This window comes from Polypterus senegalus, chromosome 10, assembly GCF_016835505.1.
Source record: "Polypterus senegalus isolate Bchr_013 chromosome 10, ASM1683550v1, whole genome shotgun sequence".
NCBI classification, from domain to species: Eukaryota; Metazoa; Chordata; class Cladistia; order Polypteriformes; family Polypteridae; genus Polypterus; species Polypterus senegalus.
This window is the reverse complement of record NC_053163.1, coordinates 118,420,524-118,492,612: the sequence shown is the minus strand read 5'-3', so window position 1 is coordinate 118,492,612 and position 72,089 is coordinate 118,420,524. Positions and strand designations below refer to the sequence as shown.

Sequence of the window (72,089 nt, the reverse complement as noted above, 5' to 3'; positions counted from 1 at the left end):
GTTATCCAAAGTAGAAATCCAAATACAACATGCACTGGGAAAACACAAAATAAAGTTCAATATCAAATTTCACAAGGAAGATGTTTAGAGTTTGTGGGGAGTACCAACTTTTAAATTTTGTTTTAAATTTAACTATAAAAAAACAGTATTTACAGAACACAGCGATAACTAGCCGTTAAAACAATTTGCATTGAAAGAATGTGCAACATTTGATCAAATGTGTTTGTCACTTGCTGGCACATTGTTATGCTTATCCTTTCTTAGAGGGATTACCAATTAAAATTTAAATTTGCAAGATTTGTATAACAATTCTATTCAAACTTCAATTCGATTTTTCTTCAGCTCATATCTTAAAAGGTTAAAAAAAATAGAATAAAAAAAGATCAAGCAAACACCATTAACATCAACCTTAATGTTAATGGTTCTAACAATTCACTACATAACATTTGTAAACTGTAGATAAGGAGTTTCTTGAAATAAAACAACAAGTAGCACTTGTACTTGTGTGAAAAAAATGATCACCAAGTGAAAGCTTTAGACTGTTAATCAGAAATATGCTTTAAAATTTTTAAATAAATGATTACCCGTTTTCTATGAAGCAAAACTATTGCATATGACTTTTTGTTTCATAATTTACTTTGAAACCATCGGAATGATCAGCAAAGCTGCCTCAAAGCTGCAAAGAGCATGCATTTGAGGCTCCCAACCCACATATGCTCACCCAGGAAAATCTCAAGAGGACCTATAACCATTGCAAGTAACAAATTACTTCCAAACAAAAATATACGTAATTTAAAATGGCACACACTTCTTTCCAGCCTGTACTGATGAACATCCTCCTTCAAAACAACTTACAAAATAAATAGATAAATAAATAAAATCAGGACTATAAATGAGTGCAAAGTTTATAGCCAAATCATAACAATATATGATAGAACAGAGGATGTCACGTACCAATGTGGGCATTAAGAGCTTGACAATAAATGAACACCCTACAAACACAGACAGAGTAACTGAAATACAAATTGGATTCCTGTATTGCCTTCCGGCCTGCCATCCTCCCACCTCAACCCTAACAGCCAAACAGTTAAAAGCTTCAGCAGCTTCCAAAAATACTCTGTTAAATTGATGGTTTTAAATTCAATTCAAAAAACTGCCATTAGAATCCCAACCACGTATTCACTGTATGACCACAAGCGAGTCACTTAACCTTGCAAGTCTTGATGTGGAAATATGGAAACAATTAGACTCTGCACTCGTGATCATAAGTCACTGTGAAAAAAGTGTCAAAAAAATAATGCAAGTGCTGAAAAAACTACTACCAGCTGAAAAGAGAATCAGAAGGTTGGAAAGAAGAGATGTAATTTACCAATATCATACAACACAAGGATATAAAAAAGAAGGTTTTTCTCTTTGCATTAAAAATAAATATTAATTACGAGAACATTATGGTTTCTCCAGCTAACTACAAAATCTTAACAATTCCATTAATTCAAAGCTATGTAGGTTTCAGAAACTATACAGGGAGCTACAGAACTTAACTAAATAAGATGGGTGAAGACCAAATGCCAAGTCTACAAGGTTGCACTCTGAGTTTTTAAAAAAATACGGCAATAGAACTAGAGAGCACATTTACAGTATGTGAGCTTGAGTTAATCATCTAGCTACAAGAACCAGAGTAAGAAAAGACGACCGATCTGCTCAGAATACAATTCATAATAAAGTGTGGACCACTCTGCTCACTTCTCCCCTGGCTGGGCAACTTGAGGAAAATATAGTTGTGTCGAATGCACAAGTGAAAAGACTGACAAATTTAGACAATGATCAGATCTGGATGCCATGAGGACTCTTGGTTCCTTATGTAATACAGTGGGCCCTAAAAAACTGCAGGGAAAATGTTTGTGTGGAACCAGAAAAAAAAAAACCCTACATACTTCTTAAAGGCTCAATTCAGTACATTCAGCAAATGTCATACAGCTATTCAGACAGCCAACTTGTTACATTATTTCAAAAAAGGCCCATCTGAGGAGCAAGCACAGGACACCACTACAAACAGTGCAGTCCAAGTAGGCTAGGAGAACACGGCTGGCCACACTGTTTACAGGGCAGCCTTGTTAGTGTATGTTGTTTTTCTAATCTAATCCCTCTGATGTGATTTTTCCGATCCTCTCTTGCAAAGAGGCTTTGGCCAGCAGTAACAAGATCAGCAGAGCTAAACCAGGAAATATCCGTTATGATCTGAGCTGAGCTTATGGAGGAGATTTGGTAGGGGTGGAAGCAGTAGTTAACTGCTGTTATGGGAAGTTCCAAAAAAAAAAAAGTTATAAAGGCAAGCATCTATAGACTCTCTTTTTTTGGTGCCACGTCACTTTCTGAGCAAAATCTTAAAACCAGCTGGCCTGCCATAACCATCACCGCAGCTTGAATGCACTGCGGATCATTTAGCTTTGCTGCTTTACTCCACCCAACAGTTCATGCCAAAGTTGGCTTTGGTTCTTTATTTATTTCCAGCTTCCCAATATGGAAAGCTGGCAAGCAGATGCAAACAAACAAACCGAATGAAAGAACTGTAGCGTTGGTGGACTTTCTAAAGATGAAATCATAGCACATCAGAAATATGCTTTACAAAAGCATAAGTATACGTTTTACTGTTATTTTAGATTTTTGTACTACAATCTACATAAAATTAATCTTGACTAGTTGTAGCTAGCATATAATGCTGCTTTTTTAACATGCGCTCTTATTTGCAATATTTTTGGCAGCTTTACTGTCCCATCCATCCCTTTACTGCATCAATGTCAATCCACTACACCTGCATTTACTGAAGTGGTTCTATCAGGGCATTTAAAATATGCTTTTCTAGCAAAATAACACAAAGCCTAAAAGTAGGTGTAGACATAACTGGAAATATTATATCTTTTGTAAAGTCTGTATTTGAGGCTCACATAAGCATAACTGCAGCCATACTATTCCAGTGATGTATATACTATCACATTCCATCCCATTTCACAGCTGCAAACTGCCCTGCCAATCGCATCATTTTTACCAAAAGCACTGACTTGCAACAAGGGGGCAGCTGTTATGTGTAGGAGGGTTTTGGCCCCACAGGCAAATCACATTCCTTAACTACCCAAAGTCTCAATTCTCAGCCATATAGTCATGGTTATTAGCAGACAGATTGAATACATATGGAAAATTCAACCATGAAACGGCCTTTGATCAAACCAAAATTAGATTTTTCACCGTTTGCCGTTTTTTTAAGTGTAGAGCCGAAAGCCACTAGGCTCACAATTACAAACTGATGATATACAATATGGTCCATCCTAACAAATGTGAATGCTCATATGAGGATTTGCCTAGGCTAATGCTGAAAACACTAACTTTTCAAAAAATCTTACTACATGCGGGCTATCTTACAGTCTTATATCACTAGTACGTCTTTTTCACTGATAAGTCAGGAAAATCAGCTAACCACGGCTTTAGTTGCCCTGGCTGCAACTGCATACAGCCTGTCAGCGTGAAGTTCAAGGTAAGCTTCATCTTAAAATAATGAACAATGGAATCCTTATCAGTATTATAAATCAATCCAGTGAACAAGGTGTCTGGTTTAAATTAAAAATACATCCGTTTCTCCTTTATATCCTTAAAAATAGGCCACCTCATAGTAAAATATGGAATATCAAACAACATGAGAAGCACAAAAGTGAAACACTAAAGCAGTAGCCATTTTATACATCACATGCTTCATATATTGAATGTCACAGGAGAGTCTATATATATATATATATATATATAAAAAAAAAGGGACACAAATAGCCCCTTATGTCTAGACATTCACTGACTGAACTCGCTTATTCCATCTGAGAGGAATAACGAGCTTGACTTTCTTTATCACTGCAGCATGTGATTAAAGACTAGAGCCAGTCTTCAGCTAGGTGGCAATCATTCACAGGCCTCGCTTATCCTCACATCCAAACTCACTGATGAAGGACAGCATACATTCAATAGCCACTTTAAAGGCTGTATCTGATCACTAACACAAATAACTGGGCTAGCCAAAAAGCCAATAGTGTGGGAGTAACTCAGAATATACATTATTTAGTATTTATATGATCAAATTTAAGAAAGGGCAACATGTATGATCTAGAAGACTATAACTGTAGTAAGACTGCTGGTGCCAGACACACTTGTTACAAAATTTCAGAAAAGCTGCCTTCTGGGAATTTCACACCACAGAGTCTCTGTAGTTTACTGAGGATGGTGCAATAAACAAATAAACAAAAAAAAGCTACCGAGCAGCAGTTCTGTGGGAAAAAACACCTTGTTAATGAGAAAGAGTTGGAACAGACAAATCAAACTGGATTAAGCCAACAAAAAGACCACAAATAGTCAAATAATAGCACTTTTCTTTACCAGTGTGCAGAACCAACTTAAAGTGAATGGACTACAGCAACAGAAGACTTTACCACGTTCCACTCGTGTCAGCTAAAAATAGGGGAAGATGAGGCTATATTTAGCATGTGATTACTAAAACTGGACAAGTGAAGAGTGGAAAAAACGATTCTTAATCGCTGCTGTGACATAATGATGGTAGAGTGAGAAGTTGGTGTAAACAGAGTGAACTTATGATGCATCTTGCCATGTGTAAAGTTTATAGGTGGGTAGTGGGATTGTAAAAGTGTTAGGGATGTTCTCTTAGCACACAGACTCTTTAATATCAAATGAAATCACCTTAAGACCACAGCACACCGAACCATTCCTGCCAACAATGTGTATCACTTTATAGCCAGTGTCTTTTTTTTTTTCTTCAAATTGGTACTACCAGCAGGATAAGGCACCATGTTACAGAGCATCTATGATCTCCACTAATTCCACAAAATGTGACAGTGACCGGTTTATCCCAAATGTCAACCCTATTCCCACATCTCAATTCAATACAGCAGCTTTGAGACCAATTGGAATGTAAGGCTTGCAACATGAATGCCTGGCCAAAAAAGCCAAAGACAACCATGTGGCAATATCAGGTCAACAAAAGACCACAAATCTATAAGTAATGTATTGTAGCACCTTTTTTGAACTTGAAAACGTTCAAATAAATACACACAAAACTAGAGATAATTACAACTACATTTCCCGTCATTACTTGCACATTAAAAAGAGTACACCATGAAAAGCATTTTCGTGCCTCAAAAAAAGATGCAGATGAAAGGGCAGAACTTGAATGTCTGTAGTCACACATACCCTGAAAATAATACATTTAAGGTGGTAGTCTCCAAAGAACTGAGCATATAGCCTTTCAACTTCTATTTTACTTACAGTAATACAACGCATAAAACATTTTTTGGGAAATTTAGAAGGCATAGTAAATCATTTTAAGAAGTCTGAGATCATCTCACAAACAGCTTGGGAAAATGTGCAAAAATGTTGCAACCATTCTTTCTTGGTTTACATAACCAGTTAAAAATTCAAGATGAACTACAGCATGTCCAAGCTGAAATAATCACAAAAAAATAACCACAACTCCAAAGAAATGCATGTTCTTTATAGAACGCACAACTAAAAAGCAGACTTATTTGCACTACAAAAATGGGAACAAAATAGTAACAGTGTTATGAGAGTTCAGAGTGCAGCAATCAGCAAACATGTGCAGCACATAATCTCTTGGCAATTGTACAATAAGGCCAGGTGACCACTGTCACAAATTCACTATAGTGCTCTTGATTAAAACAGCGAGAGCAAGAGTAATACTGCCAGCTTATCCAACCTCCTATCCTATCCTCCGAGACCAGAGACTAACACATGATTAAGAAATGTAAACAGCAAAGCCAGGTTTCTACATCATTGGACTGTAAATAACAAAAACGTTGGTTCATGCCACACCATCACGTTCATACCAAGCATGTCACCTCAGGCGACTTTGCTCAAACGTAGCAAATGTTGAAAAGTGAGCATTGCTTTAAAGAACCTTAACTAAACACTTAAATAATACAAACCTCCACAATACAAAATCAAAATGAAAGAAATCTGAGTGGGGCAATGAAGTGTGAATGAGGAGAAACAATGGACTTCATAAACACAGTGAGGCAAAAAACAACAAGATGGATATGTTCATCCCAATAATAAAATACAAGCAAGGCAAACATTTTGCTCACTAGACTAGAGGTGGAATTTCAACCCACTATCTAGCTCAAGGTGTCAAGTCTCACGTATTGGTGATTTTGGAAAATGCAAATTATGAAATAATTAAGCCAACACCAGGAATACTTAGGAAATGTGCCAGCACAACCTCCACCCCCCAATCATTTGGGATACCCTTAGGTGTAAATGGAATTTCACAATGTATAAAATGGCAGAACAGGGGGCTAGTTTATAAATACTAACATAAAAAAAAAAGATGTGATTTACTCATCTTACCACCCCAAGGCCCTGCACCAGATGCTGATCGAGAATGTATAATCTGCACCCCATACTCAAGGGCACAATATTATACACTCCAGTTCATATATACTGTATTTCTACTAAATAGAGTTATACATTCTGCAAGCACCACTTAAAATGTTATATACTGGTTTCAGAGACAGAGACCTAACACAAAGTGTGTACAGTACTCTTAAAACACTCCACTACCCCTTATCAATACAAGGGGCTACAGTATTCACCATCTCATATATTAGCAATCCATGGATGCATAAACCCCTTACCCCATCTCCAACACAAAGAAACTTAAATCCGCAAAGTGCAGTAAAGAAGTTAATATTCTGAACTCAGTTGTCACAGGTTCCCAGGAGGCTACGTAACCCAAATGCAAAGGCGCTCTAATGCCTGAAATACGACTGGGGGGTATCATTCCATACCCAGACCCCCGCAGGACGTGGACAGGGTATAATGTTAGACCCTCGGGCCAAATGGGCTTCGTACATCAACCTTGACCTACCGAAGATGGGCACGAGTCCATCTAAAACGTAACAGCAACGCGGAGGGCACGACGAGGTGGGCACCTACAGTCCTAGAGGGTTGTGTGCTACGGAGCGGACGTCCACGAGATCATTAAGGGATGGCCGGCCGGCCCGTCCGTCTCAGTCTCAAGTGTCCTATTGTCCCTTTCTTTGTTTCGTCCGTCGCCACCCCCTCCCCCACGACACGCCAGCGCGGCCCTCTCGGGTGCAACGCTTACATGACAGTCAGTAGATCAGATTTATGTTCCGCACAATACTGTCATCTATGGGTTTGCTGTACTGGTGTGGTTTTTGTTGTTTTTTTTTTTTGCAGGAGGTGGAGGGTCCAGCCGTTTTATTGTCTCTTTCAAGCACGTGTTCTGCGTACCTTTCGACACGTGCAGTCACCCATCTCTTGTTGCCTCGCCGGGTCACGCCAGGTGTGTGGACTGGCAAATGGAAACATTGTCGCCCAGCTGCCCTCTTCCCCCCGCCATACCCATGCGGTTACCCCACATACGCTCTCTTACCTGCGGCACCATCTCCGCGGGCCCTGGTCCTCCCTCCATGCGAGCTCGTTTGCAGTCCGCACCCACACCCGCTGCTGCACTGGCCACCAACGTAGCTTCAGGCTCAGGGTCCCCTCGCTTGATTCCCCGGCTGGTACTGGCACCGCCACCGGCAGTCGACAAGGCTTGGGCCGGGTTTTCCATTTCACGATCCCGGTCCAAAATACCCCGGGATCCGGGCATCATAATGGGGGCGACTTCGGCCGACATCAAATAAAAAAAAATACTAAGTTACAATATTAAAAATATGTAATAAAAAGCACACAAGAAGTGCCAATGACGATGAAGATGATGGCAGAAGGAGGAAGGGAGAGACGTAAAGGTGTGCGAGCAGTACAGGACGTGCTTGCCAAACAGCAGCGGCCCTTCGCTACAAAACGGAGCGCACAAACAACCTCTGGAAAAAAATCAATTGCAAACAGTTGGTAAAAATACGCACCCCGCAAGCCTAATCAGCTGCAGTGGGAGTGAAAAACACCAGGAGCAAGGTTACTGACTGCGAGCAGATACGCGGCCGTCTCTCACTCTCCTTTTAGCTTTTTCAGCCCCTTCCTTCCTTCCTTTTGCTCACGCCGGATTGTCTATCGGTTGCGCATTTAACGTAATATAAGCGGTTCGACTGACTTCGTGATCGCTCCCCACTCTTCGTCTGGAACGAATTCTTCCGTCTTATAGCTTATCTTCGTCCTACAAAAATCTCCTTTCCCCTTGATTGCGTTTTAGTCCTTTTGAACCCCGACTTCCTCGACGAAGCCGGGCTTTTGTTGTTGTTGTGTGCTTTTCAACAGACTTGGGTTAGAAAAAGAAAAAAAAATTCAGAGCCGACTGCTGTTTTAATCGCACCTATCCCCCTCCGACAATCCTGAGGTTTTAGGGGGAAATGGCTATTAGGCGATTGCTGTCGATCTTCTAGGATTAAAAGGAGAAAAGTGTGGCCAAAATCCCAACAAAGGCGATTATTTCCGTCCCTCTGTTGTAAATAATGCTCGCTAATTAAAGAGCATAGAAGACCAGCAGTGGCGGCGGCAGCGAGCTTAAGTAGACGGGAAAATACACTCCTCTCCCGAAGATCAGCTCGGCTACACTTCGGGAATCTCCGGGCCGAAGAATTGCCCGGATCTGACGGGTTTCCCGAGGGGCGGGGGGAAGACTGGCGGCTGAAGGAGTGCAGTCAAGGGCTGGACTGGAGTGTCGAGACTGTGCTCCCAGAGCCAGAGAGTGACGTCAAAAGTGAAACGATTAATGCTTTTCTCTATTTAAATGACTATATTGTGATATTAAGTTTTTGAGCAATTATTCCTTTGATTGTAAAGTTTAAATAAGCTACTTTATTGTACACGCACTCAAGTTCAATGTAATAAGCTGTCTCCTCTTAACACAATATGTTCCCTGTATTTGTCTACTTACGTTTAGTTTTTTTCCTTTTAGGTTTAGTTCCTTTCTTTCGCTTTAAGTTTTTTTTTAATCCTATGCCTCCCTGGTTAAATTTAGTTCTTTACTTAGCCATTGGCTATTCATTTCCAGAAGAAACCATAGATAACGGAGGCTATCAGAGAAGGACTTGAATGGCAAATATGAAGACAATATGGTGCTTTATATGGCACAGCCAAAATTATCTTTATCATTAGTCTTAAACATGTTAGAACAATTTGATAAGATCTCTAAATTCAAGATGAATGTGAAAATAAAGTGTGCTTTTCTCAGTAAAATTCTCTAGCACATTATACCACATTGGATATCCATTCATATATGGGAATAACACTACAAGGAAATTTACATTTACACTTTGAAGACACATTTGTCCAAAGGAACTTAAAAAAGAGGTCAACATAACTGAGTAAACATCAGTCTGGGAGACTGTTTGGGAACAAGTGTTACAAGACAATTTAACAAAATTGAGCATTACAAGTGAAGAGCTCAGAAGAAAACGTAAGTGAGATACAATTTGTGTGTTACAAAACCTAACTGCAGAAATTTACCATACAAGAGAGTCTTCAAATGCTTCTTAACCCCTTTGTGGGAATCAGAATTTTGAATGGTGGTCTACCACCAGGTAGAAACTACACATGAAAAGAGTCTGGACTGAGGTTTGATATCATGCAGAGGTAGGATCACCTGAACGGGCGAGAAAAAGAACAGAACCTCACAAATGTCCCCATATATATAGGTGTTAACCCACTGACTATTCTGTATGTAAGTATCAAGGATCTAAACTGAATATGTGCCGCTACAAGGAGCCAGTGTAGTGATCAAAAAAGAGGAATATATGCCTAACTGCATTGTCGACTTGGCGGACATTAGTGATAATGAGCCAGGTTCAACAGATAGTGGGGACTGAATTGACAGACGAGCTGGGATAACAAGATGGTAACTCTTTGCCAGGATGAGCTGGAAATGGTTTTCCTTTTCCTTGGTTGTATTATCAGTCAGACATGCAGAGATGTTACCCAATACCATGTGGTTCTCTGGTGGGAACAAAAGGTAACACTTCATATTATCAACATAGCACTGACAGGAAAAATCATGTGAGTGGATGTGAGAGCCTAATGAGGAGGTGTAAAGAGAGAAGAGGAGAGGGTCCAGCACCAATCCTTGGGGCACCCCCATGCTTGCCCAATGTACCCATTACATCCCGACAAGTATAAAAATATCTTTTCCAATACAGTTTTGGAAGAACTATGGATAAAATTAAACAAGATGTTAACAGGTGGTACACCCTCCATCTCACCTTAGCCGAGAGAATTGATATTATCAAAATGAACACTCTCCCTTTTTCACAGTTTGCTGCTTCAGTGTTTTTAGATCTTTTTGTTTCTATGGTATATAGAAGTATTATTACAAGCATTTCATAAATTTCAAAGTCTTTAATTGAGAATTACATTAAGTTTATGTAAAGAGTCAATATTTGCAGTGTTGTCCCTTCTTTTTCAAGACCTCTGTAATTCGCCCTGGCATGCTGTCACTCAACTTCTGGGCCAAATCCTGACTGATGGCAGCCTATTCTTGCATAATTAATGCTTGGAGTTTGTCAGAATTTATGGGTTTTTGTTTGTTCACTTCCCTCTTAAGGATTGACCACAAGTTCTCAATGGGATTAAGGTCTGGGGAGTTTCCTGGCCATGGACAGAGAATTTCAATATTTTGTTCCCCAAGCAACTTAGTTATCACCTTTGCCTTATGGCACAGTGCTCCGTCATGCTGGAAAAGGCATTGTTTGTCACCAAACTGTTCTTGGATGGTTGTGAGAAGTTGGTTTTGGAGGATGTCCTATTGTCTATCACATCGAAATTTTTGCTGCCCTTCTTCAGGAACCTGAGTTGCCTCGAAAGCTGGCATATTGCAATCTTTTTTAGATAGCCAATAAAAGGTGTCATTTTGCTTGACTTCTCACTACATTCATGATGACTAACACGATACATTACCCTATTACTACTCTCTCTATATAAAATCCAACGTCTGTCTGTCTGTATTTCAGCTTTTCATGAAAGAACTACTTAAAGGATTTAGATCGTTTATTTCTCTATAATGTGCTTGAACATTCCAGTTGATTTTATGATTTTATCATAGTTCACTTGCGGTACCGATTTATATCCACTAATCTGAGAGACATGCAGCAGGGTGAGGTTACCTCCTCACTCATGCGCCAGCTTTGGGGCATGTACCTTACCTTCGCTTAGCTAGCGTATGAGAGAATTACATAACGGATTTAGATCAGGGTTTTTTTTCTATAATTTGCTTGAACATTCTAGTTAATTTTGTGACCTCTCATCACACTAAGAATCATAGTTCGCTTGCAGTAGCGATATATTTACACTAATCCGACATACTGGTTGTGGGACAAAGGGAGGAGGAAGCGTGACGTCAGGAGTAGGGAGCTGTCCCCCGCGGCTCTGCCCACATAGTAGTGAAACATGACATACTTTATAAATCAATTAAAAAAGGTAATTCTGGCCAAGTGGAGGGTAGGTACGCTGCAACACCAAACTTTGGCACTGTATCTGATCATGTTTAGCCCTAATGGGAGAGCGTTCCCCGCATGGAAAGAAAAGCATGTGGCAGTGATATCTCCCATCTACCATCTAAAACACATGGAGCTCTGATCTTTCTCTCAAAATGTCAAACGTTACTCCTTAACAATCTGTACATGATTACGTCTGTTGAGCAAACAGGTATCGCTAGCTAAGCAGAGGCCTGCTGCGTGTCTCTCAGATTCGCACAAATAAATCGTTACTCAAATAAACTATGATACATAGCACAATGAGAGAAGTCACAAAATCAACCGAAATGATCAAGTAAATTACAGAAAAAAACCTGATCTAAATCCGTTAAGTGATTCTCTTGTGAAAAGCGAACAGAAAGATGTTTATATATATACATATACAATCTTAGCCGAAATTATCGGCACCCCTAGAATCTTCCCAGAAAATGCACCATTTCTCTCAGAAAATTGTTGCAATTACACATTTTTTGGTATACGCATGTCTATTTCATTTATGTGCATTTGAAGAACACAAAAAACCAGAGAAAAAAGCCAAATCTGACATCATGTCACACAGAACTCAAAAACTGGGCTGGACATAATTATTGGCACCCACAACTTAATATTTGGTTGCATGCCCTTTGGAAAAAATAACTGAAATCAAGCGCTTCCTATAACCATCAACAAGCTTGTTACCCCTCTCAACTGGAATTTCCGACCACTCTTCTTTTGCAAACTGCTCAAGGTCTCTCAGATTTGAAGGGCGCCTTCTCCCAACAGCAATTTTGAGATCTCTCCATAAGTGTTCAATCGGATTTAGATCCGGACTCATTGCTGGCCACTTCAGAACTCTCCAGCGCTTTGTCTTCAACCATTTCTGGGTGCTTTTAGAGGCATGTTTGAGGTCATTGTTCTGCTGGAACACCCATGACCTCTGATGCAGACCCAGCTTTCTGACACTGGGTCCTACATTGCACTCCAATATCTTTTGGTAGTCTTCAGATTTCATGATGCCTTGCACACAGTCAAGGCATCCTGTGCCAGGGGCAGCAAAACATCCCCAAAAAATCTTAGAATCTCCACCATGTTTGACTGTAGGTACTGTGTTCTTTTCTTAGGCCTCATTCAGTTTTCTGTAAACAGTAGAATGATGAGCTTTACCAAAAAGCTCTACCTTGGTCTCATCTGTCCACAAGACGTTGTACATTCAAGTACATTTTGGCAAATTCCAGTCTGGCTTTTTTATGTTTCTGTGTCAGCAGTGGGGTCCTCCTGGCTCTCCTGCCATAGCGTTTCATTTCGTTCAGATGATGACGGATAGTTCAAGTTGACACTGTTGCACCCTGAGTCTGCAGAACAGTTTGAATATGTTTTGAAGTTGATTGGGACTGTTTATCCACCATTCGGACTATCCTTCGTTGCAGTCTTTTATCAATTTTTCTCTTCCGTCCACTTCCAGGGAGATTAGTTACAGTGCCATGTGTTGTGAACTTCTTGATTATGTTGCGCACAGCGGACAAAGGAACATGAAGATCTCTGGAGATGGACTTGTAGCCTTGAGATTGTTGATATTTTTCCACACTTTTTGTTCTCAAGTCCTCATACAATTCTCTGCTCTTCTTTCTGTTCTCCATGCTTAGTGTGGCACACTCAGACACACAACAGAAAGGTCGAGTCAACTTTTCTCCATTTTAAGTGGCTTCAGATGTGATTGCTATATTGCCAGCACCTGTTTCTTGCCACAGGTGATTTCAAACGAGCATCATATGCTTGTAATAAAATGATTTACCCACAATTTTGAAAAGGTGCCAATAATTTTGTACGACCCATTTTTGGAGTTCTGTGTGACATGATGTATATACATACATACAGTATAGTAACAAGATGCTATATAAACGCCTGACTCAACACAGATGGAGACGGGAGGCACGTATAAAATAAATAGACTTTTATTGTTCTTCACCTGTGGGGTACGTCTTCCCAGTAGTCCCCAAAGGCACAACACAGTCCCAAGTGTACAAGAACATTAATAAGCACACCACACTCCCCTCTTTCGGCACCACCACTCCTCCTCTAAGCTTTGTCCTCCTCCTCCCGACTCTGGCCAATGAGTGGTGGTTGCTGGCTCCTTTTATCAGGCACCCAGAAGTGCTTCAGGTGCTTGATTGCCAACATCCGGCTGCACTACCTGCTGCAGCACCCCCTGGCGGCACCTACGAAACCCAAAAGGGCTGCACCAAACTCCAACCCCCATGAAGCCCTGCGGGAGTCCGAGACACCACTGCAACCCAGGGAGGCTCCCATCTAGTGTCCAGGGGGAGATATTGGTTTTCCCATGCTTGCTCCCCTGGAACATATGCTGCAACCATATTGACTAACAATTGTAAACTGACCCAAAGTGTGACAACAGCAGGGTGCCTGAAAATTTGGTTTCAATTCCCACACCAGTCAATTTGGAGACTGTGTGTTATGTTTGTTCCCGTGTAGACTTTCACCCACATTTTCCAGTTTCACCTTAAATAGGTGAATTTTAATTGACAATTCTAAATACGAGTAGCACCATTAGACATGAATGTGCTATGTGAGTGGCTCGGCTTCTATCTAGGGTTGTTTCTTACATTGATTGCACCCACTGCTACCAAGATATTCTTCAGTCCCTTTAAACCTGGCAGTGGAAAAGTGGGTTTAGAAAAAACTGGATGTCTGGATGTGGGTGTTTTACTAAATGAGCCTGCAGTGTAACAGTGTAGGGTATTTCCTAAAGGCACACTATGTCCTGGACATAGTATATAGTACTTTTGAATGTAGCATCGGCTGAAAATGAGGCCCCATTTACAGTTTAATCTTGTTTTTCAGCCTTCTCCTACATTACAGAACTGTCCATCTGTTTCTTATAGTAAACACACCAAAAGCTCAGTCTCTAATAAAATGACCTCCATGGCATTAGAGTACCTGCAATGATATTAAGACATTGGATGGCTACTTGGAATTTCTTTAATTCAGTTTATTGTTTTTCATCCAGGTTGAGAGAATAAAAAGTAAGATTTGTGTGTTGTACTATCACTTGTATTCTTAGTGAAACTAAATGTTGACAGCAATTTAGAATTCAGATTTTTGGCTGCTAGTTTGATTTCCTGGTTACAATCCTTTGCCTGTTTTCTTGTCCACATCTTATCTTCTGAGCCCATTCTAAATTAGTTTCTGCCTTGCTCTTTCTGGCAGAACAGATACAAATATAAGTACTTGACTAAAACATAACATGCCTCTTAGCATCCTGCAGTGTTGTAAGAGGTCTAACTTTTGCAATGTTCCTTAAATGGAAAAATGCTGTCCTAGTTATCTGGGTGAAATGTGATGTAAAGTTTAGGTCCATGATTACACCTTAATTCATTACTTACGTCTTGACTTTAAATGCTAAGGGGTCAAGTTTCTTTATGATACCCTTATTATTATTTGTACTAATGACTAAGATTTCACTTTCTTCCTTATTTAGCTTGAGATAATTGCTACTCATCCATTCAGAAGTACAAGACAGACATTGGGCCAGAGAGCCCAGAGCATTAGACAGTAAAGCTTCATGTCATCTGCATAGCTGTGGTAGTTCACCTTGTGAACCACCTTGTGTTTAATTTATTTTGAGTTATGTCACCATTGTTTCTGATCGATCTTTGGAGTAATTTATACAGTGAATCTATTGTTTTTAATGTGCATTTTTCTATGTGCAGTAGTTTTATTTCTGAAATTGTTTCACACACATCGCAGGGGATGCCATATTCTTTTTATTATGGTTGTCGCCATTTTCTGACCATTGTTACAATGTGGCTAGGCTCAAGTACTGGTGCACTCACACAACAGTATAAAAGTCAGTGTCACTCACTTCTTGGTGTCCAAGGTTAAGGATAATTGAAACAAAAAAACTGCTTGGAAGTATTTGCAACTTTAACTGTGTGGTTAGTGTTTCATATTTCATCAAAAGTCAGACTGTTTATTTGCAACAACCCTTAGCTTTGTTTAACGTCTATCCCCTGGTTGCTATTATCACACCTCCCTCTTGGTCGCATATAAAATTTTTTTTGACAATTGATGTTGAAACTAATGTTTAAAATTGATATTGCAACATGAATGAAGGAACACCTTCTCCAGCTCAGCCTGGCAAAAACAGACCTCCTTGTTATCCCAGCTTGTCCGTCTATTCTGCACTCCATCTCTGTTTAGCTTGGCTCAAAACTCTTGCTAAGTCTATCAGCAACCTTCTCCTTCAAGACTGTGCTTCGCTGACTATGTTGTAGCTATCTTTTTGTCTTGCAGATTTACTCTGTACAAAATCTGCAAGATCAGAAAGTATGTGGTTGTGTAAGTCACTTTGGATAAAAGCAACCGGCTAAGCAAATTGGTGTAAATGTAAACGAAAAAAGAGCTTGTGACTTTAATTTGACTAGTCTTTTGCCTGCTCCTTGGATAGCCCACCAACCCTTGTTTTAATTCCTGAATCCAAACAAAACATTAGACCTGTGGGTTAGCCATTTATATAAATATATAAGTACTACTGCCTCACAGCTCAAGACTTCATTCAATCCTGCCATGTCTGCATGGATCTCCTCCAGGTACCTCAGTGTGCTCCCACATCCCACTGAGATGCAGGTTAGATTGACTTCTGCTCCTGAATTGGCCCAAATGGAGTAGGTGAGTGTGCCCTACAATAACCTGGCACTCCATCCAGGGTTTGACCCTGTTTTGTCCTCAATGCAGCTGGTACGTGATGTGACTCCCTGCAGCTCTGAATTCAAATAAGCAGTTCAGACAAAGAAAATGTTTATGAATGTTTAATGTAAAATGAATGCCATGGCAATACATTCTCATTTTCATGCCAATAAAGCTGTTTTTGAATTTAAATTTGAGTTTGAATTGTAGGAGCAAGAACAGGAGGTGAGTGGGAGTGTTTTGATGGTGTTTTGCTGTGGGCAAGACACTTTAACTGAAAAAGACACAATCTGTGTTGCATTGCCTATAAAAAATAACTCCCCTTGGACTTTTGTACATTTTATTGTGTTACCACCTCAAAGTAACATTTGTATCAATCATTAACATAAAATCTCTGCAGTATTAAAATGAAAACAAAATTTCTTCTCAATCATTCAAATAAAAGAAAAATGAATCATCAGATGATGATTCAGCCCCTTGGCTATGATCCATCTTATAGGCTCTGGTGTAACCAGTTTAGAGGTCACTTCATTAATTTGACTACCACCGATTGATCTCACATCCAAGGCTGCTTACTGCCTTACACCAAATGTTGATGGGACTGGCCCACCTGATTAACCAGAGTTGACAATATATTGTTCAACTGAGTCCACCATTATGTAAAATAAGAATTTCACATGCATTTGGAGTAAATGCACCCCACTCTTGTGCATGACACAGTTGGCTCGTACATCTGATTATGAAGTAGGCATCATAAAGACAAAGAAATATTCAAAAGAAATCCATGGTGAGTCTACCGAGCCGCATCAGCCAGCAGAAGGGTAGAAGAAAATATTAAGGTATAGAGCATCTTCCTAAGTAAAGAAAGAGGGAACTTAAGGAACAACTACAATCCTGTTGTGAAACAGGCAGCCTCCAATATGGAGCATCTTGGGGGAGTTAGCAAAAAAATTAAAAGGCATTTTGGAGAAAAACTCAAGTAAATGTACAAATTTAAATTTGGCATTTTAATCCCCTCTGGACAGGTGATACCAAAGAATTCACAATCCATCCACTTATCCATTTATCCATCCATCCATTCATCCACCCTGAGCCTAGAAGAAATCTCCAAAAACATGAAAAATAGATTGATTACAGTATTAAACAAACTAATAACGGAAGAAAAGGAAAATATTGACAGAAATAAAATGATAAAATGATAGATGAAAGAAAAGAACTGTCAGTCCCTTTTCCCTAACTAATAAAACAAATTGCCTGTCCAGCAGTGTACCTGTTTCACTTATTCCATCCAACATACTTAAAGAAACATCGTTCCTGTGGCCTCATCTCCCCCCACCAGCCAAACTGGTGACCATTTCCCACTTAATTCCAAATTCATTATGACTACGGCCTCAGACCACTTCTGGGGTCTTTTGTACTGTGCCGTAGTTTTGGGGCCATAGGGATGGGTCACCCACTGTTAGTTCCAAGTGTACCAACATCTGTGTCTTCCATCTAATACTGAAAGAGCTAAAAAAGCCCCTGATCACCTGCCCAAGACAATGTTTAGCAGGGGGGGCATGTTTAGGATCTGAGGGCTTCCAGTGGCTGCTTATTTTACTAGAACTTTCCTTAGCCTGCCTCCTTTCCTGAATCACATGACAACGCCTACAATTTGTCATGTTTCAGCCACAGTGCAGTCCTTGGCTTGTCTTTATTTTCTTTTTTCTGTGTTGCTTTGTTTATTTTAAGGTATTATTTTTCATGCATGTATTATATTTATGCATTTTTGTAAAGGGGTGGCACGGTGGTGCAGTGGTAGTGCTGCTGCCTCTCAGTATGGAGACCTGGGTTCGCTTCCCCAGTTCTCCCTGCATGGAGTTTGCATGTTCTCCCCGTGTCTGCATGGGTTTCCTCCAAAGACGTGCAGGTTAGGTGCATTGGTAGTCCTAAATTGTCCCTAGTGTGTACTTGGTGTGTGTATGTGGGTGTGTGCCCTGTGGTGAGCTGGTGCCCTGCCTGGGGTTTGTTCCTGCCTTGCGTCCTGTGCTAGCTGGGATTGGTTTCAGCAGCCCCCCGTGACCCTGTGTTAGCTTATAGCGGGTTGGATAATGACTTCTGTCTGACTGCATTTTTGTAAGTATTATTCTATTTCATTATAATTTACTATGTATTTACTGTATTACTTGTTCACGAATGTGCTTTGTGTTTTATTTCAGCAAGGGTTCCTCTCCTGGGAGAGTTTCAAATGTCATATTTTTGTCTAGTCTGTTCATTTTTTAATGTTAATTAAATAGTTGATTATTTACTTTCTGTATTTCCAACTATCTTCTGCTATGTTCTGTGTGTGTTGTTGGTGGTTCAACAAAGAGGTGGGGTCAACTGTCCATCATTGCAAGGGACTGCCATCAGTCCTATAAACGCAGAGGAAAACACACAGTCCTCTGCAGTTCATTGTGAATGCACTCACGGTGTGCTGTGTTTCTCTTGTGTTCTTTTAGTGTTTTGGAGATTTTCTGGATTTTTCAAACCATTGCTCTGTTTTCCAACTATTCTTTGGGTTTGTGTTTGGGACTTGATTGCCTTGGATTGCCCATGCCTTTTCAACTATCTTCTGCTGTGCATTTTGTGCTCTTTGCAGCTTTACTAGTTTACAGCACATTTTATGAAAGTAAATCTTATTATTTTCTAAATATTCTTCATTTATGCTTGTTTGACTAGATGGGCTTTGATGGTATTACCCCCTGTAGTAGATATTTTGAGCACTTTCAAGACTCTATGTACTTGAGAACTCTTTAGCTCATAACACTTTGTGGGTGGAACCCCGAGAGGCAGGCCAGCCTGACATCACAGATGAAGCACCACCCTCACTCTATATATGGTATTGTGAGTCTGGCAGTTGAGCCTTCAGTAGTGGCTAACTGTGGTTGCTTTTTGAGATGTCCATTATTTTGTGACTATTATCTTTTTCTGGATTTTTAATTTTTGCTTCCGTTTTAGGATTTCAGATACGGATTTGTTTGTTGTCATTTATGTTTTCTAGCTTTTTACATTTTTTGGTATTTTTTGATTGATTTCAAATAAATCCTTATTTTTATAAAAATTATTTGTGGACTGGTTCTCTCGAGCCAACAGGTTTCCTTTCTCTTTAGAGGAATTTTGATATATTTTAGGACATGTGAATTACCTTGAAATTTAAAAGGCTGTTTTGCATTTTTTTGGCCTGAATAGGCCAAAGCCTGCCAGCAAAGTTTAGGGTTAGGTTGCCTGGCGTGAGGCCTATTTTAAGAAGGCTGGTGAAAACTCTGGGCTGGTTCTGTGGATCTTTTGACAACCTCAAATCTTTTCACTGTTTTATGTTCTGTTTATCATAATACAGTTATGGTCCAAACTATGCCTTGTTTCACTGAGCTTAATTTAATTTAGTGTTAGGATCCTAGCAACACTACTGCTGAAATCTTTATTGCTGCTGCATTTATAACCAACTACAAGGAAAATAAGTAGCAATAAACTTTCTGCACCACGTACTAAATGTACCCGCGTCATCTTGTCAGAAGAATAATTAATTGGATTTCGAAGGCTCCTCAGTGTTAATCAGAGACAGACAGAGTGTAGCTTTTGGGGTTTTTGACTTTCTTTGTCAATTTTGGACCAACCTGTGCTTAGCTGTTAATGTTTACAGAAAGTCAGCTGTGGAGTGGAGCCCTATTTTGTTGGGCTTCTGACTTACCCAGAGATAACAACAACAACAACAACATTTATTTATATAGCACATTTTCATACAAACAGTAGCTCAAAGTGTTTTACATAATAAAGATTAGAAAAATAAAAGACACAATAAGAAAACAAAATAAGTCAACATTAATTAACATAGAATAAGAGTAAGGTCCAATGGCCAGGGGGGAGAGAAACAAAAAAAACTCCAGACGGCTGGAGAAAAAAATAAAATCTGTAGGGATTCCAGACCATGAGACCGCCCAGTGCTTCTGAACTATGATAACAGGCCACTGGAAGTACTTCTGGGTGTAGATAAAAGGAGTCAACTGCCACTACTCAAGTTGCCGGAGTTGGGAGGACGAGGATGACACTTGCCAGGAGGAGTGGAGTAACTGTGTTGTATTGGTGGGAAATGATTTGGTAGGCATTTCCCAAAGAAAAATAAAAAATATGTGTTGCTGAACTTGTGTCCTGTATCTGTCTATGTTGGGTTTGGAGAGCTCAGTGCCCCCTGCAGGGGTTTTCCGGCCCGTATATTGTAGACGATCCACAATAATTAATAAAGAAAACTGGTCAAAATATAAACTAAACAGTTCATAAGCGCGACGCCGAAACATGGCGTCGGCGGCCATTTTATGAGGGAGGAGCCGGAAGTGGAGGAATGCTGGGAAGGAACTGTGAGGGAGGATGGGATCAGTGACGTCAGGAAAAGATGGAGGAGGAAGGGCAGAAGTAACGTACTGCGGGCAATCCCGGCTTATGGTGGCGGAGCGTCTTTTTTCCTAAAAGAGAGCAGAGGGAGAAAGTTAGTCCCCCGCCATTCCCAGGTGTGTTAAAATCCGTCAGCGGTCTCCTACTTGCGCTGCATGACTATATATATATATATATATATATATATATATATATATATAGTGACAAAGGCTCTATATCGGCACCAGACCCGACACAGACTGACACCAGAGGCACACTTATAAAAATAAATACATTTTTATTTTCTTTGCCTGGGGGTCACATCTTCCCCATGTCCCGCAGGCACAACACAGTCACACAAGCTCAAACGGCACAACACAACAGCTTTGTCTCCCTCCTCCCAACTCTGGCTCTCGGAGTAACGAATGCTGGCTCCTTTTATGACCTACTTCCGGCAGCACTTCTGGGTGTGGTACAAAACCAGACCAAGAGGGCTCAGCAGTTGTTGCAGCACTCCCTGGCAGCACACTCGGATCCCAACAGGGCTGAAACCAACTCCAACTCCGATGAAGCCCTGCGGGATTCCGAGGCACCGCTGCAACCCAGGTGGTTGCCATCCTGCAACTCGGTGGAGGTCTTTTCCCCCGGACCATATACAGATGGGGAGTCTCGGCCATCTGCCACAATATATATATATATATATATATATATATATATATATATATATATATATATATAGTATATTATATATATAGTGACAGATAGGAGGCGTTGTCGTCTCCTTGAATCCTCGCACCAGACATCAGATAAAAGTCCAGATTTTAACTTTTTTATAATAATAAAGTGCACAAAGCACCCTCCACTCCACTATACTCATAAACAATAATCAAAAAATACAATAATCAATAATCCAATACAATCCTCCACTCCCAGACGCGTTGTCACCCTTCCTCCCAACTCAGCCCAACACTCTGGGATTTCCCACAGTCCTTTATAATCCTTGATCCGGAAGTGCTTCTGATCCCTCAGTCTATGTGATTACCCAGCACTTCTGGATCAGGTGAAAACTCCTCTTTTTCTTCAGCCCTATACACTATACGGAAAATACGAATCCTTGAGCCTCCCTGCAGTGTCCTCTGGTGGCCCCCATGATATCCAGCAAGGCTGTGAAGGAAAACTCCTGCTGGAATTCGGGGCATCTCCACATTGCAGGCGACTTGGGGGTATTGACTGGGATAAGCCGGCCAAAGTCCACAATGCATATATATATATATATATATATATATATATATATATATATATATATATATATATATATATATATATATATATATATATATATATATATATATATATATATATATATATATATATATATACTAGCAAAATACTAGCAAAGTACTTCCTTAAAAGTTTTATTAAGAAGAAAATTAAACCTTTTTAAACTGAGGGAAAATATACCAATAATTATTTGTTAAGTATCTCTTTGTGTACATTGTGAGTTCGGCCCTCCGGTTGTAATATGACCAAGCTGTGCGCTGAGCTTACTCTTGAGCATGCAACATACAGTTGGCCATGTGAACAGTAATCTTATTTCAAATCTCACAGCTTGGATTTCTGCTGTCATAATCGGTTTGAGTTTCATGGTTTGTTTCAATTACGACAGTATTTGTAGGACTTGTGTTGAAGAGATATTCGGCATCTGTCAAGCGTTGTAAGTATACAACCAGTTTCATCGATAACTTCACATCCAGCTTTTGAGAGTTTAAACATTCATAAACATCAAAGTGTCCACTACTGAAATCGTCACCTGTGAATCTAAGATGTTTAAGAGGCATTGGAGGTTGTCCAAAGGTATAAAATATTTGGCCATTTTGGTACACTTGAAAGCGACAACCGAACAATTCAGCGGCAACCATCAACTCATATGCAGAACCATAGGTGAAGGGCTTAAGCATTTTACTCTTATAGTGCTCCTGTGTAGTATAATTATCTCCTGTACCGTCATCAGTCCACACCTTGAACCTGTCCCAGTCATTCAATACATAAGACACAATGTTCCTCTGGATATCAAGAGTGAGCCTGATATGGCCGTGCAATATGTAACAAAGAGAATGGAAAAGGCAGGTGCCATCTCCGGGCATGGAAACCACTCGATAAAGTGAAAGTTCTTTGATCGATGGTGATCACCTCGATAGACACGGTTGGAATGATAAAGGAAATGGGTGCAGGGAGACGTGAATCCCATGGCGAAGCAAGGAAGGGAATGTGGAGACTGGAAGAAAAGACGGCCTTATATAGGCAGGCAGCCAACAACGTGGGAGGCGTTGGGATGGGGTACCCAACCCCGCCTCACACGATGACTGAGCTGCAGGCTATGGACGTATATATTTACGTAAGTAGGATTCAGTTAGCGTTGGGAACCTGCGTACCAAATTTCTTGAAGATGGGCCCATAAGTAACAAAGACCGTTAAAAAGTTCAATATGGCGGCCGACAGTGGCATCATACCACCGAAATAAGTACCATATTTCAGCCTTCTACCTACACGGGAAGTTGCAGAATTAGTGATGTTGGAAAGTTCAATATGGCGGCTGACAGTGGCGTCACACCACCGAAATAAGTACATCCATTGGTTTCGGTTAGCGCAGGGAAGCCGCCTACCAAATTTCGTGAAGATGGGGCCATGAATAAGAAAGTTCAACATAGCGGACATTGTTGACCATTATGACCGTTATGCGTAGAATTTCGAAGTGAAACCTGCTTAACTTTTGTAAGTAAGCTGTAAGGAATAACCCTGCCAAATTTCAGCCTTCTACCTACACGGGAAGTTGGAGAATTAGTGACATTGGAAACTTCAATATGGCGGCCGACAGTGGCATCATACCACTGAAATAAGTACATACATCGGTTTTGGTTAGCGCAGGGAAGCGACCTACCAAATTTCATGAAGATGGGGCCATGAATAAGAAAGTTCAACATGGCAAACGTTGTCAACCGTTATGACCGTTACGCGTAGAATTTCGAAATGAAACCTGCTTAACTTTTGTAAGTAAGCTGTAAGGAATGAGCCTGCCAAATTTCAGCCTTCGACCTAAACGGGAATTTGGAAAATTAGTGACGTTGGAAAGTTCAATATGGCGGCTGACAGTGGCATCATACCATTGAAATAAGTACGTACATCGGTTTCGGTTAGCGCAGGGAAGCCGCCTACCAAATTTCGTGACGATGGGGCCATAAATAAGAAAGTTCAACATGGCGGACGTTGTCGACCGTTATCGACCGTTATGACCGTTATGACGTGTAGAATTTCGAAATGAAACCTGCTTAACTTTTGTAAGTAAGCTGTAAGGAATGAGACTGTCAAATTTCAGCCTTCTACCTACACGGGAAGTTAGAGAATTAGTGATGAGTGAGTCAGTGAGTGAGTGAGTGAGTCAGTGAGGGCCTTGCCTTTTATTAGTATAGACTAGCAACTTGGTGCGAGCAACGCTGCGCGTTGGATGACCACAGTTGAAGGACTCAATCGTAAGGACCTCTCGTCGGGAGTCTCATTGACACGCTTTTGCCTCTTTCTTTCGCGATCACGGCGTAATCTGTCTTGTCTCTCTGTAGGGGTTTCAGTTGCCTTTCGCAGCGGCAGAGACGCGCTTGTTGAGCTAATCTGTGTTTATGCTGAGTGTCCGTTTCTTGCGAGCGACTGTCACGCCTTTGCCACTTTGCTTCATGATCACGCTGTAATGTGTCCTCTCTCGCAGCAGCAGGTTTAGTTGCGTTTCGTTTGGCATTGTTCCGTAAGGTCTCCCCCATACAAGTGCACATGGGTAGCTGAAGACGGAAAAGTATAGTGGGCATAGTGAAACACACGAATTGGTGACCAGGGGAACCATCCGACTCAGACGCAGGGCTCAAAATACTCAAGTGCACATGTTGTTTATAGTTTAATTTTTTTTTTGTTATGAACTTCCCCAAAAGAGTTGATCCCTGTAAATAGTTAATAGTATATGAACAATATAATATGATGTAGTACGGGCACATCTCATAACCTGCATACACCACGTGTTTGGCTATAACGCCAGAAGCGCGGTGGACGCTGTAAGGGTAGGTTGTGGTTTCTGTTTCTTTCGTGATTTTTTTATTTCATTTTATTGATTATTTATTAGGCAGAGGGGAGAAGACGTTAATGTGACGCTCTGTCTATTTCTTTACTTTTGTTTTGAAAAGATTTTCGGGAACAGGAAAAATAAAGTAAAATACCCAAAGGTATCACGTCCTAGTGAGCTGAATGACTTCCGGCCTGTTGCTCTGACGTCACATCTGATGAAGACCATGGAGCGGCTTCTGCTTCACCACCTGAGACCACAGGTCCGCCACGCCCTTGACCCTCTGCAGTTCGCATACCAGGAGAAGGTGGGAGCGGAGGATGCCATCATCTATATGCTTCATCGATCCCTCTCCCACCTGGACAGAGGCAGTGGTGCTGTAAGAATTATGTTTTTGGACTTCTCTAGCGCCTTCAACACCATCCAACCTCTGCTCCTTAGGGATAAGCTGACTGAGATGGGAGTAGATTCACACCTTGTGGCATGAATTGTGGACTATCTTACAGACAGACCTCAATATGTGCGTCTTGGGAACTGCAGGTCTGACATTGTGTGCAGCAATACAGGGGCGCCGCAGGGGACTGTACTTCCTCCGGTCCTGTTCAGCCTATATACTGTACATCAGACTTCCAATATGACTCGGAGTCCTGCCACGTGCAAAAGTTCGCTGATGACACTGCTATTGTGGGCTGCATCAGGTGTGGGCAGGAGGAGGAGTACAGAAAGTTAATCAAAGACTTTGTTAAATGGTGCGACTCAAACCACTTACACCTTAACACCAGCAAGACCAAGGAGCTGGTGGTGGATTTTAGGAGGCCTAGGCCCCTTATGGACCCTGTGATCATCAGAGGTAACTGTGTGCAGAGGGTACAGACCTTTAAATATCTGGGAGTGCAGCTGGATGACAAATTGGATTGGACTGCCAATACTGATGCTCTATGTAAGAAAGGTCAGAGCAGACTATACTTTCTGAGAAGGTTGGCATCCTTCAACATCTGCAGTAAGATGCTGCAGATGTTCAACCAGACGGTTGTGGCGAGTGCCCTCTTCTACGCGGTGGTGGCTGGGGTGGCAGCATAAAGATGAAAGACGCCTCACGCCTGGACAAACTTGTTAAGAAGGCAGGCTCCATTGTAGGATTAAAGTTGGACAGTTTAACATCTGTGGCAGAGCGACGGGCACTAAGCAAACTCCTGTCAATCATGAAGAATCCACTGCATCCACTTAACAGTGTCATCTCCAGACAGAGGAGTAGCTTCAGTGACAGACTTTTGTCACTGTCCTGCTCCACTGACAGACTGAGGAGATCGTTCCTCCCCCACACTATGCGACTCTTCAATTCCACCTGGGGGAGTAAATGCGAACATTAATTTTATTTTAATTTATTTTTCATTTTTATTACTATTTAATTTAATATTGTTTCTTTGTATCAGTATACTGGTGCTGGATTATGTGAATTTCCCCTTGGGATTAATAAAGTATCTATCTATCTATCTATCTATCTATCTATCTATCTATCTATCTATCTATCTATCTATCTATCTATCTAAAAGGAAAGGGGAAAGACCTGAGGGGAGTAAGCAGGAATTCTGAGAGGGGACGGACTGGGGCTTTTCTACGGGGCGGCTATACAGACAAAATGAACGCGGTCCTGGACACGGACACAGCGCTGGGCTTTTATTATATAGATATATACAGTATACACACACATATATATATATATATATATATATATATATAGTGGCCACAAGGTGGCACACCAGGAGTCCAACTCCAACACAGACAGACTCTAGGCACAAGTCTTTGCAATACACACATTTTATTTTTTAGGGGAAAAGCTTGTCTTTCATTCCCCCTACAGGACAATACCACACAGTACCAGAACAGAAGTCCAATCAATAAATGTTGGGTTGCCAATCTGGCCATCCCTGTTTCCTGGAACAAAAGAATAAACAAAAGTAGAAGCTATCTAGGGTGCAGGAGGTCATGAAAACAAACAAAAAAGATAGGCAGATATGGGCATCAACAAAGGAAGAATTCTTTTCCAGAACATTAGATATGGAGGAGCTTGGTCCTGTGTTCTGCTTACAGAGTAATGCCTCCTTCTGTCGACCCAATGATTTATATGCAGGAATCAGATGCCGTCACTGAGCATCTACTCAGCACAGTGTAGGGAATAAGAGAGTACATGATTTGCACCAGCACCCCCTCTCTTGTCCTAGGATGGTTCCAATATTAGGTGAGCCCAGAGGGTGATCCACTGACGCTTGACATTAAGAACTCCTTAGTGTCTAAATTATATGATACACTTTATATCTGTACATTGCAATTTCATGACTCAGGTCTAATTCAAATTTCAGTGATAAGTAAAACTACAGTAGTATGGAGAGAAGAGCTTTTACCCATAGGGCACCGCAACTCTAAATGATCTACATACCAATATTAGAGAAGTCCCACTGGGCTTAGCATTTGAATCGAGGCTGAAGGCTCATTATTCTAGTATAGTGCGTACGAGTCAGAGCAGCTGCAGAGGCTGTTCATATTGATTTTTAATACTTGTAGCAGTTGTTTTGTTTGGCATCAATAAAGTCTCAAGACATTTTCTTACTCTTTTTAGTGTCCTGAGATGGCACTTCGTTTACCATGGAGAAAATGCATCGATGACATGCCCAGTGTCAGACATTTATGGTGCTCTGTGGTAATTGTTGCTGCTGTAGTTGCCATGATTCATAGCAGAGTGCAGCTGGAGAAAGTCAGTGCAACTAATAAAAGATAAGACATTTATATGTAGAAAACAAACTGTACATGTACAGTGGATTCAGAAAGTACTCAGAAAATACTTCACATTCTGCACACTTTATGGTGTTGTAGAAATTAATTTAATTTTAAAGTGATACAGTTGACATTTTTACCCATCAGTCTATACTCAATAACCCATGATGACAAAGTGAAAATATGCTTTCAGAAAGATTTACAAATTTAATAAAAAAGAAAAACTGAAATCTTTCACTTGTGTGAGTATTTAGGACCCTTTGCTGTGGCACTTCAGATTAAGGTCAGGTACGTCCTGTTTGCTTTAATGATTTTTGATTGGACAGCACATAGAGAGGTACACACAGCTGTGTATATCAGGTCCTCAATTCAAACACCAAGCCATGAGGTCCAAGGGACTCTCTGTAGACCTCCGCATTTAAATTATAGTGAGCTACTGATAAGGCCAGGGGTGTCACATTTGTAAAGCTTTGAGTGTCCCCAGGAGTACAGTGAGGTGAATAATTGTGACATGGAGGGAGCTTGGAACCACCCAGACTCTCCCCGGTATTGGCCAACCAGTCAGAATTAGTATTTTGGTAAGAAGGGCCTTGGACAGGGAAGTGACCAAGAATTTCAGAAGTCGTCTAATAAGATGGGAGAAGCTGTCAGAAGCACGACCACTTCAGCAGCAGTCCATCAATGAGGTGTTTGTGGTAGAGTGGCTAGACTGAAGCCAATCTTGAGTAAAAGGCATATGGCAGTTTAAAGGACTCTAAGAACATAAGGGAAAAGATTATCTGGTCAGATGAGAAAAAGTTAAATTCTTTGGGCAGAACTCCAAGCACTCTGTCCAGTAAAAACCAGGCTCTGCTCATTGCTTGCCTAACACCCTCCTTATGTTGAAGCCTAGTGGTGGTGGTGGCATCTTGCCATAGGGGTGCTTCTTAGAGGCAGGAAGACTGGTCAGAATTGAGGGAAGCATTAAAGCAGCCAAATACAGAGAGGTCCTTGAAGAACACCTGCTCCAAAATGCATGCAACCTCAGACTTCGGGTTCATCTTTCAGCATGACAATGAACTGAAGCATATAGCCAAGACAATGCTGGAATGGCTTCAGGACAATTCTCTTTTTTCATGGGAGTGCACTGTAGCTCACTGAGATTATGTGAATAAAGGCTACAACTGAAAAATATCATCATCATCATTTCCGACCCAACTATATCCTAACACAGGGTCACGGGGGTCCGCTGGAGCCAATCCCAGCCAACACAGGGCTCAAGGCAGGAACAAATCCCGGGCAGGGCACCAGCCCACCACAGGGCACACAGACACACACACACTAGGGTCCTGCATGTCTTTGGACTGCGGGAAGAAACCGGAGCACCCGGAGGAAACCCACGCAGACACAGGGAGAACATGCAAACTCCATGCAGGGAGGACCCGGGGAGCTAACCTGGGTCTCCTAACTGTGAGGCATCAGCGCTACCACTGCGCCACTGCGCCGTCCACTGAAAAAGTCATCTAATGTGACATGGACTTAAAGAAACTGACTGGTCTCTAAACTGCCCTGGTCTCTGGATGGATGGAATGATAGAGATTGAGACTGCAAGTTTCTGTACTAGTCTGAATTTATGCCAGTGTTTTGCTCCCTTTGTGTTGGCCAAAGGGATGTCATAGTGTAAGAGTGGCTCCCCTCTCATGTGTAGGCATCTCTTTAACTAGTCCTGTTTAAGCACTGCTTATGTCCTTGAAACTTCTGCCAGCTAAACGTTTCACTGTAGCCCTTGGGCAAATCACACTTGTTTTTTTTTGTCCTTCCAGGTTTATAACTTGCTAACTTAGAAGTCCCTAGGTCATACTTTACTGTATATTGGTTCTGAGAAGGTATTCTCTGAGTAGAGCACACATATCTGAGTATAACAGTTTTTTCTTAAAATCTATTAATGGCTAACAAGATCTTTATCTATCTGAAATGGTGGCCTGAATGTATGTGTATTTTGTTTTATTGTCATTTTCTAATTATTATTTGTCATATATAAATGCTAGGGCATCACGGTGGCGCAGTGGTAGCACTGCTGCCTTGCAGTTAGGAGACCCGGGTTCGCTTCCTGGGTCCACTCTGCATGGAGTTTGCATGTTCTCCCCACAGTCCAAAGACATGCAGGTTAGGTGCATTGGGTATCCTGAATTGTCCCTAGTGTGTGTGTGTGTATGTGTGCGTGCCCTGAGGTGGGCTGGCGTGCCATGCCCAGGGTTTGTTTTCTGCCTTGCACCCTGTGTTGGCTGGGATTGGCTCCACCAGACCCTCATGACCCTGTAGTTAGGATATAGCAGGATGGATATAAATGATAGTTTTGTTATTATGTATTGTAACTTTAAGTGTGCCTCTATTCTATGTACCTCATTGGAGGAGCCCACAGGAGGCGGGGTCACTGTGACATTGAAGGGCCAAAGAAGAGGAAGCTCAGGCAGTGGATTGTTTCTTTGTGTTTGTGGAGGAGGTCTTATGTGAGACTTACTATTTTTTAGATTTTTCTGGTTCTGTTGAGATTCTTGGTTCTGTTCTGCAGATTCTGACTACTAGGTTGCGTTTTTGCACATTTTCCCTTGGATTACCATTTTAAGCAAATCCTTTAATAAATCCTTATTCATCAAGTTCCTTTGTTTTGCCCTTCTCTTTAAAAGTTTACAGTTATCCATTCTCGTGAGTTTTGTTTAGTATATTTTGTGACTTTGTTTTCTATTTTGCCAGGTTATTTTGGCATGGTTGGGTCCTGCTAGACTGAAGCCTCAGGTAGTAGTTAGGGAGTGGCTGTATCCGGGGTTAGTCCTTTGGTCAAGCTGGTGAAGCTCCTGGCCTGTCTTTATGGCTGTTTTTTTTTTTTTGATGTGTTCCAGATTCCTACTCACAACAGCTTGAACAGGCTACACGTTTTTTTTGTAAGCACCTACTTTATCTTCTTATTCAGCTTTTTCCACTCTCATTTGGGGTCACTGTATTGTAGCAGCCTCCTTCACTGTTGTCCGTTGTATACTTCCTCGCTCATTGCCCTTAACTCCTTCTGTCCCCTTCACACAGTCTCTCTGGTTGTCCTCTTCTCCTCTGTCCCCACATAATCCTATAAATAAGAAGCTAAATCACATCCAACAATTGTTTAAAAGTCCAACTTCATGTGAAAGTGTTAATGCGGGTGTAGGTGAGTATGCCGTGCAATAGGCTGGCACCCAGCCCACAGCTGCTTACTGCCATGTGCCTGCCTAATGCTGCCAAGATGGGCTCCGGCCCCATCAAATCCCGAATTGGATCAGGTTATGTTGACAATGCATGTATGTTTTCTCATATGAGCTGTTACAGAGTTACTTCATCAGTGCTTTGTCACCAGATTTCCCAGAGGGTGGGAAAATCTTCCCACAAATCAGGAGTAAGGTGTTTAGACAGAGAGAGAGATATAATCCAGGGAGTGCCACCCGAAAGCACCCTCCAGTATAAAATATACAGTTCATTCAACTAAATCCCACAAAGGCAGAACTGTTTCTTATGTGCTCTCCAGTGTTAGTCAAGAAGGTCAGTTCTTTCTCTTGGGCAATCTGATTCTGTTAAAAAGTTTATCAGTCCAGACTTGAGGGTGGTCTTAACGTCTCCTAAATTGCTTAACAACCCCAGAGTCTGGTCTTTGATCTTCATGTCGGACATTAAAGTTCTTTTGTTGTGCTTTTCTCACCTCTCCCTTGAACTGCTGAAATTTTTTCTTCAGTAAATTGCTACCATAAAGAATCAACAAACTGATATCCATTCATTTATCCACTCATTTTCTTCATCGAGTTACACAGTTCAAGGTCACAGGGATCATAGCTTCGGAAGCAAGAAACAAAGACTGTATGAGATGGCAGTCTATCATCAGACAATCTCTTATTCACTGGGCCAGTTTAACGTCACCAATCAACCAAACACAAACGTGGAAGGAAAATTAGTGAAGAGGCCGTGGTGGCACAGAGAGAATGTGCACATCCCGCACTGGCAGTACCAAAGCTGGGTTTCACCACCATGTCAAAACATTACAATAAATTCAAAATGCAGCCCTTAGAGTTCAGACTCAGACAAAACAAAGCAGACACACTCCTCGTTAAAGCATTTCATGGCCCTGACATCCGTTATAGAACTCTGCCCACTAAAAGACAAAGGTGTCATTGCAAACAACTCAGTATACACACATACACCGCTTTCTCCAAATAAACCCAAGAGGCAGTTCAGGTAATCTAATGTCAGTCGTCTCATTGTCCCAAAATTTGAATGTCACTTCAATTTTGTTTCATTTTGGTGGCTCTTACTTTGTAGAACTTTCCCACTTGGTCAACCTGTGATGCTCTCATACAAAACAATAAAATCAAGTATAATGAGTGCATTGCAAGGACAAGACAAAACCTTTCATTTTGCTGGAATCCAGGCACTTCCAGGCAGATGGCACAAGTGCATTGAGAAGGGTGGAGACTACATTGAGAAATGAGATTATCAGTTTTGTTAAGGTTCATTCCATTTTGTAATAAATCTCATTTTCTAACTTTAGCTTGACTCCCCCCTCGTACAAAGGGAATGCACACTGATCCACACGTCCAAATTCAACACACAACACAGATGTGGACAACTTTATCGGTACCCTTCCAGCTCATTGAAAACGTGCTGTATGCCTCCTTAAAAGTAAAAATCAATCGTCCCATGTATACTTGCATGGCTTTGACATGGCATTGAGTAAAGGAGAGCAAGCATGAAAAGAGATCAAGTATTGCTTATTCTATAAGGATATTCTAAAACGGCCTGGACACATTTGCTGATATCCCTAGAGAAGATCATAAATAATGGATTTGAGTCATTTTTGCATACTAGCTCTTTTCATTGATTAGTATCACACATGTCTCCAATCATGCAATCAGTTATTCAGCTTTTTTAAATGGAGAAAAGCAATCAGTCTGCTGTTTGGTGTCATTGTGTGCCCCACGCTGAATATGGACCTGAGAAAGCAAAGGAGAGAGTTGTCTGTGGAGATCACAAAGAAAATTCTAGACACACATGTTAAAGGCAAAGGCTGTAAGAACATCTCCAAGCAGCTTGATGTTCCTGTTACAGCTGCCGCAAATATTATTAAGAAGTCTGGAACTGTAGCCAGTCTCCCTGGACGCTGCCACAAGAGGTAAGTTGGCCCCAGAATAGGCAGAAGGATAGTGAGAATGGTAAACTAAAAGTCGAGGACAACTTGAGATACATGCTGAACTCCAAGGTGAAGGTCCATCAGTGTTTGATCACACCATCTTTCACGTTTTGAGTGACTGTGGAGTCAATGCAAGACAACCCAGGAGGACTCCACTGTTGAATAGAGAAACATAAAAAAGCCAGACTGCACATTGACAGGTCACAATGCTTCTGGGAGAATGTGCTTTGGACAGATGAGACAAAACTGGAGCTTTGTTGCATGTCACATCAGTTCTATGTCCACAAATGACAAAATTAAGCTTTCAAACACATGAACACCATACATATTGTGAAAAATGGAGGAGACTCAGTTATGTTTGGGGCTGCTTTGCTGCGTCTGGCATGGGGTACCTTGAGTATGTGCAGCGAACAATGAAATCTCAAAACTTGGAAAGAACCTAAAAGATTTTCCCACTAAAGCTCTGAGCTTCTACTTCTAATTTAGGTTTATTTATTTAACATTCTAAGACACTGACTTTCTTTTTAGGATAAATATTTTATTGGATTAATTTATTGAATTATTCAGTGATTTTGGAAATGCAAGTTTGCACACTTTTGTACTTTATTTTTCATTGTTTTTATAAACTTCCATCCTTTAGAACGTAAAGTCTCACTTGTCTGCTCACTGGTCCTTCCTCGATTCATGATTATCAATGTCCTGGAAAATGAAATGTGCCTAATGCTGTAGGTATGGGACATCACATCGTCATGTGTTTGCTTCTCCAAACTTTCTGTCCCAAGAGGCACTTGCCTGTTAAACTCCTATTTAAATACCCACATTCAAGATAACACTACCTTTCCCTCATGAGCTTTACAATATGGTCTTCTTTACAAAGATGTATTCACTTCAAATACAATCCTATTATAATCATAATATTCACACAAATTAAATAAAATGAGTCTTATTTAACAAACTGTTATACATGCAATTCTTTCATCCCAATACACCATGTGATAAGTAAAGGGCATCACTGCCCAAAAAAAAAAAACAAACACATAAAATTGTATCAACTTTGGGGAAAAATTATACAAAAACACAAATTCCACAAAATGATGCCACAATCATTGGAAGAATGAAGTAGAAAAGTAACATGCCTCACAGACAGGAATTTAATAGTTATAAACCATAAAATAAGGAACTTTAGAAAATAATGAACTGTAATGATACTGGCCAAATAATTTCAAAAAGACCTCTAAATGTCAAAAAGTTTTAAATCTGCAAAGGCCATAGCCTACAATTAAGGCAGAGGGAACCATTAAAATCCCTGGCCTAAACAAATAGTAACCAGCCTTGCATATATTTTGTAAGTTAAAGATTGCAAAAAGACATTCAAAATGATTTCAAAAATAAAGAAACCATTAATTAAAACCTTGCACACCTTAAGGTGTCGTCCCTGATTCATTTGTTTTTTCATATATTCTTTACGCTTATCTTTTAAATATTACTTTGTAAATTCTGCTAATGTTTTCCTTACATTTATAAATTAGTATAATTTGTGTATTGTTTTGTTTATGTATTTATTAATTCTGTGTTTTGTATAAGATTGTTATGATTGTGAGCATTTATTTCATTTTTGAATGCCTTACTCGTTTTTCACGATCTTCCACTGAGTTTGTGGATTTCCTGTGCTGCAGAATTCGATTCTAACATTTGTTTTTTCAGTTAGTGCTTATTTTCATTTTTGTAAGATACTACACTGCCATTTTGTTTATTCACAATCGCCACTATTTTGTCTTCTTATTGTTAGGGGTTGCTCCCTTGTTGTTAGGGGCTCTTTTGCTTACAATGCTATCCAAGTTTGTAGATTCAAAATCCTTTTTGATGTTTATTATATTCTAAAAAATGTTCTCTCTTTAAAGTCCATTTTGATCTTTTGATGCATTATTTAACTTTGATGTTTGATTCTAATTTTGGGGAAAATACAACTCACCTCTTAGTTTTGACTTTTTGTTGTTTTGTTTTTGAATATGCCTTTCCTCCCAGTTACTCCAAAAAATGTTTTCTTGCTAGTTTGCTGGCGTAACATCCTTGTCCCTTTATGCTGAGGCTAAGAGGTGAAAGACCCCACTGATATTACAGCTGTAGTAGGACCACCATAACAGCTATATAGGTCTGAGCAAACCCTAAAACCTATTCTGTAGCATTAGTTAACACTCTTGTTCATTGGCTCTCATTTTGGGGTTTTAATTTTTCAATTCTTTTGTATATAATTGGAATATTTTACTTAATTGTTCTGGGATATTCTGTAGATGATAAAAATAATATATTTGTCTTTTCTGTTGTTTTTGTTCCCCAAGGAATTAAATTTTGACATTTGTTCTTTGTAGATGGCTTCCTTTAGAAGTATCTAATTTTTTTAACATTACTTTCAATGACATTTTGTTTTGTTATGGGTGCTGCCATTTTCTTGTCTTTTTGCACCTTCTTTTACTATTGCAATGTATCCCATGATTCACAGGGAATACATGAAGGGTGATATCATTAGTGAGCCATATAAGGCCCGGTTTAAACTTCGCACGATGCATGCTCCAGCGGACGCTCCTGCTACGCAAGGATTTTACTGTTTATACTTGTATGCATATTTTACATAAATCTGAAAGAATCCACCAGATGGCAGTGAGAGATATTATCACAGTGAGAACAGGTTCAGCTTCGCTGTGTTGTGAATTGCCCGGAACACCCATTAAATTCCGATGACATCTTACCACAATATCTCTGAAAAGGATGTTTAGTAATTAAATCAATCAATCTAGGGATGTGTCCATTCCTGCAAGCATTGGGCACAAGGCAGAAACAATCCGTAGACGGGGCATCAGCTCATCGCAAGGTGAATATAAACACTCACATATAGTTGGTCATTTTAGCGTTACCAAATCCCCAGATCTTTGGAAGGAAACCGCAGCACACTGTGGAAACCCACCAGGAAAACATGCAAACTCCAGGCAGGGAATACAAGCGACATGATTCCCTGCAAGACAGCAGTGCTACCGCTCCACCACCGTATCACCCCCATGTGTGTTATTATTAACAGTATTCATTATTTAAACGAAAGTCATGAAAGTTATCTTCTTCTTATTATTATTTCGACTGCTCCCGTTAGGGGTTGCCACAGCGGATCATCTTCTTCCATATCTTTCTGTCCTCTGCATCTTGTTCTGTTACACCCATCACCTGCATGTCCTCTCTCACCACATCCATAAACCTCCTTTTAGGCCTTCCTCTTTTCCTCTTACCTGGCAGCTCTATCCTTACCATCCTTCTCCCAATATACTCAGCATCTCTCCTCTGCACATGTCCAAACCAACGCAATCTCGCCTCTCTGACTTTGTCTCCCAACCGTCAAACTTGAGCTGACCCTCTTATGTACTCATTTCTAATCCTATCCATCCTCGTCACACCCACCTCTGTCTCCTGCTTTCTAGTCAGGGCTACCGTCTCCAACCCACACACCATAGCTGGTCACACTACTGTCCTATAGACCTTCCCTTTCACTCTTGTTGATATCCGTCTGTCACAAATAACTCCTGACACTCTTCTTCACCTCTCTTCCACAAGTGATATCAAGTATAAATCTAAGGATTCGAAATGTTGAAATATCATACATTTAATGTGTTCTGTGTGGTGATCGATTACTGTTCGCCGCTGCTGTCAGGACCGGAGGAAGCCCCCAAAAAAAAGTCAGCACAAAAGATGGTGTGTGAGACTTTAAAAATGTGTTGTGTCATCACGATCAGGAATATGTGACACTTGAATACAAAAGCACCACAAATGCATCTATATGTTGGCATTTTGCTTCACTACATCGAACCATTCATCAAACATCGAAGCTTGCACACTGATCTCGTAGGATCCGCATAGAGCCTTTCTGTCACATGTAGATAGTAAACAGAGACTCTGACGTCACATTCCAACTTTTATCACACTGCGCCCCCTGACTTCTTGCTGGTACTGCAACTCGCGCACGCATCCCATTAATTTCTGAGGACCTGCACAGAGGACGCATCAAATGAACGCTGGGAACACGTGGCAGCCATGATGCGTGTGTGTTCTGAGCGTGAAGTATAAATGAGCCCTAACGGTCCCCATGTGCATTCCTTGGCCATCCAAGATTTGGATGATTCATTTTGAATATGTGTGATTCTCTTTGCAATTCCTGGTATTAGAAACTCACTTAAGAATAGGACTGAGAATGTAGTGGCTTGGAAGACAAAACACTCAACTTCTTAGTTTCAAAGACCACTTTGTGTTTTGACCACGTCTTATCTCCTGGTCCTTACATTTTTCTTACTGACTCAATTTATTGTTTATTGTGCAATAAGTGCGACTTTCTCTGATTTTATACTAGTTGGAATGGGCTTTGTCATAGAGTACATTTTTTCATGTTTTTGGATTGTGGACTAGTTTAGTTGGCCTTGAAGTTCCCTTTTTTCCTTTCCTTGATTTTCCCTTTAATTGGGCCTGTGCAGATATTTAAGAAAGAAAGAAAGAAAAATAACAAGAAGTCCAAACCAAAATTGTACAACAAAGTTTCAGTCAAAAGGGGAGCCGAACAACATGAGTAAGAAATGCTGATGCCTCAGGCATCCACAGCCTTTACAGAATCCACGACCACAGGCAATATACATATATGTCATAATAACAACAACATTTATTTATATAGCACATTTTCATACAAATGATGTAGCTCAAAGTACTTTACATAATGAAGAAAGAGAAAAGAGACAAAGTAAGAATTAAAATCAGAAAACACTAATTAACATAGAATAAAAATAAGGTCTGATGGCTAGGGAGGACAGAAAAAACAAACAAAACTCCAGACGGCTGGAGAAAAAATAAAATCCGCAGGGGTTCTAGGCCATGAGACCACCCAGCCCCCTCTGGGCATTCTACCTAACATAAATGATCAGGTCCTCATTGTATTCAGGGTTCTCATGGAAGGACTTGATAAGGACGGTCACGTGGACTTCTGGCCTTTAATCCATCAATGTAGGGACATCATGGTGCTTTGATTAGGTGGTGATGACGCAGGTCGCCACCACAGAAAAAGAACAGAAGAGAGAGTAGGGGTTAGTGTGGATTTTGGAGCCACCATGAATAGTAATGATAATTAATTGAATAAGCAGAGCATCAGGATTAAATTGAAATTAAGTTATGAGAAAGACATGTTAAAGTAATATGTTCTCAGCAGTGTTTTAAACTGCTCTACTGTATCAGCCTGGTGAATTCCTGTTGGCAGGCTATTCCAGTTTTTAGGTGCATAACAGCAGAAGGCCACCTCACCACTTCTTTTAAGTTTAGCTCTTAGAATTCTAAGCAGACACTCATTTGAAAATCTAAGGTTACGATTTGGAATATAAGATGTAAGACACTCCGATATAGAAGATGGAGCGAGATTATTTAAGGCTTTATAAACCATAAACAGTATTTTAAAGTCAATCCTGAATGACACAGGCAACCAGTGTAGTGACATCAAAACTGGAGAAATGTGCTCGGATTTTCTTTTCCTAGTTGGGAATCCAGCAGCTGCATTCTGCACTCGTTGCAGTCGATTTATGTCTTTTTTGGGTAGTCCTGAGAGGAGTGCGTTACAGTAATCTAGTCGACTGAAAACAAATGCGTGAACTAATTTCTCAGCATCTTTCAATGATGTAAGAGGTCTAACTTTTGCTATATTTCTTAAATGAAAACATGCTGTCCTAGTGATCTGATTAATATGAGATTTAAAATTCAGATTACAGTCAACAGTTACCCCTAAATTCTTTACCTCCGTCTTGACTTTTAATCCTAATGCATCAAGTTTATTTCTAATAACCTCATTATATCCATTATTGCCAACGAGAACTAAATAGGAACCAACTAACCGGTTCCTTAAAGAAAATTTTCTCATATTAATTAAAGGTGTCCTAGGTTCCTCTTGCCTCAAGGATTATTATTTAATCCTCATTTCTTTATAAACTTCTAGAATTAATAAGTAATACCAACATATTATTTGCTGTGACACAATTGTGAACTCTCATTGTCTAGACGGATTTCCTAAAAGCCGCGACACTCTGAGGAAAAAAAACAAATCTCACGTTAGTCTTGTTGAATAATCCAAATGTTCATCATCTAGTTGAATGCTCTAAATGGGCAGAACGCAGGAAACTATTCTAACAATAATACTAACAGTTGCTTCTGGTAAAAGCAGCACACATCATAAACAGAGAAATGTTCTCCCATAACTCTGTGCTTTTGGCACTGAATGAGGTGAAACAATTTGCTTTCCCGTTTATGTTGTATGCTGTTTTTCTAAAGGTATTAAAAACATTTTCACAAAAAATGTATGCGTTTTGCACATTTTGAGCAGAAGACTGGATAACACATGTTTGGATTATTCCATATGAGTAATGAGTAATATGAGTTGATTCTTATTCTTTTTTGCTTGGATGTTCCTCACATTGTTTGCCTTTATACAACACAGGTTGCAGGTTCCATTATATCAGAATTTTGTTGTCACGTTCTGCACGAATAGATGAGATTCAATTTTTTTCTCAGCCATCACAATCTACTTTTCTGAGTGTGTGGATAGAAAACTACCTTCAGTGTGCTAACCTTTGCTTCTTTAATTCCTTCTTACTGTATTCTCTCTTGTTTGGACCCCTGCTCTAAGATTTCTGACCATCACATCTTGGTACTTTTGCTCAAGATTTTTTGATCTCCGAGTTTTACATTTTATTTACGTCTCATCTCCCGATCAGTCTCATGAAATCTTCCTATGCTTCTTACAACACAATACCGTCTTGTTCTTCCTACTTGCTCTTGATTGGACTTAACTCAAACCTTAAAACTGTTATTACTTTGTTGTTTTGAAATAGTTTGGGTTAATGAACTCTGGCTCAGTTTTTCAACTATGATTTAAGTTTTATTTTTTGGCTCTGGTTACGTGAGTTTTTACTGGTTTTTGAGTTTTTTCTCCACTACTCAACTACACTGTCCATTACACGTATTGAGCCTTGGTTATTTGTTTTTTGCTTTCCCTTTCACCAGTCTTTGCTTGTTACTGTGTTACAGTTCATCTCCCGCTTCCTTTTCTAACTAAAGTCTGCTGATTCTGTCATGACATCAGCACAACAGACATAATATTACCAAGCAAACCTGCAATGGATGCCGTGATTTAAGTGATCTAAATTAAGTGTGTGTCAGTTATTATCCATGTTTATACTGGCAGAGAAATACAAGAGTGCAGGCTGAGGGGCTTGACGTCATGCCTTTGTTGTGAAGAGGACTTTTGCATGTAGCCTCTCTCAAACATTACTCATCCTCAACATTCTGGCAGACCTGAAGCCCTTGAAAAACAAAGATATTTGGGGGTCCTGATTTGTTTCAGCCTCTGTGGCACTGCTATTTGGCAGGACTCGGACGTTGCTCACACCATTTTTTGGGACTGACAAAATTCACATCACGCTCTGAACTGATGCAAGGTCTCTTTCTCTATGTCTGATGCTCCAAGATGGAGAGACACAAATGCAACCTGTTAAGAAAATTCTGGCAGGAACGACTACCACCCCGCAACCATCTGTCACTGGCAGACAAACCTTTAAAAGTGAAGAATTCCAAGTGTTTAAGACAGCTGGCTGCAGTTTCTACTTTGAACAGGACTGAAGGGCTGCAGTCCAAGGATAAGCAAATTGGTTTTAAAGGAATACTAACCCCCAAAGCATTTTTTTTATTTGTTACTTATTCCATTTAGTTTTAATATCCAAGAAAAATATTTTCTCATTTTTTGATGCAGAACAAAGAGCAAAAAGTTTATGTCTAACAGCAGCTGATGTGAAAAACGTCCATGGAGAAAAGAAAAAGAAACTCTCCAGTTACTTGTGCTGCATAATGCACATGTCCATTGCCCAGTCATATGCTCAAAATGTGTGTATTTTTTGCTACAATATTATTAACTGGCTACCTCTGGAAAAAATCAGTACACAGCACAAACACGAAAGGCATTCCCATAATACTACTGTATCTTTTTTGAACTGAAAACAGGACTCTTGACCTATGAATGAGAGGGAGACGGGTCACCTGATCGCATTCTTCAGAAGATCCGAGTCATCCCTGATTCTGGTGCCTGTGACAATGCGGGTTCCTTTTGGGAGCTCGCGAACCAAAAAAATTGGAAATGTAACCGGATGAGCTGGACAATGAGGACACATCTAAGCAAGGGGATGGTGCAAAGTGCAGACGTGCTTTTATTAAAAACAACCAGAAGCAAAAACAGTGCAATCAAAATATCATTAAATAATCCATTAAAACCAGTGAAAAAGAGAAGGTTAAAATCCAATAAATAGATCCTTTAAAAACCGAGGTTAACACAATGGCTGGAAGCCGTCCTTTAAAAGCAAAACCTGGTGCCTTCTTTCTACTGGTGGCTCCCCTGCTTCTCCCATCCAGGTTTTGCAGCAGGGGAGTCGCCCTACCTGCAGCAGTCCTTCTTCACGTTCGGATGCCTTTTAGTCCCTGGCTCCATCAGACTGAGACTTCGGTTCCCCAACGGCCAGGGCGCTCACGCTGGGGTTCATTCTCCTAAGCCTTCATGACTCCCGCTGCCTGTCTTATGTGGTGAGCCAACCACCTTACGAGTCACTCCAGCTCCTTGATTGCTCAGCTGGAGCGACCATTTCCTTCAGCCCCACCGAGTGTCGGCCAAACACCCTTTCCAGCGACTCTGTTCTCGATTGGTCACTCTATCTCGCACTGGCTCTTTATTTCTCCAGCCTTGCTTGTCTTCCTCCTCCTAACCTCCATTCACTCCAATCCTTTTTTTTCTCCCTCTCCGCACTCGCTGCTACTATATATAATGGGGATATGGCTCCGGTGTGGCAATTAGCAGTTCCCAAGGCTTCAATTACGGGTTCAGACGATTCGTCACCAGTGCGCATAAGCGAGGAAATGCCCGCCTTACATAGTGTCCAAGAAACCGTTCCGGCCACACTACCACACTCCCTCTATAAGCTGCGAGTGTAACGATTATCTCTTTAAAAAATGGCCTTTTTTATCCGAGCCGTGGACCCGCTATACCACAGTGCCATGCCGTAAATCACAGGTGTCGAACTCCGGTCCTGGAGGCCCGCAGTGGCTGCAGGTTTTCATTCTAACCATCTTCATCAGTGATCGGTTTTGGCTGCTAATTAACTTCTTTTGCCTTAGCTTTAATTAACTTGACTCTGCCCCCCCCCTTAGTTGTTTATTCCTTAATTAGCAGCCAAACAATAACGAGACACAAAGCGAGTTGCCACATGACCAGCTCACCTGTGCCCATCACACAATATTTGAAATTAAAAAGAGGTGATGGTCTTGGTAAGGTTGATCTCTCAGGTTACCAGAACATCTTGACGGTGTTCTTAGAAAAAACAGAAAAAGCAATAGTTTTGGAAATGTCTGCTATGGCAGAATGAGAGCAGCAGCAAGCCATGGAATTAAATAGTTTTAACAGTAAGAATCAGCTTCTCATTAAGAGATTGGTTGGAGTTTGAAATCCTGGTTTAGCTGCTTATCTGTTGGCTTGTTTCACATTTCATTTCTGTTTGGCTGTCATTTAATGAAGGAAGAAATCAATTCAGAGGACTGAATCCTTAAAAATAGGGCTATTTAAATGAAGGGAAAAGAAGTTAATTAGCAGTGAAAACTGGACACCGATTAGGAAAAGGGCGAGAATGAAAACCTGTAGCCACTGCGGCCCTCCAGGACTGGAGTTCGACACCCTTGCTGTAAATGAATGTCCTGAACTTCTGCCCTTCAGTACTTCTTCCCTTTGTGTGACAGGATTTTCTGCGCCAACTCTGTGACTCGCTCCAGGTTTAACAAGTTTGATTTTTTGTCTTACATTTTAGAGGTCCGATCTCTGTATACGAGAGCTGACAAACAATGGGTGCCCACCCAGAAGTACAATACATACCATGGAAGGACAAAGGATAAGGATTGCAGGTGTTTTGGACCTTGCAAACACAAGAGAGGCTCCTCTGCCTGATGTCGTGTTTATGTTTCACACTTGAAAAGAAAAAAAAGTTTGAGACTGTTGCTGAAGTCACTGCACCCGGGAACCCTTCGTACAGCACTGACTTGGTATCGTCTGTCATACCCAGTCATACTTGTAATTTGGCATCCCCTGCCTAACGTAATCTGGCATCTTCAGGCAACAAGACAAACAGTCATCAAGATTGATGTCTCCTCTGACTAGAAGTCGTGTAAAGTGCCACTGGATTTAAAGTTGGACACATTGCATGAAAAACCTTCAGGAGCGAAACAACTTTACTTTCACTTTTTCATGTGTTTTTCTAACCCTCTTAATCCAGACTAGTGTCACGGGGTGCTGGATGTTAGGATGCAAGGCAGGAACGAACCCTGGCCAGGGTAAGCACACACACACGGCCAGTTATAGCGTTGCCAATTCACCCAACCTGCATGTCTTTGGACTGCCTGAGGAAACCCAGGCAGACATGGGGAGAGCCTGTAAACTCCACTAAGAGTTCCCAGAACAAAATCCAAGGCCTCCTTACAGCAATACAGCAGCATTACCACGGCACCACCATGCCGACTGTTTCTCATCACATGAAAACTTTCAAACAGACTCTAGAAAAACGAACTGCTGAGAGTCCGGCACAGACGTCTTTAATCTAAATGTTTCTGAGGCAGAATGTTTCCGTTTAAAGAGCCATGACGGTGCTGCAGCCTCACGTTTTCCCCACTGCCCAGCCAAGTCCATTGCGAGTTGCCCTCCGTGTTAACTTAAGTGGCAACAACTTCAAATTGGCCCTGCATGAGTGAGCGAGTCTGGCTGTGTATAGATGGGTGTCCTGCGATGGCTTTACACTCGGTGCTCCCAGGATAGACAACCAGCTTCCTGTGATAGCAGACAGGATTACCAGGATAGAAATTGTGTGGATGCTCCATTTTAGGCAAAGAAGGGGACACTAAAATGGTACAAGATAACCGTTTCAAGTATTGGTGCCTTTTGCAAAACAAACCCATTCAGAATTAGCCATCCATAAAGTTTTGTAACAAACATATCACTATTACTTTAAAGGAAATCGCTAAGTACTTGCTAAGCACAAAAAAACACCAATTTTTTTCTCAAATAACAACAGCACAAAAAATGGAGATTAGTTCAGTAATAACATTAGGCATGAAAACAAACCCTAACGAGACATTTTCCTTTCATTAATTATGCTTAATAAGGCTGTTTTAAAGTCTCTCATGATACTTTTTTGTGGGTTTAGTGGGATTAGATTAGATTAGATTCAGAGGAATTAGGCAGCAGTGAAGATTTCTGTGTGTCACATTTTTCCTACATTTTTGAGAAGCTTTGCACTCATAAAAATAGTGTGGTTTTAGATATACAGCGACTTCCACAATGTTTGGGACAAAGACACATTTATCCTTGATTTCCCTCTGGTCTTCAGTTTAAAATTACAAATCAAACACTTTAGATGTGATCAAATGGTAATCTGGCTATCCTGCTTCTGTGGCTAACTAGTGGTTTGCATCTGGCAGTGTGGCCTCTGTGTCTCTGTTCATGATGTCTTCATGATAAGATAATCGCCTCAGACACACACATCTGCCTCCTGAAGACGGTTTCTGGTCTGTCAGACAGGAGTTTGGGGTTTTTCTTTATCATAGCGGGGATTCCTCTGTCAGCAGTAGTCAAGCTCTTCCTTGGCCTACCAGTCCCTGAGCTCACCAGCGTATTCTTTTTTTTCTTAATGGTATTCCAGACAGTTGATTTAAGTCATCCTAAGGTTTTACCAATGTCTCTAATGGTTTTATTCTTTTTCTCAGCCTCATAATGGCTTCTTTTGACTTTGACTGGCACAGCTGTTCAGTATTTGATAGGCAGTGTGACATAGTGGTTAGCGTTTTGGATTTTAAACCCTGCGACTGCGGGTTCAAATCCTGCTACTGACACTGTACGAACATAGGCAAGTCACTTTACCGGTCTGTGCTCCAATTGCAAAAAAAAAAAGAAAAAAAAAAGGGAATAATTGTATCTTAAAGGGTGTATATCAGCTTGGATAAAGGCATCAGTCAAATAATAAGTAATTTTACTTCTGACTTGCAAGTTCTTGGCTAGCCTTTCCACGTGAGAAACCTGTGCAATTCCTCACAGGTGACATTTTGGGGATTATCCAGGATTGTTCAGCAAGAGGTGAGTGTAACATGGTGGTAGCAAGGTTGAGAGAATCTGTGCAGCGTAATATGAAACCCATAATACTGCAGACGTTACAGAAATGCCTGCTCAGCTAAGCAAAGAATATCTATCCCCTTTAGTGACCTTGCACAAGTATGTACTTCTGACTCACAGGCCTTTGGTGATCATATAAAAATAGAGATGGTCAAGACCGTGAGTGATTATCTACAATATTCTGATGATGAAGAATCTTAATGATGAACACCAATGACTTTGGGCATCACCACACATCTTCATCACAGATTACTCAAGTTCTGTTCATCAATTGTAGACTCATCCAGTGACTTCCTTATACAATTCAAAGTCTGTACCTAGCACAGCAGCACAGTACTGGGCACCAGTCCATCGGGTAAAACTTTACACAGCTTTACAGAAGCAGGACTTGGGCCAAGATATAAACCAGTACTCTGACCACTGCACTACTCTGCCAACCAGCCAAAGAACCATCAGTAGCTGGCAATGGGCATGTGACATGGGCCACAGCCCAAACTAGCTTGGCAGTTACTTAATGATTTTCCTGCTATGCAAAGTACATGAATTTTAAACTGGTCCACATCAGTGTGGCTGCTTCCCCATCTCAGAAACTTTGCGGTAATAATGACGCATTCACGTTTTCTGCCAATCAGTCCATTTGCTGACAATGTGGACTGATGAAGCCTGTATAGGCAACAATGGATACAAGACAAGGACACGTGCTGCAAAAGTCAAGCCTTCCATCTCAGGGAACATACAAACATGATGATCCAGACACATACGAGATATGGGAAGGAAAATGAAACCAGGCTGCCTTGAATGGAACACTGGGCAATGAGAGGAAATGGAGGGAAAAAAATAATAATAATAAACAGAACCACTCACTAACATGACATGCAAACTCCTCACAGAGGGCAGCCTAACCAGGACTCAAACTGCTAGAACGCCGAAATGCTAGCTGTTGTGTCAACAACAAACGTGCAGGTGTCTTTCTCTTCAATTCACCAGACAAAAAACACATTCTTCACACCAGGGATGTCATGTCAACAGCTCAGATGTTTCTACCTTAACAAAGGCCTGGGCTCGTCTCACTTTTAACCCCAACAGCGCATCCTGGAACTATGCCCACAGCGCTATCCACTAGTGGAAAACTATGAAACTCGCTAGGCTCAGACTGAAACTTTAAAGCATTTCATCCATGAGCTTTTCTTGATTTCTGTACAAAACACTGAAACATGCGGCTATCTGAAGTGTTCCACTATTTGATCATAGTTTTGAATTTTACATGACGTTACAATTCCAAAATAGTGTTAAAACCATTCTTTAAGGATTTATTTTATATGTTGTTGTATTGATTTAAAAATAATGAATCGACAATACTGGAACCTGCACATTTTTACTTATGTGAATATTGTGGAGCCATTTATCAATTTAATATAGCACAGCATTTATGAAGGGAATGCAAAATAAATTCTGTTTGCCACCCAAATGTTCAAATGGAAAGAAGGCAACCAGGGGAGTGTTTTTGTCCAGATCTGCATTAATTTACTTTCTGCCAGCAAATAAAATCACAAGTTGAGCCCAAAAACAGCAATTGCAACATGGAAATCTACTTTGTAAGCACCATGCCAGAGCCATTGATGGCAGAGATCCTACAGTAACACTTATGAATCCAGTTTTCAACAACATCCATCTGCTAGACACATCTGGGATTTGAGGAATGTTGGAAATTTCCAGACATTTTACTTTCAAGCAAATGTAAATAAAATATTAAAGTGAAATACAAGTGGAGGGATCAATTTGCAAAGTTAATGTGGAATTATGAAGCTTAAAGGATGCACTCTGGATTCACCGCATCTCTCTAATGACACATTCTCATGTTTAACTTGTAATATTTAGCAGGATATCTGCACCATCTGAATTATTTATGGCAGTCTATTACAACTGTGGAAAAAACTACTAAAGGTCTAATAGACCAAGAGCTTTTAACTGGTGCTTATTTTAACTAACCAAGGAGTATTTTTCATTTTTAAATGACAATGCAGAAACAAATTTCTAAAACTAATGATCTCAAACCAACCAGATCATGTTTTTAATAACTACCAGCAAGCACAATGTTGTTATTTTTTTAAGTTTATTTATCATTAAAAATTCACCATGGTATAATCCTTGAACTCTTTCCAAAGGCAGCTCAAGTGTTTCTGGTTCCAGATGTGGTGCTGCCAGATGTGGAAATGCCCATCTTCTTTAATGTGCGATTAAGCTAATAAATACAAAGTGGACAAGCTGGTTAAAAAGGTGATCAAACAATGCCATAAAAATATTTTAGGCCTTACATTTCACTTTAATGCTTCATATAATAAGAATTTTTTTTTTTTTTCGCAAAACAATTTTAGAGAATGTCAAGAAAAAAATTATAAATACAATAAGTCAACACCAGTGGAGTGGAGCCTTTCGGATCGTGCATAAAAAAACCCAAAAAGAAATAGATTCATCTTTAAAAGTATGAATCTGTAAAAATAAGACCTAGTTTAATTAACACCATAATCAAAATTGTTTTGATTAATATAATTGCAATTGACGGTGAAAACAATTACCTCTTCAAACTTGTGTATTTGCCGGATAAAGAAGTCTCCATATCGGCGGGCAACTTTCGTATCAGCAATGTGAATCATATCCTGAAAATAGAAAAGAAGCCTAAGTCTTCATCAAATTCTGTACTGCTAGGGAATTAATGTTAAAGAAATACTTCAGCCAAAATGTATTTATTTATTTTTTTTAAATGGTACTCATTACCCCTTATGTACTTTAAAATGTTTTTTCGGCCACCACTATAATCTCATATTTTTGTACAGAATGGATAGAAACAAGTTTGACATAATAGGAGGCAATACTGACCAGTGTTGTACAATGGCAAATGAAGTGAAAAATGTTCATGAAAAAAATGAAGCAAATTCTCATATCACTCATGTTGCACAATCCACATGCCAATTATCCAGCTGTTATACTGAAAAAAATGATTTTTTTTGGTAAACAGTTACTTTCTTAATTATTAGCATGCACATAAACAGGAAGTCTAAAACTTCATGGGATCGACTTTTTGAACTGAACATCCACCTCTCCTCTTCACTCCCTGGTCAAGAAACCTGTCTTAAATTCAAAAAGTGACTTCCATGATGTTTCATGTTTCTTGTTCGTGGTGTGCCGACAATTCAGGAAGTAACTACAGGCCTTCAACAAAATTTTAGCAAAAAAGGATGCATTCTGAATGTTTTGAACACACTGACTAGACAGTGTGAAGTTAAATGAGATTTTATTTTTTTCTATGGTCATTCTATTGTCATTTTTCACATTGTTTGCAAATGTATAGCATTGGTCGCTACTGGCATCTGTCATAACCTTCTTTTTCTCTCCACTCTACATGAGAACATGAGATTAAAATAATTCTCTGCCACCACTATAAAGTACATTTCTTGGGTAGTGTATTCCTTTATTTGGTATTCTTTACCATAGTACATGATCAGTTTGTGCAAACTACAAAACTGAGTGGCCTTCCTTATGCTTTATCACAAAGAAAAAACAGTGAATTTCAGAAAATCAACATGTGCAACTTCATGCCACATTTTGTTTATTTATGCACACTGTTCTTTTTGTGGTTTGTTGACTTAAGGTTAAGAAACAAAAATGTATTTGAAAAATATTTTGAGTAAAATTTATTGTTAATGTCTTATGACAGTTTTATTTATATTAAGTAATTTTTTGAATAAGAAACTGAATGGCTCAGGTCTATGAAAAAAAAATTGCATTTAAAAAAAATAAATAAATAAACCCTACCTAATTTCTAAATCTATTTAAATTAAATGGAATTTCAAAATTAATTTAATCCAGGTCTGTGTCATAGGTGGGCCACAAGCCTATTTCTGCAAAACTGGGAACAAAGCAGGAGCAAGCCATGTAACAGAGGAGCAGTCAAATGCATGGTCCCCTCACTCAAACACACATACACTTGCACAGAATCAATCTGGAACCAACAATTATGCTGATGTTTTAAAATGTGGAAGCAGAACCAGAATACCCAGAGGGGGACCAACGCAAATATGAGAAGAATGTGCAGATTCCACATGGACAAATCTAAAAAAATTTTACAGTATATAAAATAGGGCAGACAGTGGACACATCAATGCTTAGCAAATCTTTTATTTGGTATTTCCGACTATAGACTGGGAGCAATAAAAAAAAAAACAAAAAGGTAGTTCTTTTAAATGAAAAAATCTGCAACAATAAGAAAACATTGCAATCAACAGTTGACAAAAAAAAATGCCAGCTGCTAGTGCACTAGAAATTGATCATTTAAAAACTGCATGCAATAATAAAAATATACCTTGAATTTGAGATATATATTCTGAATAGTGACAAATATTAGTACATTGCATTTCAGGATAAGATTCAAATTCAAGAAGAAATACACTTGTATCTAAAACATTCAGCACTTCAAGCAAAGCAAACATTATGCAAACAAGGACATGCAATGAAGTTCAGTTTCACCACTGCCACTACAAACCTTGTCAATGTAGAAGTCAACTTCAGATGCAGACTGAAATTCTCCATCAAGTGCAGAGATACCACTTGTCCATACTAGATTTTTCATCTTGTGCTTGAAAACTAGAAGCTGTATCCTAAACTCCTGCTCAGACATATCCAGAAACCCAGCTAGCTTGGCCACTGGCATTGTTGTGTAAAGCTTCAAAAAACTGAGGGGAAGAAATTTTTCACTTGAATATTAACTATAACCAAGACAATATTAATGTAGCTTAAAAAAAATCATATAGTGCAAAAGCCCCAGAAAGAGAGTTATAATCTAGAGTGGCACTGTGGTCAGTGATTAACTCAAACTCTCAACTATACTATGAATTGTCTAGGCCAATATTGCAAACAACACTAGTAAACCAATGAAGGCAGCACTATTTAATTAATGATTTAATCCCTATGACCAATAGTTCCATAATTCTAGTAAAGTTAACAGCAACAATAACAGACCTGCGTATAGTGGACAGCTGGGCCTGTTGTTGAACTTCCTCAGCAAAGACCTTAAGTTGCTGCTGGAATGGCTCCTTGTGGTAGTTGGGATGTACAGTGTCATAATTGGGAACCACTGGGGACAAGAATTTAGGGCAAGCAAAGCTGAAGAGTTCCTCAAATACTTGTAGATCACTATAAAGCAAATACATCACTTAGTTAGTATAATTACACATACAATAGATTAATAAAAATTAAGACACATTAATAAGCCAAAATGCTTTACCAATAGTTAATTATGACATGCATACATCATAAATGCGTAGTTTTGCTTTGTGAAGATCACAAGTAGTATCTTAAGTCATGTCTAATTTGAAGGCAATGTAAAAACTACTGTCTAGATCCAATTGAAACCTTTCCCATGCTTAAGTAAGAGTCAGTGGCAAGTATTGACTGCCGATCCAGTGATAAACCAAAAAAAAAAAAAAACAAAAAAACAAACAAAACAAAAACTTGTCACAGAGCTCCCCGCTAGACCACTTGGGCCGATGTTAGGAAAGAGACTTCTCTTATCAATATCTCAGCAAGGAATTGAATTCAATAAATTTGCAACATTCATTCTTCTTCAATTTGTGCAAAACAAATTGTAATCCAGCTAATAAACATCCACCAAAACACACATACACACACCTTTCCAAATTAAAATGAATATTTAAAATCGGGGATTGGACGTTGATTGTGAATGATGCCAGGTACCTGGGAATATGTTTTGGAATTGTCCAAAATTAAATCAGAGCGCAGAATTTTATGATCACTGCACATCCTCTTACGACAGTCTCTGGATTTATTCCAGGCAAGTTTAGACTATCTGGTGAAAAAGTGAATTATTTCCTCTAAAACATTGTTTGAATATTGATTAAATCTCATTACAAAGAAACCCTCCATAAATTTAAAAGGAAAGGGAAAATTATATTTTGTATTACATAAAATAGAAAATCTCATTTTCTTTATGTGGAACTATGCAAAGATTCTTTAGAATTTGGCAAGATTTTATTGTTATTATAATCAACTTTGCTGTGCTCTTGCTAAACTCTTATTATTTAAATTAATTAGAGGCTATTTAATACATCTTGCCTCCTTTGCCTTTTATTAAAAATTTGCTCTCCATTCTGGGTGAGGGTGGGAGTTTTAGCATGGTTTACAAATATAGATTATAATTTAATTTTTCAATTATACATGTCAATAAATGGCATTAAAAAAAACTACCAAAGTCTAAACTTGATACATGAAAATATGACAAAAATGCTCATCATAGATGTGTGTTAAGCCTGTATTTTCCACAACACATTAGCTATAAACACACTACCTATAAGGATAGAAGAAAAAAAAAAAAATCCCAACAACAAAGCTTTAAAATGTTAAAAAGTACAAATAGAATGCATAGTTAGTTATACAGTATATCTTATTCCACAAAACCAAGATTTTTCTTAAGCTGTACAATATACTCCTATTGCCACATCTGGAATACTGTCTGTAGTTTCAGTTTACCTTGTTGCCAATCCTGACAAGAGAGAATAAATATAAATATCTGTAACTGAAGGGGTAAGAGTAGTGTCTTAGAGAGTAGAATTACTTTAACTTAGGAAAAAGACAGGCTAAGACGACACTTGCCTAAGTATTATAAAAGGTGCAAGTAAAGTTGAGGCAAACTACTGATAGAAATGCTTTCAATAAGAATATGGGGACGCCTTTGAAAATGTAAAAATGACTCGGAAATAAATATAAGTAAACAATTCTGCACACAATTATAAATACATTTAAAAATAAAATGTGTATGAAAGGCAACACCAACATTACAATTTCAACTAGATAGCTACAAAATATTGCATTTGAAACGGTCAATTATTTAATAAAATAATGAGCTATTTTAAAGACCTAAACACGTCTAATCTACTGTAAATTCATTAATAAAAATATTCACATACTTTTAAACATTAACTGCACAAAATCATTTAACCACTTAGAAAACAGGCTCAGAAAAGGTTCAACCTGGCACAAGGAAATAAAGGAGAAAAACTTCCTTGTTGGTGCTAAAACTGAAACTTTTATTTATTTTTTTTTTTTTAATAAGAGTACCAATACTTTATTACCCATTAAACTTAAAATATGCTTCAAATGGACCAGTTATATTCAATGTTTTGTGCAGTTATTTTGTTCCGACAGTCAATATAGGGTGGTTAAGATCTAATTATGCAATTTTCATTAAGTTATAACTTAAGTTTATTACATATAAAATCACCCGAAAATCCCGGACCATCAAGAAGTGTGCGAACTGACGACATGAAGAATCGTCTTCGTGTCGAACTGGAATCGTCCCTGTATAAATCAGAGAGTCATCCAGACGATCTGGATTTGCATAAATTAGATCTGGACCACCCTGTAGTTATGCTACCAGCAAACAAAATAGCTTTGACATCACTATATGTTTAAATGTTCACTTTCTAACATTACATTGTTTCCTTACCCCTTCTGCATCCTCAGCATTTTGTCACCATACTTCTCCCTTAATTGAGTATGGATACTCTCATCAATCCTCATGGGATACATAGTAAGTGCAATGGCCAACAATCCATGCATCTGTTCATTCTGTTTGTTAATCTGGAATAATACATAAATAAATTAGTAAAAAAAATAAAATTTGGTACTTCTTTTCTGCCCAGGAATGATCAAAGATGAACCTCGGTCTCATTAAACTGAATTTCTATAGGTAACCTATACAATTCAGACAAAGTGCCAGCACAGAAGGACTGAATTCACATTACCAACATAGGCACATCCATTCTGATTTCTAAGTGGTCTTAAGTAGAACAGTCTGCAGTCTCATACTTAACTTGAGACAACTGCATTTCAATGATGAGAAATGTTTATAATGAACGATTTGTTAACAGACTGGGATGTAGTGTTGCTGATGAGAGAATGTGATTCTCCATGGCCAAAAGAGTACCAGAGAAAGGGTACTCGAGAATACCACAGCATATTCCTGCAGAATATGACAAACAAAGTCACCCAACTCCTGGTGGATCAGATATGTCCCTCACATTAGGCCAGTGTCCTATTAGAGGCTATGTTGGGCGGGTGCATGTATGATGAAAAATGTTGGATTGGTGCGATTACTGACAAGAGTGAAGCAGAATTAGACATCCTGATATGTTTCATGCATCCAAACGATCCTGCACAGTCTTTCCATTGGTCACCTAGAGATGATATTTGTTGGGTGCTATTGCACTGCTTTGTGAACCTACAATAGTCAGTGGGAGGCAGTACCATTTTGATCTCAAAGACATAGATGCCTTACACTCTGTACTTCAACTGAAACACGTTCGCTGCTGCAATACCAACATGTTAACATTTTATTATAACTATTGTTGTATTTAATGATAAATCAAGCATATGTTGTTCATGAATTGTGCTTTGGCGATTTACAGTGGTGTGAAAAACTATTTGCCCCCTTCCTGATTTCTTATTCTTTTGCATGTTTGTCACACAAAATGTTTCTGATCATCAAACACATTTAACCATTAGTCAAATATAACACAAGTAAACATAAAATGCAGTTTTTAAATGATGGTTTTTATTATTTATGGAGAAAAAAATCCAAACCCACATTGGCCCTGTGTGAAAAAGTAATTGCCCCCTGAACCTAATAACTGGTTGGGCCACCCTTAGCAGCAATAACTGCAATCAAGCGTTTGCGATAACTTGCAATGAGTCTTTTACAGCGCTCTGGAGGAATTTTGGCCCACTCATCTTTGCAGAATTGTTGTAATTCAGCTTTGAGGGTTTTCTAGCATGAATCGCCTTTTTAAGGTCATGCCATAGCATCTCAATTGGATTCAGGTCAGGACTTTGACTAGGCCACTCCAAAGTCTTCATTTTGTTTTTCTTCAGCCATTCAGAGGTGGATTTGCTGGTGTGTTTTGGGTCATTGCCTTGTTGCAGCACCCAAGATCGCTTCAGCTTGAGTTGACGAACAGATGGCTGGACATTCTCCTTCAGCCTTCCAGGTCATGAAGCAGCAAAACAACCCCAGACCATCACACTACCACCACCATATTTTACTGTTGGTATGATGTTCTTTTTCTGAAATGCTGTGTTCCTTTTACGCCAGATGTAACGGGACATTTGCCTTCCAAAAAGTTCAACTTTTGTCTCATCAGTCCACAAGGTATTTTCCCAAAAGTCTTGGCAATCATTGAGATGTTTCTTAGCAAAATTGAGACGAACCCGAATGTTCTTTTTGCTTAACAGTGGTTTGCGTCTTGGAAATCTTCCATGCAGGCCGTTTTTGCCCAGTCTCTTTCTTATGGTGAAGTTGTGAACACTGACCTTAATTGAGGCAAGTGAGGCCTGCAGTTCTTTAGATGTTGTCCTGGGGTCTTTTGTGACCTCTCGGATGAGTTGTCTCTGAGCTTTTGGGGTAATTTTGGTCGGCCTGCCACTCCTGGGAAGGACAACTACTGTTCCATGTTTTTGCCATGTGTGGATAATGGCTCTCACTGTGGTTCGCTGGAGTCCCAAAGCTTTAGAAATAGCTTTATAGCCTTTAGCAGACTGATAGATCTCAATTACTTCTGTTCTCATTTGTTCCTGAATTTCTTTGGATCTTGGCATGATGTCTAGCTTTTGGTCTACTTCTCTGTGTCAGGCAGCTCCTATTTAAGTGATTTCTTGATTGAAACAGGTGTGGCAGTAATCAGGCCTGGGGGTGGCTACGGACATTGAACTCAGGTGTGATACACCACAGTTAGGTTATTTTTTAGCAAGGGGGCAATTACTTTTTCACACAGGGCCATGTAGGTTTGGATTTTTTCTCCCTAAATAATAAAAACCATCATTTAAAAACTGCATTTTGTGTTTACTTGTGTTATATTTGACTAATGGTTAAATGTGTTTGATGATCAGAAACATTGTGTGACAAACATGCAAAAGAATAAGAAATCAGGAAGGGGGCAAATAGTTTTTCACACCACTGTATTTTTCCTCCATTAATCCTAAACCCAAGTTATGATGAAGAACTTGGTAATCATCACTACTGACAAATGGTGAATTTAACCCATGTTTAGAACAGAAAATAAAAATGAAAGTTTCACATAGGAAAAGTAAGATTTGTTTTTTTAAGAAGGAAAGGACCATGTACGACATAAGAAAAATAATTTTTAAAATGTTTGGACATTCCCACAGCTCATGAACATGAAAATTTGTCCCAAAATGATTTTTTCCACATTTGAGAGGTCTACTGGTTAAACTCTAATTCAGTTTCTTGTTTGTCTATAACCTTTTCAAAAACCCTGTGTAGATTTCTAAATATGTATGTTGTATCAGTTAAATGTATTCTTACTGAAGCTGCAAATATTTTTTTTCTACTTTTGAAGGTGTGCTCTCACCAAGTGGTGTCATCTCGACCAAACATTCTAATTTTGTTACACACTATATACCTCGGGACCATCTTAACAGCACTATAGGCCCCCGGGCAAAACAGTGCACTGGGTCTCCTACCTACACAACCATTCAGCAAGTTACAACATATATAGATTAGCATAGGGCCCCGATGCTTGTGACTACCCAGCGTGCCCATGCGTTAAGATAGCCCTTCTATACCTATAAAAGGTATGAGTATGCAAAATCTGAGCCTGCTAGGTAGTTTAGTTCTCGAGACATGGTCTTGTGAATTCGATGAAAAAGTAAAGCGGTTTCAAATTTGACACCCCTTTCCCCGCAGAAAATTGGCTGTACATTGGAAAGTACTGATCTTGCATCAAAATAATTTTACATGGCGTCTTCTGGATAATAGGTATATACCTGGTATTTTTACAGAATTTTTTGAGACCAAAGATTTCTGGCCTGGAAAAAAAAATCGGTTGCTTTGACATGGAATGTCTCATTTTTTTTAATATTTAATTTATATAGATTATTTACCATATGTAGTGATAGGGAAGAAAAACTTTTAATCATGTTTTTATGATAGTAGATATAAGCAGGAGTGCTCCCTTGTGAAAGGCCAATACAGTTGAGGTCAAAATTATTAGCCTCCCTGGAATCATGGAACATTTTCCTAAACTTCTTCCCAAAGTTTGCAACATTGATGAAACTTGATATAATCAAACATCCACCAGTGCTATTTACTAGCTTTTGATACATTTTGTAATATAAAATATATTTTTAGTCTTGCTTTATATCAAATATAGTAAAAAATGGGGTGGTCAAAAATATTAGCCCCATGTTAATGTTTGCTTTCAAAACACACCTACACTAATTAACCAATCAGCTTTGAAACCACACCTGTGCAGTCAATTGGCTTCCTAACAACACTCAATCAGCATAAAGAGACTCCCAAGGAACAGGGCTCTTGAACACATGAGAGGGACTACTGTTACTGACCATGCCAAAGACAAAGGGAATCAGTCTGGAGCTCAGAAAGAAGATAGTAGAGGCTCATGATAAGGGGCAAGGCTACACTGCCATTTCCAAGCGATTCACAGTGTCTAGAACTGCTGTACGTTGCATCATTGCCAAGTACAAGGAGACAAATTCTGTTAGAAACAAACCTGGCGTGGCCGTAAGCGCAAGATTTCAAGAACTCTGGAGAGAAAAATAGTCCGAGATGTCAGCAAGGAACCCCGGACATCTGCCAAGATGATTGTTGCTGACCTGGCCTCTTCTGGAGTTGATGTTTCAAGGAACACAGTTGTGAGGGGCTCTTCACCGTGGTGGGCTTCACGGCCATCGTCCCAGAAGAACCCCTTTACTCAAAAGAGCGGCACATCACAGCTCGACTGAGGTTTGCCCGTGAACATTTGAAATGTAAAGATGATTTTTGGAAGTCTGTGCTTTGGTCTGATGAGACTAAACTGGAACTGTTTGGGCACATGGATGTTGCTTATGTTTGGCGAAGAAAGGGACAGGCCTTCAACCCTAGGAACACAGTTGCCACAGTTAAACATGGTGGTGGGAGCATCATGCTGTGGGGCTGTTTTGCTGCCTCAGGCACAGGGAGCCTTGTTCGGGTGCATGGCATCATGAAAAAGAAAATTATGTTGACATTCTGAGGGAGAATATGCAGCAATCTGCTCCTAGTCTAGGCTTAGGTCGTCGCTGGGTCTTCCAACAAGACAATGACCCAAAGCATACATCAAAATTAGTTCAACAGATTTTCAAGGATACCAAAACCAAGATCTTGGAGTGGCCCGGACAGAGCCCAGACCTCAATCCCATTGAGAATCTGTGGCGAGTGCTCAAAGTGAATGTCCATGCTCGGAAACCACGCAATTTGGACCAGCTAGAACAATTTGCAATGGAGGAATGGACCAAAATCCCTCAGGAGACCTGTGCTAATCTAGTAAAGACCTACTCTAATAGATTGTTGTCAGTTGTGGCTCAAAAAAAGTACAGTATTGACTATTAATGGGCATGGGGCTAATAATTTTGAATGTCTCATTTTTGCCCTTTCTTGTTTCCACTCAGTGTGTCAATAAAATATCCAAACTACAATTAGTGGACCTTGTTATTTTGGACACAGATACGCTTTAAAAAACAAACATTTGTTGTTAATGGTCATTTTCATATTGGAATCAGGAGTGTTGCCTAATTTCATAAGGGGGCCTAATAATTTTGGCCACAACTGTACATCAACCAAATCCATGAATGGAATAATACTGAGACTCAGAATTTCTGGTAAAAGCTGGTAAAGAATTCAAATTCCTATACTGGAGTCAAAACCAAACAAAACACTGATGTAATTTTATTTTTAAATAGTTTAAATGTTTGTTTAAAAAGAGTAACATTTATACTGTTATATGTCATGTCACAGACTGGTTATACATCCTCTAACTTCACACTGAAAGCTCTTATTCAAATAGTCATATACCTGCTATAGTCATAATGATAAAGCTACCATAATGTGTTTAACTCAATGAGTAAAACCAGGTACTATAAAGGGAAATTCAGTGGCCTTATCACTATCACTTTCTTTAGTGATGCTTTGGGAAAAATAACTAAATACACACATACAAAAATATGTAATTTCTAAGCCAGCATTGCAAAGACCAAATGTAACAACTAGTACAGAATACATTTCATTTTTCTAAAAAACTAAACCACTAACAAACTCAGGGTAAAGCTACTGCTTTAAATGGATCAAAAGGAGCCACCTATGGTGGTCTGAACTTGTAGTTAGAATTTCCTTTAGTCACATTACAAAATAGGTGCACCTGGCATAGCCCACTGTAAGAAAACTAAGATGAAGATTCAGGACTGGCTGAAGGAAGCTGTTGGGTAAGGTAGCATGGTAAACCAAACTCAGCATGTCCCAACCACAACCCAAACCAGCATTTAAAAAAGGTAATGCAGCAGTTTCTCATTGTCTCATCACAGTTTTCTTCACAGCACTCTGAATTGGCCCTGCAGTCTAGTGTTGGTTTCTATCAGACACAAGATGCTGTGGAGACAGGCCCTGGGCTCCCCATTTATTTTAAGTACTTCAACAATATATGAACATTCCTAACATTTTAACATACAAGTGCTATCAAAAGAGCATTTCAAACAAATTCAGTGTAACATGGCATCAAGCATTTTGACAAGGTTACTTAATTTTTTTTTTTAAATGACATCATACTAAATTTTACATTGCACATGTATTTAATAACACAACAATGAGTGGATGATGTGGGATGTAAACTCACCATCTCATATTTATAGGTGCTTCTCTGAAACATATTTCTTGTCCTTTGAATATAAAGCAGTATATTCGCAAACACACGAATGGCATCTTGGTACCTGCGCATCATCAAGTATGCAAATCCCACATAGTAGTAAGTAGTGATCTGGCACTCCGGCACTCGAGAGTACATACTCTAGAACAACAAAAATAAATATTATACAAGAGGGAATAAAATAAACAGAACCCTTTTTCCTCCTTACACAAAGTCTGGTAGTTTATTGTGCAGGCATTTCAAAAGAATCCTTTTTCTCTCTGTAAAAGGTGTAAAAGATGGCAAAGTACTACTGGGCTGATATAAATATGAGATTCTACATCCAAGATCATCAGTTAGTGGCCCTCATGGCCCATCCAGCTCATGTGCAAGTTTTCTTTGGCTTCAAGGTATCAACCAACACATTTTTTCAGTTATGTGCAATACTGTATATAAACATTACTTATCTGTTTAATTGGCAGAAAACTGAATATGTGTAATACGTTTGTGTTTTAACATAATGATGGAAAAATATTGCCATAGCACCAATGTCACATTAACTTATAGAGAGATAAAGAAAAAACATCGTCCCATTAGGGTGTCTTAACCTTATTCCTAAGAAGATGCTTGACTATTCAGCAACTAACCCATCAGATATAGCACTATTTCATAAGAAGAAACTTGTAAATACTTCTTTACCACAATGTGCAATGTTAATCAAGAGACTTATTTCTTGCCAAATGTAGTGCAAAGTAATGAACTAGTGGGATTATTACATTTACAAATTAAAAAATTTATAAATAAATTTTTTTTTTAGGTTTCATATTTTCTCTTTCTTATGAGGGCTCGATCTTTAAAAAAACAAGCATGTCTCGAAATAATATTTGTCAATTTAATGAATTATTTTTGTTAAGAAAAAAAAAAAAAACAGAATGTAAAAGAAATGCTATATACAGATTTTGGTTAAACTGAAGTATTAGCACCTATCTGAAAACTAGCACATTTCAAAATAAACTGTAAAGACACCAGTTCTATTTTTCAACTTTGCAACTAGGTGCATATAGGAGAGGTAATCAAATGGTGTAAGGACTAACTTCACAAGACTAAATATTACTTATCTCCATATGGTGTGAAATATTATATTTTCAAAAATATTCAGTGCATGGGTGCCAAATTTACGCTCTTTTATAACCCTAAGTTTCTCCTTTCCGGCCAAAAAAGCCCTTTCAATGATATAAATTTTATACTTTGTTCAAAAAATAAATAAATAAAAAATTTCTTATCAGAAATAAAGCAAACAAAACATTTTAGAACTGGAAGCAATAAACCAACACAAAAAAACGCTTTCGTTATAAATAGAGGCTTAAGTTTGTGTTATAATGAGCCAATACAGTTATCCCTCATTATCCGATTTAATCCATTCCCAAAAACAAGTTTAAAAAAAAAAAAAAAAAAATACATTATGTTAAAAATGAGAAAAATAGTGTACTCCCAGCCTATAAGAAAATCCCCATCCAATTCTCCCAAAATATCACTAAAACATCCTTAACACCTATATAACCATCAACCCTTGTTTTCTTTATTATAAGATACATTTCACTTATCAATTTAAAAAAAAACTGTAATGAGATCATTAACAAATTTGTGCACATTAACCTAGATTTGGAATATGAGAGAGAAATTAGGCCCTCACGCAGATGGAAAGCTTCCTTCACATGCTGACCTGGACTCCTCTCACAGCAAAATGATAAAAATTTGTATAAAGAGAGGGGGGAAAAAAACACTGTATTTTCAATTGCTATTTAGTAATAAATGCATCCAACGACACAAGATCGTTCAACAAAGCAAACAAAAGCACAAGACTAACAAGAGGTGCAAAACAGCACGTGGGTGCCAGAAGCAGTATGCTTATTTACACAAGCACATTCTAGCAAACATGAATTTAAAACTTTTTTTCATCCATTACAATGAAAAAACAAATCATTTTAAAAGAGATACGACTGCATATTGTTAGTACTGCAAGTCTGCTACTTCAGTTGTCCCTATAAATATGCACCTAATTTTAATGTTAACATACTACATACCCTTAAGCAAATCACTTCCATTTCTCAAGTGAAAAACGTACCAAAAATGTCATTAAGCATATACTGCTATTCCTTTTTTATCTGCAACGCTCTTACCTGCGGGTTCTATGCAACAATCAAGTTACAAACAATATAGTATACATTATATAGATGAACAATGTGCAAAACATCCATGATATTGTTGGCAAAATGCTTGTGTATATTGTTGCTTTTAAAACAATGTGTTAAAATATGTATGTCACATTTACACTTCCAAATGTCAAGTTGGGCACCTGTGCCTAAAGATATTTAAACATGAGCATCTTTTTACTTTACTCAGTTTAAAAGCATTTTACTCCTCAGCTGCAATTTGGACTGCGTAGAAGAGTAAGAGAGCCCCTAACCGCATAAAACTTTGACGGACATCAAAAAAAAATGTTTTTTTACAGAAGCTTATTAGGGCCATGAAGAAAAAAAAATAGACTCAGTGAAGCAGAAAAAGTGTATGCTGAGAAAAAAGTCGACATGTCCACTTTAATCTCGACATTTCCACTTTAAATCCTTTTTTTTTCTCTCTCTAGTTTAACTTTGCCATATCATAAACTTCATCTTAAAATCAATGCTTCATTTAATAGATTTTCTAAAATCCCTTCATAATTAATGTACCACATTAAAAGTTGTGTTAAGTGTTCCCAAACCCAGTCATTGTTAAGTACTTCTTAAACTGACTTCCTCTTGCACTGACAGGTAGGCAGCAATCGCCACACAGAATACATTTGCTTCATGATATCACTGCTCTGTGAACATTTAGAATGCTAAGATAAATACTTAATATCATTTTCATGATGAAATGCATTAAAGCATGTATTAAACATGTGGGGGCACAGTCTTTGTGAAAGTAAAACTAGCTATAAACTTAACACACAGAGTGTTCAGAACTTAAGGTACTTTGGAAAATCTTTGTTATACAGGTTTAATTATGTCATACATTCAGAGTTGCGCCCATACTAGTAAGCATCGTGCAGGAGGCAGGAACAATTCCCGAATAGGGCGTCAGCTCATCGCAGGGTGATTGTGAGCTCACACATACACAAGGGTCAATTTAGCATAGAAAAACCCCACATCCTACATGACTTTAAAAGGAATCTGAAGCATGCAGAGTAAACCCACCAGAAAAACCTGCAAACTCAAAGCAGGGGACACCCTTGACCCACTTGCTGCAAGGCAGCAGCACAAACTCCATGCCACCGTGCCCCAACATGTTTAATACATTTCATCATGAAAATGATATCAAGTATTTATCTTAGCATTCAAAATTTTCAGAGAGCAGTAATATCACATGAAGTAAATGTATTCTGTGTGGCGATTACGGCCTGCGGCTCCTCTCAGTGCAAGAGTATTTCAGTTTAAGCAGCACGTATCGATTTTCATGAGTCAGGGAACACTTCATACGAAGTATTTAATGTATTACACTAGTTATGACAGGGTTTGAGAAAATCTAGTAAATTAAACATTGATTTTAAAGATGAAGTTTACGACATTTCAATGACAAAATAAAACTACAAGAATACGGTCAACATGTTGACTTTAAGATAGAAGTAAGCGTTGAGATTAAAGTGGAAATGTTGAGAATAAAGTCGGCATGTAGACTTTATTCTCAACATACACTTTTTTCCCCCCCTTCACCTGCCTGTATATTTTTTTTCTTCTCCATGGACCCAATACACTTCCGTAGATTTTTTTATATATTTATATATGAAATAATTTCATTTGTATATGGGCAAAACCAAATTGTCAGCTAGGCTGCATAGCATCCCCTTGTCCAGGCATTATTCCTGCCTTACATCTGACGATTACCGGGACAGGCTCCAGTTGTAATGCAACCCTTCCCTAGATAATCAGGTAAAAGAAATACATGGAGAGATGGCTTTTTAGTAACCTAAAACATGTACACCTTCACTTTGCCTATCCATGAATAATAAAAATCACACTTCAATAATTAATCTTCAAATGAAGAAAAGAAAAAAACAAAAAAAAAAAAAAAACACAACTTTGGATGTCTACTACTATTACCACTATAATTCATATCAAAACCTTTCAGTTTGTTTCATATACTACTTATACAGCTAGAAAAGATCTGTAAAGATGTATACATTAAAATTTGTTACAAAATATAAACCACTGAAGACTGATTGACTGAAAGTAAATAAATATGATCTACCTTTTTGTTGAGTTCAATATTTTCAAGTACTTTGATAGCCTGATAATAGTCTCCAAGCAGAGAATGAAGTCTCAGCAGTCCAACTAAGCTGAAGTATCCCAACATTTTATATAAGGAATGTCGGCCATACTCCCCTGCCACACTCTCAGGATCACCTGATCAAATAGAACAGAAGTAATTAAGACAACTGCAAGTTTTTACAGTAAAAAATAAAGCATATTTAATTATGCAAAAAAATTCAGTTCACAAAGGCAAGGTTTCACCACTTCTGTCCACTTAACAGAATGTCACAATTACCAGAGAAATAACAAAATCTAACCTCCACTTGTATAGACTTCCAGCTGTCGATTGATATTGCTTTTGTCCACCAGGGAATGCAGGACATTAAGGACACTGTGCACATTCCAGATTTTCGGGTTGTTTCTCAAGAACTCAATCTCATCCTCCGATTTCTTAGCTGTTTTGCAACGGTACTGACTAAAGGACTGAAACTACAGTGAAGAAAAAAGCAGGGAAATTAATTTGTTCCTTTTAGACTATAGGTATCAGTCTAAAAGGAACAAATTAAAGTCCAGACATTCCTGTAAGAGCTAGTCCTGCAGAACAAAAGATACTAAGATGTTGTATGAAACAGCTGTTCAGCAGAACAAAGTTAACCATAAGAGGAAATATTGACAGTACCTTTCTAAGCTAGTTTAGAAGCAGACACTGTACTTTCATTTTATGATATAGTAACTGTAGTGTCAAAATTTTATCTGAAACGATTTAAGAAGAAAGTTTCTGTAAGGATCGCAAAACCTAGTTTAATTAAAGAACTGTGGTTCTTAATTAAGCATTTTAGGAAATTAAATACTTTAAGTATATGTTACTCAAGTGCCTTGAGCATGGGAAAGGTGCTATATAAATAAAATGTATTATTTTTATACTATCATTGTTAAAGTAATTTCACAATTATTACAAAAATAAATAAATTGAAATCTAATTAATCTGGGTGACTATATAAACACAACACTGGGATGAAAAGGGAAAAAAGTCTTAGCAATTAAGAGCATTGGCTGAGCAAACAATTTATATCTAAATGATCAAAGGGTAATTCCTCTTCCAACAATAACATAAATCGTTTGTTGCTTTTTATGAATAAATACAAGTCTGATGCAACTACAGAATAATCAATAATGGCGCTTAAGATCAACTGCCTATGATCATGGATGTTATTAAATCTTGATTAGTGTGGTTGTTGCATTTTCATGGTCTACTATGAATGCAGTACCTGGTAAATGAACTCATCAATGATGTCCCACAGCCACTGATTAGGAAGTTCTAAAGGTGCAGGACCATCAGCATCTAAAAACAAAAACAAAAAAAAATGGCCAATCATTTCTTTCTGAAGTGAGGATGTTTTCAGTTTAGACAAGGAAAAAGCTACTTAATCTAATCTAAAGTAAAGTCGATCATGTAAAAATACCTAGTTTCAGTTCTTTCACCTTCCCATGTAAAATGAGTGGGCAATACAGAATAACTAGAAGGGAGAATGAAAATTCTGATGCCTTAGAGCTTGCTATGCTCTCTTTTCAGTTGTGTTAATTTTACATAACCCCTATAATAGGCTTAACATCAGGGGTTACTTAGTGCCATAAATGCTATTTTTATAATACCTGCTCCTCATCAATATGTCAAAGAAGGTTACAGAACACTACCCTAAAATAAAGATCTACATTTTTACAACTAGAATGCAGACAACAATCAATGTGTTTATACCAGGAGTCCTCAATCATGGTCCTGGAGGGCCACAGTGGCTACAGGATTTCATTCCAGCCAGTGTCCTAATTAGAACTCAGTCCTTGCTGATAATGAAAGTTGGTGTTTAACTCTATGCATCGTTACTGCCTTTATTCTTTAAGGACACATTTCAGCTACTTTGTAGATCAGAGGTCCTCATTTAAGGTCCTGGAGATCTGCTATGACTGTAAGTTTTCACTTTAACCAATTTCTTAATTAGAACCCTTTTATTTAATACTAAAGCAATAGGTTTTTTGGGCTTAACTTTGGTTCTCTTGTCTGTTACCATTTAAAACCCTTAATTGCCTATTTTGGATTCTAGCAGCTGCATTTAAGTTTTGTTGCCTGGTTTTTTTAAAAATCAGACATTACTTGCTTACCATGAAGTATCTGGGATAAAAAATATTTAGAAATGAACAAGAGGGGAATTCGAAGGACCATTAAGTTTAAATCTTTTCTGGTCCGCAAAACACATGGATAATGTTCTCATGGAAGGGAAACTCTACAGTGCAATTAAAATTGCTCTTGGATGAATGCAAGCATTAAAAAGCTAAATAGTTCAATACCAAGCTTTATTATCAGCATGGATTGTCTTCTAATTAGGAAACTAGTTGGAATAAAAACTTGCAGCCACTGCAGCCCTCCAGGACTGTGACGGAGGACCCCTGGTTTATACTCATAAAGCATAAGTGGCAAAACAAGCAATTCAAACATTTAGGTTTGAAACATTAAACCATAATGCAGTTGACTGTTTAACAGGAATGGTACACATCATTTAAATTAGAATTAAAAAAATTCAATTCGCAAATCAAAATATTACCAGAAGTAAAATATCTGTAAAACTGTTAGCTTTAAATGGATGCACTTACTCAGAATGTAGTTGAAGAGATTACAGTAGTTGTAATATGATTCAAATCTTTGGTCCAAAGTAGGGCCTCCCTGTTTTGGTGGAAAATCAAAATTTGAATAACTATAACAGATCTTTAACCATATACTTGCAAAAGGCAAATTCTGTGAACTGAACTATAACACATTAGAGATTTTATATTTACCAGAATATAAAGGACACTACACACATTTTACTACTCACTAACCCCAAACCAATAAAATATTAAATAATTACAAAAAAAGTAAACTATTCTAATCTGCACACAAAAACAGAAATTACAATATACTTACGCTAACTTTAGCATATATATGTCTGTAATATAATTCCTTGTAGAGAATTAGAAACACTGCATCTGTTCAGAAATAAGGAAAAATATTTGTAATATAAGCACTCAATTAATTGTCAAGTTTCACAAAATAAATACCCCAATAACAAATGTAACAATTTTATAAAACCATATTAAGATTTGTAATTTTGGTTACAATCAGGTTAATCTGCACAATTATGAATGGTAAAATATTAACTAGCATGAACAAATTATTTACCACTTTTATTTTTAGCCAACAAGTTTTAAATAAAAATTGTCAAAATTAGAAAATAACTTACCATTTCCAACCAGAGATGCAATGGCTTCTGCTTCAGGCCAAGGTGAGGTTTTAAAAAAGCGTTCTGTGAGTTTGTTCCAGCTGGGCAACAGAGATAAACAGGATAATACGTTTACAGGACATACTTTTGACAAATTTTATTTCATAGGTTTTAAATCTAAATCATTTTTGTTTTCCCATTTCTCCTTTGGAGTGTACCATTAAAGTATTTTAATTCTGGATTCTGTGGCTCAGAAAACATACTTCAATTGTCAAAAAAGGAGGTTTTTACAATACATTTATTATACCTGTTTTCATAGATGTCTTGAATCTCATAAATTTTTTGCTCAATACTTTCACTGGATACACGGTTTGACTGCAGTTCATAAACTTTTTGATCAATAATGTCAGAAACTGTCTTGTGAAAGTACTGTAAGAAGTTCTTGATTACTTCTGGGATCACATGGTAGGTCTGTTGCTCATATTGCCGCTCATAAGCCAAATCTGCTTTCGGATCTCCTAATAAATAAACAATTAGAGAACATAGAAGATTTGTAAACAAATGACCATTACCCGGAAATCAAATATGAATTTATGTATAATTGTTTTGTGAAAAGTACACGAGAGAAAAATAAGGTGAACTTAACAGATAAAAATACTGCCATATTTAATTAACTTACATACAGTATTTCTCCCATAAGCTTTTTATTGTAAAAGACAAAATTTCAAATATAACCAACCTTTGTTTATTTCAGTTAGTGTATATCCACATTAATTCTGCATCTATACACTGAGGTATTACCTACCTGTCAGTGCATCACACAAAAATTGGACATACATTATCAAAATCCAGGATGGAATTTTAATGATTTGCCAGCGTCCAGCATGGGCTACTAAAAAGTCGGTCATCAACAAAACGGTGGCCATGATGTAACAATAATGCTTGATGCAAAAAAATAAAGCAAGCTATACTTATTACTTAGCAGATAACATTATCCATGCTGTCTCTTGTTTAGTAGACAGTGCTTTTTGGCAATGAAAATAAAGCCTTCCCACTATGCCCTCCAAAACCATTTAATGTATTTATATTTTACTGTGAAATCCATCAAAGGTATTTAGAAATTCAAAGTAGGAACATGCAAAATGTAAGCAACTTGTATATGGCAACACAATGAGAACCAGTAGGATGAAAAAGTTATTTTATCTGAACAAGGTATAGGTACAGTTAAATGTGTAGTCTTACCTGTATGAAGATCATAATCATTTGTATAGTTATAAGGATCATACTGAAAAACAACAGAAAACAAGTTGTAAAATCTGCAAACATATATCCACTTCTGTTTTTCCCAAATTAATGCCTCAACATGAGCGGGTGGAATGTAAACCAAAAAAAAGCATTGATGGTATAAAGAAAGAACATTGTTTTGTAATATTTTGCACTTAAGTGAATCCAAAAATGTGTTGCGTTTTATGATGCATCATACATGAATACCACCGATCATGCTAAATTCATGTCAATCTTTAAAACTTTGCTTGAAAGTAATTAAAGACAAACTTTTTACAATAATTAGCGTCAGACTGATTATATCATCATCACCCCCCTTTCCATGGTATGATTTACACCTCAGTGAAACATGCAAGCTCACACCACTAACAGGAACCGATAACTTTTAAATACACAACACGCAAATACTAATTCTTCCATATCCAATGTTTCTGACAATTCACTTTTTAAGGTACAAATAAGCCACCGTGAAACATCTGCGGGTAACGGGACACAAGCCATGTGGAACTGTGATGTCGCACGTGTCGTCTCAGTACACTTAGAAGCGCAGACTTCATTGATATACAAACAGCGGTATGCTCACCTCTCCCTCTGTCTCCTCAGCAGGGTAAGACATCGTGCCGGCTATTCAAACTGAATTATGAAACTAGACGAGTCGAAAAACATCAGCCGCCACCTCCGACAGAAGAGCGGAAAGACTCTAAAAATGTCTTCCGGGTTATGCGACCGCTGCGGTCACCTGATATGCATGCTGGGATGTAGAGGCGGAGTCGCGGAGAAGAGCCTCGTTTTTCTCCAATTGTATATTCAATCTTCACTCATTATTTTTGTCTCGTTAGTGTAGGTGAGCCGCAGGGGATTTTAAAACACAAAACTTAACGGCAAATGAAACAAAACCACATGTGAAGATCGTTTTAAGTTCATATAATAGCTAACGGGAACGGGTCCACTTCGGAAAATTCAAGACACCAGAGCGACGCCAAGAGGATACATGAAGGATAACACTGAAAAACGGCAAAAAAAGTAATGAATTAATAATCATGTTTATGAATACAAAACCATACATTTTATATTAAACAGCAAAACTGCATAAGTAAATTATGTGTACACTGTATACATGTTGTGTGGGTCGTGCACTTCCAATTTCTGTTTGGAACTTAATGTTATTTGTTAATTATTAGACACATTTATACTAATACCAATACTATTTGCTTAATTTTTCCAAAATAACATCATTGCTGCTGAAGCCTGTCAATTTCTCATCGGGAGTTGATAAATTACAATATCTACTGTCGCTAACTGTATCTAGTGGTGATTAAATGACTTCATATTGGGGCTCTTCATGAATGTTTGCAATTTCACACTTTATTTCACACCAAATCAGGTATGGGAAATGCTGGGAAAAGCTACAATTCATGTTAACACTGAAAATGTCACAGATGTAGCCATTTTCAACTGAGAGGCTCCGCAGATGCCTGGCAAGAAGGATTCTCAATGTAAGGATAACCAAAAGGTGCAAGTCAAACATGAGTGACCATTTCTAAAAAGTATCATTTATTGCGAGAGCCTGAAGGTCTATACATTTCTGGCACTCTGCACCCACCTTGCTTCCAATCATGACTTTTAGCAGACATACTGTAGAGTTCAAATTTTCTGTGGCTTTGGGGGTCACTTTTGAAGAGATCATTTTATCAGAAGCATTTGGCTTACTGGTGAGGAGCAATGTACTGCACTGCTCAGACTCCCAAGGTGAATTAGCGGAAGTGTTCGACCTTTTGGTCACACTATTCATATTTTAGTGTTAGCACCAAGTGCCAAAATGCACCCTCTACTCTTTTTTTGCGGCTATTTTAAGTGTCTCACTATCCTTAAAGTGACTGCTTGCTGTTGCCACACTAGATGGAGTTCTGTTTGTGACATTGAAGGTTTGCCATTTTTTTTGGTACTCCTGCCGCTAGCTCTAAAGCTGCTTATTTGCATGATGGAATGCCAGCTCATCACTGGCTGATGCAGCTTGTCTGCACTATTACAATATTGCCTATTAGAATTACAAGGCCAATGCGCTATACAATAGTACAAGTATATTCATTACACAGCATGTTCTTGATAGTGGTAAACACCAACCAGAGGCTGTGTACTATATAGGTTGAAAGAGTGGTATGTAAAGTCTATGTCACATTAGGTGTCATGTCTAGCAATTTGTAGCTTTCATTTACATAACCTTAGGGCGTCAGAGGCTGTCAGTAACATGCTCTCGCGAAGCTGATTATCTGATATGACATGACTAGCAACTTAATCAAACTAGCCTACTACTTACTATGATAAAATCAAACATTGATTTTGTCTTTAGTTGTAGGAGTGGGCTGTGTGTGCATGAAAGCTGATAACTAATGAATGCTCTTCCAGATGTACAATGAATAGAATGTAGAGACAACAAATAAGATACAAGGGTGTTTTAAGCCCTACAAACAGAAAAGAGGCACATCATTCTGATGTTTTGATTTTTACATACCTCAACATAAAGGAAAAAAAAATGGGACAAGACTGTGGCTAAATTTGTTGTACCCATTGTTCCCTTGCCTGTCAGACAGCATGCTATTGGTTGTCACTTAAAGGGGTGAGCATGGCTGTTCAGGAAGGTTGGCACTCGGTCAGTAAAGCTGACATTTATTACATTGACATAGTAATGCAGCAAGATCAGCTGCTATGGTTGGCAACTCTGACATACCAAACAACTAGAAGTTGCATAATATGACATCGGCCTAAGTCAACAGAAAACAATCATGATGTTTGGGTAGGAAACAAAGAAAGTTCCCCTATGTGGTTAAGTGGCAGTATAGGGCTCACCTTTTGGCTATAATACATTTTATGAGAAATAGACTGTTGGGTCTTCTGGGTAATTTTGGGATAATGTGTGGACATTTATTTAACATTATTATTTTTATTTCTTCTACCCCTATTGTTGTATCTCTACTCAGTCTTTTATCCATTATAATTTCCCATATTATCATTGTATGTAATACCAGCTTTATATCCAGGACTGTGGCAATTATATGAGTAAAGCTGATGTCACATACAATGAAATATTGGGAAGCATAATGGCCGAAAGGCTAAGAAAGAAAAGATATGGGAAGAACAGTTTGGATTTATGCCAGGGAAAGGTACAAGAGATATGATTTTCAACATCAGAAGTGACTACTCTGTTGGGCCCATGAGCAAGGCCCTTAAACTGCAATTTCTTTGTTTAGGTATGATGTTAATCTGCAAGCAGGTCCTCCAATTTACAGGGAAAACTTAGCGGCCAGCCATCGTATAAAAACCTCACACTGTTCCAGTGTGGTGCTGAGGTGTCACATACAGTACTCGGGTCCCAATCCAGGTGGTTTGTCATGTGGTGGGTACAGCAATGAATGATCCAAACCTGCCTTTAGACATGTGAGAAGTAGTGTAGGAATAACAGATGGATTTGTACTTAAAGTTGAGTTACATCAAGGATCATCATTAAGCCCATTTCTTTTTACTATAGTTATATATGTTACTGCTAGAGGTACAGTAGAGCAGACCCAATAGTGCAAGTTGTTTGCAAATGACATCATGCAATGTGGCACCACTAATAATATTGTGCAGAGGAAACTGGGGCAGTGAAAAATGCTATGAAGAATAGAGGCCTTATGATTAGTAGGAAAAAGACGGAATAATTAAGATTTAGGGACACAAAAACAAGATCTGTGAAGGGTAAAGTGTATAAAATAGTGGTCAGACAAGCATTGTTGTTTGCATCAGAAACCTGGGAAATTTAAAAGATGCATGAAATAAAGCTAGATGCTACTGGAATGAGGATGGTGAGAAAGGTCTGTGGAGTAACAAAGCTTGATAAGATCAGGGAAAAACTGAGTCAGTGGTACAATTAAAGTCGGAGTGCAGTGGGCTGGCATCCTACCTGGGGTTTGTTTCCTGCCTTGCGCCCTGTGTTGGCTGGGATTGGCTCCAGCAGACCCCCATGACCCTGTAGTTAGGATATAGCGGGTTGGATAATGGATGGATGGATGGATGGATGGGTTGGATAAAGGATGGATTAGTAGTAAGAAGGTGAAAGTGGTATGGGTATCTCACGAGAAGAAAGGTAAACAATGTGGAATGAAGAATTATGTATATGGAGGTATTGGGAAGGAGGAGAAGATGATGAGCAAAGAGAGAGTGGATGAACTGTGTGAAGGGGAATCTAAAGGAGAAAGGGCTGTGATGATACATCTACTGATGCAATACAGCAATGACACATGAAAGTAGAAAACTCTTTAGATGAAGAAGGTTATTTTTTATCTTACTACTACAGCATTTTGATTTCTCATGAGTGTTGCCATTTTGTTTTCAGTTTCCATCACAGCCATTGGTCACATGACCCGTGATGACCACGTGTCAAGTTACATCCATCCGTTATCCAATCCGCTATATCCTAGCTATAGGGTCACGGGGGTCTGCTGAGCCAATCTTATCCAGCACAGGGCGCAAGGCAGTAAACAAACCCCGGGCAGGACGCCAGCCCACCGCAGGTCAAGTTACATGTGACATCATAATGCATGTGCTACAAAACATGCTGACATATTACAGTAATCCACTGAGTATTTGGATTTCTAAATAAACATG

At 38.9% G+C, this 72,089-nt stretch overlaps 2 protein-coding genes across 6 annotated transcripts in view; both read right to left on the bottom strand.

Moving 5' to 3' along the window:
- LOC120537486 (RNA binding protein fox-1 homolog 2-like) overlaps positions 1-8,650 on the bottom strand; it is a 213,971-nt gene extending 205,321 nt beyond the window's left edge. Inside the window, exon 1 of one of the 5 annotated variants that reach the window (XM_039766456.1) lies at positions 7,466-8,650. In XM_039766456.1, coding sequence (XP_039622390.1) covers positions 7,466-7,714 — 249 coding nt within the window. In that variant the 5' untranslated portion in view covers positions 7,715-8,650. The remainder of the gene's footprint in view (positions 1-7,465) is intronic. The other 4 variants (XM_039766459.1, XM_039766457.1, XM_039766453.1 and 1 more) reach the window with 4 other exon arrangements.
- Positions 8,651-46,978: 38,328 nt separating this feature from the next.
- Positions 46,979-68,161, bottom strand: LOC120537484 (eukaryotic translation initiation factor 3, subunit 6 interacting protein). Its single transcript, XM_039766450.1, has 15 exons — positions 68,029-68,161; positions 67,404-67,446; positions 66,469-66,679; positions 66,183-66,262; positions 65,867-65,928; positions 65,557-65,626; positions 64,179-64,252; positions 63,228-63,399; positions 62,909-63,063; positions 58,616-58,786; positions 52,402-52,535; positions 49,899-50,072; positions 49,423-49,612; positions 47,459-47,539; positions 46,979-47,124 (listed from the first exon to the last, which is right to left on the bottom strand). Exons 1-15 carry the CDS (start codon positions 68,059-68,061, stop codon positions 47,053-47,055), a joined length of 1,722 nt encoding a protein of 573 aa, XP_039622384.1. The 5' UTR covers positions 68,062-68,161; the 3' UTR covers positions 46,979-47,052.
- Between the last annotated feature and the right edge of the window lie 3,928 nt (positions 68,162-72,089).

Bases quoted from the DNA above. Each gene is read 5' to 3' on its own strand.
- LOC120537484 (XM_039766450.1), bottom strand. From the start codon at position 68,061: ATGTCTTACCCTGCTGAGGAGACAGAGGGAGAG. The intron at 67,447-68,028 runs GTGAGCATACCG...GTTGTTTTTCAG, and splicing joins CTGAGGAGACAGAGGGAGAG to TATGATCCTTATAACTATAC. The intron at 65,627-65,866 runs GTAAGTATATTG...CCACCAAAACAG, and splicing joins ATATATATGCTAAAGTTAGC to GGAGGCCCTACTTTGGACCA.